The 72,089-nt window shown below is 40.2% G+C and overlaps 1 protein-coding gene across 1 annotated transcript; it reads right to left on the reverse strand.

Annotated features, from left to right (window-relative positions):
- Positions 1-24,537: 24,537 nt before the first annotated feature.
- On the reverse strand, positions 24,538-52,101 carry GYPC (glycophorin C (Gerbich blood group)). Its single transcript, XM_056496453.1, has 3 exons — positions 51,899-52,101; positions 27,435-27,485; positions 24,538-25,203 (listed from the first exon to the last, which is right to left on the reverse strand). Exons 1-3 carry the CDS (start codon positions 51,930-51,932, stop codon positions 25,007-25,009), a joined length of 282 nt encoding a protein of 93 aa, XP_056352428.1. The 5' UTR covers positions 51,933-52,101; the 3' UTR covers positions 24,538-25,006.
- Positions 52,102-72,089: the final 19,988 nt, after the last annotated feature.

The raw sequence follows: 72,089 nt of genomic DNA on the forward strand, positions 1-72,089 counted from the left end.
GCTTTTCGCTGCTGTGGTAGTAGTTCGTTGCCTGGTTTGTTAGTTTGCTGTTTTTTTCCTTGATTTTTTTTTTTTTTTTTGGCTATATATCGCTTGAATTATTTGTTTTAGCTCGCTGTTGTTTAAGGCTTGCTGGCTGTTTTTTTCTTTCCTTTCTCTCTCTCTCCCTCTCCCTTCCCCCCCCCCCCTCACCTCCCGAGGATCAGCACCAGCTCGTTCCAGAGGAACCCTGCGGCCTGCCTCTGGACACCGGCCTGCTTCTGGACACCGGCCAGAGAAGCATCTCGTCCTTCTGGTGAAGATCGAATCGTCCACGTCTCTTTGTTTCTCCCTCGGTGAAATTTTTTTTTCATCTGGATCTGTGCTGGGAAGTGTTTCCCTTGTATGTGTAAATAAATAGGTTTTTTCCACTTTTCCCCTGAGTGAAGTATTTTTTTCTTAAGTCCAGTGGGATAAAGAATTGGGGGTTTATTCCCTGGGGAGCTCTTCTGGGGGTTTTTTCCCCTAAGTTTGTCCAAACTAGGACACTCTCATGTATGAAGAAGAATAAGAAGGAATGTCTGGATGATCAATTCACCACCTCAGTGCCACACTTTGCACCTCCCACTGCCATTCTTCATCCCCTCATCTCTTTTTCCTTTCTGCAGCAGGAATGGCCTGACCCAGCTCACCACAGCACAGCCAAAACAGGGGCTTGCTTCTCCTATAGCTCCCTGCTCTTGGCAAGAGCCAGAGCAAGATACAAGGCTCAAAATTTTACAGCATTTAAACACCTGTCATTCTCAAATTGATAGATAAAAGAGCTCAGTTGCTTATTAACTGTACCAGTTCTGCAAAAGCATGTAGACTGGGCAGTTGTGAAATGTTCTTTGACTTAAAAAGCAGAAGCAATACAGAGATACAGAGCTTCACTGCTTAGCTGTATGTTGATATGCTTCAGTCTCTAGAAACTTTCATATTTTTTCTAGTTTGTCACAAAAAAAACCTGCATCTGCCTGTCATAAATGACTGGAAGAGATGAGACAGGGATGGGATCCTGTCAACAATGGTGCCAGTAGGAAATTCCAAGATGGGGTGCTACCACACACAGAAATATGATCCCAACCTCCAGGGCTGCTATCTTCATATTTAGCATCACTATTTACATGCCTGTTATTTTTCCATTATTTATTCAAATTCCATTTCAAACCTATGTCAGCTTTTAAAATCACTGGCTGGGGCAAAATCTGGGCCATAACTTTATAGCAGGACTGCCTAGCATAATTTTCTTAAGTTTTCCTTGTTTCTTTGCTTTAGATCAATAAAGTTGTAGGAGGAAATGCAGCTGAGCTCTTCAAAAGCTAGTGGGAATGTGCCAGGAGGTGCAGGTTGTTATCTCTCTCTCTCCAGTGCTGCTGCTGGCACAAACCCACAGCTTTCCCCAGAATGACTTTGGTAAAACAGGGTCAATAAATTCCATGTTCACCAGCCTGGAGGGGATCTCCTGCTCACTCTCCTGTAATGCACGTTAAAAGATTTAACAGGATTTATGTAAAGCTTAGTCCTGAGGTAAAATGTGTGAGTTGGGCTCTGGCTTATCCTTTCACGTGTGAGTTGCTGGCATGCAGAGCATAAATAGCCAAGGAGGAGATATATCTCTGAAAGGACTATACAGACCCATTCCTGATTCAGTCCACTGCTTAAATTGCAGTGATCTCAGCTCAGGCATCCTGCTGCTGTCTGGGAGTACCCAGGCATTCATCAGATCATCAGAAATTACCTTACATGTCTCCCAGCTGGCAAGAACCTGTGTTTATGGCAACACTCAGGATAGCAAACTTACAAGGACAGTATTTTTACAGTGAAGTTTAGAGCCTCAGTCAAAAATAATGGACCATAATATTCCAAACTGCCCATTGGTTCAAACAGAGGGTTGGCAGTAAAAATGCCTCACAGTGTCCTGTGTACATCAGACCTATACAGTAATAGCCCTGTAAAAAAGAAACATTTAATGAAGTAGCTGAATAAAGGACTTATATGGTACCCATGGAAGTCAATAGCAAAAGTCCCCTCGATATCATCAAGCTCTGAACCTTCAGCTGTGTCCCACATTATCACCAGGGCAGCACACAGTGCTTGATCCTGGAGACAGATGCAGTTTTCAGTAAGGGTAACAATAATTTTTCTATTGCCTCAATGGTGACAGGCCATAAAAATCAACAGCTTGCTCCAAAGCTGTAACAGTGTTTAAAGTGAAAGGACTTCTCTGTTTCCTTTAGTGTACCTGGGAGTTTTACCTGTTGCTGGAACAGGAGAATGTGAGGACTCCCAGCTTCCTTCCCTAACTGTGCCTCAGAGTCTTTCCTCAGCTCAGAGGGCACCAATTTTTATCTTTTTATCTGTGAGCCACACATAATGTTCTGAGTCAGGCCTGGGACAGATGAAGTTAACAAATACACAGTTTTAATGGTGTCTCCCATGGATTTCTTCTGAGAAATCCTCCATCTGCTCCTTATGGCAAATTCCATACCTAGATTTTATTCTGCCAAAGCCAATGATGAATAAAAAACTTTTCTTCAGTTTCCTGCTCTATCTACTTGCTTTTTGTTACAAACTAAACAATTGTGGCACATCTTCCACAGCTGGAGCATTTGTTCTCATTTTGCAGGGAGCTCAGACCACTCAGATGAGCTGTGTTCTCAGCTAGCACACCAGCATCAGAGGCTCTGACCAAGCACACACAGAGCACGGTGCCTGAGATCTGCAGGTCTGATACAGCACATTGCTGCTTTCAGTGGTGAGCAAGCTGCTTGGTGAAGCTCTTAGCAATGCATCAGAAAATCCTTCCAGTGTGTTGAAGGCAGCATTGTGCACCTGCAATGTCTCTCTTCAGCAAGGGCTGGACCTTTCATTTCATCCATCAGCAGAAATGAGTTGCTTCACATCACTGCAACTTACTGCCCTCTAATCTAAACCTTTGGAAGTTCAGGGAACAGGGATTGCCTTTACTGAATGTGACCAGAGCTAGCATTAACTGTAAAGACTTTCCAGCTGTGAGAAGTAAAGAAATCCACAGTGGAGCCAATTTTCACAATGGAGTTGTCAGAGGATGGCAGCCTGCTCAGCCCATAATGAGGGGTTATTGTGATACCCATTAGAGTGGCAGCAGGCTCCTGGATGGCTTCTGAGCATTATTATAATATAGATCACTCATGGAAAGAGAAGGATCCCACATGGGATTGTCCTGGGATCACGAACAGCCTTTGCCCACTTTCCTCATGTGGCACTGCCTACCCAGGGGAAGACAAAGTCTGCCTGTAGTATGACACACTTATCTGCCAGGTCAGGCTCTAGATTATCTGCTAAGGACACTGGAAAGCTCAGGATGTCACATATGCCAATTGGGCAGCTGCTGGCCCAACCAGACCCCACAATCAAAAGTTTTGTTACCTGAAGTGATGGTGAGCCTCATCATCACCATGGCCCTCAGTGACAGACTGGGTAAGTGACAGTAAAACACTGGCACTGGTCTCCAGTGCTGCACCAGAGATGGATTGGTCTAGTGACAATAAAGGGACAGCAATTATGGCCACCACTGTCCATCATTACTCACTGACTGGTGCCCATGAGCTTCATGCAGTGTTGGCTGCCCTTTTGTTGTATGAGCCAAATCTTCCTCTGCACCTTTTCAGTCAAGAGAGTATAAAACTCACACGTGGCACAAACTTGAGGTGTAATCTGAGGATGAATTGTAAAGGGTAGGCTAACTTCAACCCCATTTTTGCAGTTGCAGTGAGGACATTTGGATGACATAATGCAGGTAAAGATAGTTAAATCTGACTCCTTCAGTCCCTCAAAAGCTTTTTGCTGCTTTTAAATTATTGCCTTTGAAACACCCATATGAATTTTATTCAGTTTTTTCATAGAGAACAGGAGGTCTCTAGGGAGGAGAACCCCAGCAGGTTTAGTGTGTATGTCAGAGGCAGATGGCAGCTTTATAGCAGAGATTTTGTGCATAAAAGTATTGAAGAGACAATCAAAACATCCCATGAACTCAAACAAGCTAAAACAAAACCAGATGAAAAGCAAAGCAACAGGTTCTTGGGAATGTGCAGGATACTAATGAACATTATATATCAAAGAGCTAAGGGTGGAGTCTCCCTGTGTGTGACAGGGTGTGACTGCCAGACCTGCAGGCACCATTTTCAGAGTTTCAATATTGACTTGTGCCCAAATGTTTGAGTTATTTCAGCTTAAAAAGTGCCAAATTGCCGAAGTTTTAATTTTCAAAGAGATTAATCAAATTTTAACGCATAGCAAATGGTGACAGTTAAAAATAGATTGTAAAATTCAATGGCAGTGTCTCCTGTGCCAGCAGAAAGTATGACATGGAATGCTACTGTCATGCAGTACTAGAGATGAAACTATGCTATGACACCCTGAACCACACAAGAAGATGGAGCAAGGTACACAAGAATTATTGTCCTCCACAAACACCACAGTTTTTGCAATTTTTTATAGAAAAGGTCAAAATTGGCATGGGATAGTTAATTTTGTTTCAGTCAAAACTCAATTTTACATTTCTTATATTTTATATTTATGCAAACCCATTTTTTTTTCTTCTGAAAGAGTTTTTAATTGAGTATTTTTCCTGTATTGGTTATTAATTATCCCAGATGAAAGAACTAAAATTAATCTCCCCTTTCCTAATCCCACACTGCTTTGAATTTTAGTAAAACTCAAAGTCTGAAAGTCAGAGGGTGATGATCAGCTCAGTGCATGCTCACCTACAAACATCTTAGAGAGCTACATGCTTATAGAACACCAGGAGCTGGAAAATAGCAATTCACAGGGTAGGGTAATATAGGATAGTGCATCTCCCTTCTCTAACAGGTCTGGAGAACCTCTTCAGATCTGTGGTTTTGAATGGGATGGGGAGGGGCTCTGTCACATGTCTCTGCCAGGTTTCTCTTTGTCAGAGCTTCCTCCTCTTTCAGTTTTGTCTGGTTTTTTTTCAGCAAAGGACAATTAGTCTTCAAATTATAACAACCCCATTACAGAACCAGCAAGCCTTCCTGGAGGAGACAAGAGCAGCTCAAACCCTGCCATGCAGGGAAAAGCAAATCTCAAGGTTTCTCTCTAGACTTCCCCTCCCACCCTGTGGCATCCTGCTGCTACCTCCAGCTTTACCCTCTCTGCCTTTCCCTCAAGAGGTTCAATTACTTTTATCTTTGTGTTTACAGATGTTAAAATGACCTGTCACAACATGAGCTCCCAGCAGCAAAAGGAAAGTTGCTGATTTAGGCTGGGGGTGGCTGAAAGCTCATTCCTTTTATTCTTCTTTCAAAATCCCGTTGAAAAGAAGAAGTAAGAGTTTTCAGAGAGAGAGGTAAGACCTGCTGGGCTTCCCAAAATCCAACTGTCTGTGGCTGTCTACTTCAGAGCAGTTCATCTGTATTTTACCAAGCATCCTATGGTCATAAATGCTTTATGCAATAAATAAAAGCAAACCTGCTATCCTGGAATAAAACTTAATGATCAGGTATCAGACAATTGTGTTTAATTCCCTTGCAGGAGGGAGGTCTGCAGGTCTAAAATCTGATTATGTTGATAAAAATGGCCTATGCTATTTCTGTCACCTTTCAGTCATTTGAATCTTAATGGCTCAGTTTTCATAAAGCCATACTGAGATAAATAGAAATTTATTTATGCTGGGTAGGGAGGGATGGCTGCAAAAGTCACCCCAGAGTCGGTGTTCTCCTTCTTGCACTCATGTTGAACAAAAAGTTCTGAAAAATCACACAGAGGAGGTATAGAAATACATTCTTTTTCACTTATTTCCACTGTAGTGTTACCTTGCAGGAAATTGCCAGGACTTTTGGCAGGTACTGCCCATTGGACTGAGTTCATAGCCAGGCAAATGCTAAATTTAGGGTTGCAAAATGCTTAGAATGCTTTGTGTCCAAGGCATGGTGCAAGTTTAGATGAAAGCTCCTGGTGCTGCATTGAGCACTTCATCCAAGAAAAGGGCAGGGATCCATTGTAGCATTGCTCCAGGCAGCACTGATCTAGGATATAGAGAGATTCTTGGCTAAAGGATGTAAAAATGCAGCAGCCAGCGCGGACACAAACAGAACAAAAGAAGTATCACTGATGAGCTGCTATCACAAGTGGTCAAAACCTTGTTCTCCTAACTCCAGGAAGCTCAGCAGTACATGGGAAGGAAAAATAATCTTGTCATGTTTTCAGTGCACAAATCAGCACTGAGAGGTGCAAACCCTGTTTAAATAGAAACAATTATGATTGTGAATTGGCGTGAGAAAAAAATTCACTACTGTAATTTCAAAATAATATCAGTTAGTTCAGTTTTATTTATTTTGCTAAAAACCAGTCTGCAAATAGAATTTTGATGGAATGGACAATAAAACTTTACGTCAGCCACATCAAAATAGGTAATTTAAACTTTTTTTTTTTCAATGGAAAATGCTTTTCATGTAGGAGTTTCATCTAGATAGACTAATTTTTGCTGAAAGTTTTGCTTCCAAAGACAGCAGCAATTTTTTTGAAAGCTAAAAATGTTGGGTAATAGCATTTCCATCTCTAAAACACCAAAAAGCTTAAGAAGAACATCACAGCAGTGTTGCTAGAAGTCAAGGTAATGTGCATAAAAGGGTTATTCTGTCTGATCTGTCACAACTACTCAGGCTGAGTCCCCTGAGAAGTGCTGTAAATTAATCTTTAGAAAAAACCCCACACAGTACATGCTGCATTCTGAGTTCCTGGGCTTCATTGCCAGCTCTCTTGATTTTTCAAGACACGTATTCATTTCCATCAAAACACTTTTGAGCTCCTCACAAATGTACCTGGAGTAATTTGGTAGGAAGAAAAGCCTCTTTAGGACAATGTGTGCAATATGCCTATTTATTTCCTGCCCACTCTAAAGGCTGCTGGAATAAATGAGAGGTTTTCTATCGACATCCTTGGGCTCTGGAGTCAGCCTGTGCAGGGGTGGCAGACTTGCAAATGGTGGTGTCAGAGAGACTGGCAGATGAAAACCAAATTTGCTAGAGGTATCTAGGATGGGAGGTAATTTCACTGGGCAATGAGTTATGAGACAGCAACAGAGAGGTCCTACTGATTTATAAGTTGTAGATCTCTGTACTTTGCTGTGGGGACCCAGTCTTCTGCTGCCTATTAACTTACATAGTTCAATTTGCAAATAAGCAGACACATGTAAGTTATTTTGGGTGTGTTGCTATTCAATTTGCATAGCAAACAGAGCCTCAGACATTCATGAAAAATTCCCTGGACAACTTCACACAAGCTTTTTGAAACTTTGGTTCTGCCTTGAGACATGCAGATGCCTGAGTGTCATCTCAAGGTGTAGATGAGATTTACAACATTCCTTTTACAGGTGTTTGCTCAGAAAATAATATGCTAAGGTTGTTTTGGAGCTTCCTCAGCTTAAAGAAATTATGACACAAAGTGTATGTACCTTCAATGTAAATTTGGGGAAAATCTTCACATCCAAGACTATAGAAATTTTATTCCTGTATAGAATTGCTTCCTTCTATGGAAGTGTTGTCCTTTCCATGAGTACCTTTGAAGAGGTGTTCATCCAGATTCCCCTTAATCCACTTGATTAGTGACTCCACATCTGCTTAAGACCTCTTTATTACTTCCTGACTAATTCCTGTGGTTGCCACTGGACAGAAGGTCTCAGGTTTTCAGAGTGTGGATGACACCCTGCAGGAGTGGAACCACCCTTTGGTGCACTCTGAGCTGGGCTGTCCTCTCTCCTGCTGTCAGTCAACTCTCCCTGTGGCAATCCATATGGCTGCTCAATTGGAAAAGAAACACCAGGAAAATATTTATTCTTTCAATTTCTTAAAGCAAAATTAATGAAGTATCCTTGGAAGACCACAGATGTAATTTCAGTAATTTCCTATGTTCATGTATGACAACCTGCCTGGAAGAACTTCCAGCCTTTTCCCATAAATTAACCAAATGGTGTTCTTAGAACCAAACTGGCTGTGGTAATAATCCATGTGGCTCCCAGTAAATAACTCCTCCTTCCATACCAGGCACAGAGCACAAGCAAGATGTACTGCAGATAAATGACTGTGGTGACAACAATGGTTATGGAACTTGGAAAAAGATTAAACAAATTTCAGACCCCATGTCACCTCCTTTTCCCAATGTCTAACTGGGGTTATGCTCTTCATTCTTCAGCTGTGAAATGAGGCCCACACTCTTTTCAACTATGTAGCACAATATCTCTCTATCAGCAAATTTTCATTAAGAATAAATTTTCCTTTCCTCAGCTTGGTTTTAATAACTTTCTCTGTCAATTCGCTCTCCCAGAGATAGGTCTACACTTCCCAGTTTTTAAAATGTTTTCTTACAGTTGCTTAGATTATTAATGATACTCTTTTAAACATATTTTCCCATTTAGATATATTTGCTGTCTGGAAATCTTACCTAGGCAGAATTTGAGGATGTGGGACATTTGTCCAGAATTTCTAGCTGTTCCATACATATTCATGAGCACAAATGACCCAAACCCATCCCATGTTTCACAGTTTCTTCCTGATTTTATCTATTCATAGCCTGGAAATCTCAGATTGAAATCTGGGAGTCCCATTCATCAGGCATATTCTCTCCCACAGAGTCTGCCATTGCACCAAAGCTGAGTAAGCAGCTCAGATCAGGTGGAGCAGAATCTCAGCTGGCAGGACTCTAGAAGAAGCCATTCTGTTGCCAACATTGAAACATGACCTTTTGCAGGCAGGGGAAAGGGACTCAAATTATGGATTTAATTTGAAGGGGGAATCAGTGAAGAATTCTATCTGGGAGAGTCTGAGGCAAATAGTATTTGTATCAGCTTCTACATCTCTGCTTAAGGTGAATTCTCAACAATAAGACTATTCATTAATTCATCTCTTTCATCACCCTGTTTGTCACTCCCATTTTCCTTCTCTACTGAATAGATTCAAGCAAACCATACTGTCTGAAGCCTGTGCAGAGAAATTGCAGCATCCATCTTTAAAGTGACCTGCTTTTCCTTTCAGGCAATTCTATTCCCTACACAGGCTATGGAGGCTCTTTTCTAGATAATGTAAAATGACACTAACTGGGCTATTTATATCCCTGCAAAGTAGTACATGATGGGATAATTAGCAATGCTGCATCTGCTGGAGTGAGCGATAACACTGTGACACGTTTTTGTGTTAAGCAACACAAACAACAATACCTGCAGGTTAAACAGCACCTGAGAAGCTGATAGGCCTCCTGCACTTTTATTTCCAGGAGGCAATAGCTGCTGGCTGCTCTCATTCATGAGGCACAGCTGTGATGCTGGTTGTATTACTTTTTGAGGTACTTGCCCTCTGTGAAGATAAGTGATTTTTGCAATCAGGTTTGCTTTGGGCAAGTGTGGGTATTCAACACACTTTGTGAACAGGGAAGGCTGTCAAGATTTGTAGATCTGCTAACAAAACATCACCTTTGGATGGAAAAGACCAAGTGCTTGGCCAGTTGATCACACACTTTTATTCCTGGCTGGAGTCCAGCAGCCTGTACTGTGTTTGGCTTACATATTGCTTCAGAAATGTGTAAGACAGCCAGTCTTGACCTGACTCCATAAAAGTGTGACTGTGATCCATTTAAGCCCACATCTAGGCTGAAAGACTATAACTTTGCTGATGAGAGCCTGGGTTTTTTTAAATATTAACACAGACACAGAGATCAATAACTTGCTATGCTCTGATTCTGTGTCTTTCAATGGTTAATCATGCTCATTAAAAGTGTTTATTATGAATTTGCTCAATTTCAATTTCCATCAATTTTCTGTTATGAATTTCTCTGCAAGATTAAAAGCTGATTTTGTATATTCTATTTTCACTTGAGGAAGGTTACTTGTGCACCACTCATGATTGTCTCAGGTCCTCTTTGAGATAAGATTGAATTCACTTCCCATAAATATTTTTCTCCATCCCTTGAGATATGTTTGTGACTCCTCCCTACACTCCCTGTAGTTTTTCAACATCCTCTTCAAAATGTCAACACCAGAACTGGATATGTCATTCCACTATGCAGGAAATGTGTCAGCATCAGGTGAGCAGGGCCAAATAGGGAAAAAAAAATCATTGCAGCTCTTGTCTGCTGGTGCATCCAAGGAAGGTATTCAGCCATTATATCACCCTTGCAATGTATTTTTTTTTCATTGTTAAGAACTATAGATATGTCACACTGGTAATTAGCATTCTGTTCCTCACTTCTTTAGATCAGTAATATTAAATTTCACTTAATGAAAACAGACTTAGTGAGATGGACCAAACTTTCAATGCAATACTGATCTTCATTCATTAAAGCACTGATGAGGAACAATTCTGTATTTACCTCCAGCTCACTGGTGTGGTACCCCATGGGAAGGTGGACTAGGACTTCTACAGGCTTGTAATTCCCTGGTTCTAACACAGAGCTGATTCATGTTTCATGAAAAGACAAAAGAAGTCCTATTTAACATTAGACACAAATAGCTTAATGATTGTGAAAAGAAACTGGAGAGTCATGTGTGAAACTCTGATGGGTGAAACATTCTGATAATGTTCCCATGCTGTCAGCTAGTGAGAAATCTGCTACTGCCATGACTGGAATTTACCCCACCTGCAGCCTGCAGCTGTTTGGTGTTAGCAGAGATTCCTGCCACCAATTTATCTGGATACCACAAGCAGGTCCATCCAAAATAAGACAAACTTAGGGCACATGTCTCTTATGTACCCATCAGTGCTTTGCCTTGCAAATTAACTTAGTTCAGTCCAGTGAGTTCTGTTCATTATCTGGGGAAGAGAACAGCTTTACTACAAAGTGTGGAAGCCAATTTTTTTTTCTCTTTTACTATGAAGGCAGTCCTGAAAACCCTCTAGTGGTCTATAATAACATGAAGATTAAAATGCTGTCTGTTGCATATAAGCCATGGATTGCAGTGTGTTATCTTCTTGAATGAAGCTGCTGCCACAAAGGTAGTGTCTTGCTGACTATATTATGCAGAGAATGAATGTCAAGCTTTAAAAGACTCATTGAACAGAAGTTGAGAGCAATACAAAAAAATCTAAAGATTGTAACTTTCCAGCTAATTTAACATTTTTTGAAACTGCTGCTGTAGTTTTCCTCATACAAGACAGGTCATGTTAATGTTACTGCTGCTGTTTCACACAGCCTTGCAGAGGGTGGACAGGCTTCCAAGAGATGCAAGGACCACCAAGGAAGTTAATGGAAATAACTCTCCATCATCTGTTCTGATGCAAAGACTATCAAGAGTCTGCCAAGAAACTCAGGGACAGGTTCAGAAAAAAGCAAAGAAAGTACTGTTTATGGAATAAATTGTGTAGCTTATTGTTTCAGCATATCTGAGACAAGAATTACATTAACTCAAAATATAACCTATTAGTAATGAATTAAAAAATTAATGGAGGAAAAGAAACTGAAAATACCGCCTTCCTCTTATATGAAAAATCTCTAAATCATAAATATTCAGAATATATTTTAGAGAAATTGCACTGTAAGGCTCCTCTGTTGTAGCCTTCCTTTACAGACCTGCTATCAGTAAAGATTTGGTACCAGGTGACATGGGCCTTTTTTCTTTCCCCCTACAGCTCTCCTACAGAGCTACACACATTCCCTACATTACCAAAGTCAGCATCTAGCTGCTTCTGAAGTTTACTCTGATGCCACTATGAGGAAGGTAAGAGAGATTTGCTGACCTGAGTCACTAGAGAAAAAATAAGCTGAATAAAAAGCTCACCACACAGGGAAGCAGACTGAGTATTCACTGGTGGGAAGCAACCCCTCTAGTAGCAAAGAAACAAGGGCTGGACAAAATCAAGATATTGGTAGGAGGGTAACAACAGGAGAGCAGGGTAGAGGAGGCACTGCCCAGCAGACCAGAGTGTGTGCTTGGTGTAGCTCATTCCTCAAGGAGAATGGTGCAGTGCTGAGGTCTGACTGAAGAGTCCACTCCACACTGGATGAGGTGAGCAGGGAGAGAAAAGGAGGGCAGAAGAAATTGCTCCCCCTCTAAGTATCCTCTGAAGGCTACCAGAAAATCAGCCTTACATAGAAAAGCCATTGAGAGTTATACAGAAATATGGACCTGCTCTTTTAATTCAGAGCATCCTGTTCTCCAAGACCTATTTTTAGGTGCTGTTCACTAAACATCTCTGCTCGTTCACACTGCAGTTTTTATTCCTTCAAACTTTTCTCCATACTTCATCTTTGGCTACAAATACATTTTGAAACCCAAATGAGAACCATGCTGTTTTGCACCCCTCTAGTCAAATCAAAGGATGGCTGAAAAACTTCCTTATAAAATCTTTTTTCCCAGCTGTGACTATTTGCTAAATAAGTGAGGATTTGCTCCCTAGTGGAAGTAAGCACAGAAAGTTAACTACACCTAGTTGCTGTGCTAGATTGCAAACCCTAGGTGACTGCTAGGATTCGTGCCTCTTGGATAATAGCAGCATTTTGGGGAATGAAGTCCAGGTGAGCAGCAATTGAGTCAGTGTTAAGAAGCAAGGTGTGCTGGGAGTTCTGAGTCATTGATAAAATTCTTCTGATCATTGAAGCCTAAAATAGCTTTGGTGGAATATGAGTGTAGGCGAAATGAGTTTGAGGCACTTAATGGCAAAGTGCTATTGTCAGTCTTAGCAGCAATGCATAAATAAAGTCTTGGGTATTGACCCTACCTGTCAGTAAATCCAGGCTTTCTGAGCTACCTCAGGTGCAGAGGTTTACCTCTCAAATGCACCTCTGTTCAATTTTCTCTTAGGTCTAAAGGATCCAGCTGTGTATCTCTATTGCTTAGGAAGGCTGCCTCTGAAGATAGGGTTCAGCTCTGACTTAAAAACTCTAATCAAGTCAGGGGTCTTCAGGCAGCTTCTGTTCCCAGTTATCTCTGTGGAAATTGAGGAGCTTTATCAAAACCAGCTGATAGTTTAAGAGCAGAATGGTGGGCAGCAACTTCTCTATGTAACTTTGTCTTCTAAATAACCTTCCTTGTACTGTTACTAAATCACTATATTCCAGTTAAAAGAGTGCCTGAAATCACTACTCTGTAGAACCAAAGGAGAAGCAAAATTCAGAGTATTCTTCAGGATTGTGTTTTACTCAGTCCTGCACTTAATGAAAAAGAGGAAGAAAAAAGGAAAAAAAAACCTTATCATTCAAAAATAAACAAAATTAATTCTGTGAACATTGGACCTTCACTTGCGGTTCACAGATTGTTGTAGGAGAAGAATATTGATTTTCCTATCATTTTATGCTTAAAATTTAAGGGTGATATCTTTACTTTGCAAAGTGCTTGGGTTGTTTATGATGGTAGAACAAATTCTGTTTTCCATTTCTAATTTTATCTGTGACTAACTCCAAGTTTTACCGTCCTTTTCTATCTGTATTAATTCCTGGCTGCCATATGAACAGGATTAACCATTTGAAGCATGATAAATCCATCAGTCAACTCCCAGCTTGCTGGGAATTCTGAGTCAAAACTATATTGTATGTGGCCTTTTAATAGTAATAGGAAACATAAATATAGTTGGCTTTTTAAAATGTATTTTTTCTAAATCAATGACTTTCCAGGAATTTTGATCAAAAGTAATTGCACTTATAAAGTCCATGTTTTTTACTCATCTGTTTCAATTTCTTGCCACTAATTTATGCTGCTGCTCTTCACAGAAAATGTGAAAAATAACCTTCTTAAGAGAGACTCTCCAGCTTACACCCAATACAAGATTCTGTGCAAGAGGTAAAAAAATTGATTAATTTTTTTTTTTTTTTTTTGGTCCTCTAAGACATTATCCTCTTGTGAGGTAAAGCTTTCAAAAATTTCCCCTTGATCTGAATATTCCTGTGAGGTAACTAACTTTAGACAGGCCCATAATAGTAAAACATTGTCAGTAAGTCTTCCTTTTGAAATGAGCAGAAAAACTTGTTTAAAGCACCTTCCATCTTTGAAAGCATTTTCCCCCTCATAAACCTTGAAGTGTTACAGCAAAGCTGGCACTGTCTGCATACAGCAGCCTGCCTGTCAATTATGGAGAACTCAAATTTCATGTATCAAGAGCCTGTGTGAAAATTGCTTTGAGTGTTAATTGCCCAAATGATTCAGCTTTATAAGAGCCTCTCTTATGTACTGAAGTATGTCTCATGGCATGCTGAGTGCCAAGCTCCAAAAGAGAGCCAGCTGTGCTCTGCTCCCAGATGTTTGAAGAAGATAATTCGTGCCCATCATTTCAGTCCTCCATCACAAAATCATGAAAATTTTGTTTAATGAAGTCATTAATGCACAATAGCATATTTCTTCCTTTTTTTTTTTTTTTTTTTTTTTTTTTTTTCTGATGCTCTCCCTAGAATGCATTCAAGTTTGCCTTGGCTTATAATTACAGTAGCACATTGTCAGATTAACTGTGCTGAGGAGATAAAACAAAAGCCATCAGTTCTGCAAAATTAAGACTCTGCCAACATAATTTAGAAAGGATCAGAACCCTCTGCTTTCAAAGATGCTGTTTTTAGCTGTGTTTAAGGTCATTTTCATTCTCCAGTTTACCTATTGCAACATTAATTTTTCCTGGAAGCCTAACAAAAAGTACACTTTAGTCCTAAGTGTTGGATTCAAGCCTTTTCATAACTTCTCGCAGATCTCATTTTTCAATGTGTTCATTGGCCCTTGAAAAATTTACACCGCTGAGGATTTTTGGTTTTTTGGATTTGGTTCTGTTGTTTGTGGGGTTTTTTAGAGTCAAAGTAGCTGAAGTGACATTGAAGTGAAGGGATCTGTGTTAATTTATACAATATGTTTGTGGGCTGAGTCAACCCTCTGGATACAAATAAGGAAACAGCTTTTACAGGGAGATCTTGCTTGGACTTTTCTTGTCAGTGTGCAGAGAATTTCATGGAGAGGTTTTCTGTGCTATATGGTGATAAAATATTTGTGAGAACCACAGCTTGATCTTCACAGAGAGTGACTACCATCATTTCCTGCTGCTTTCTGGCTCAGCTGTCAGAAGAGATTTCTCTTAGATTTTGCTGCAGTTGAACTTTGAACAACCACAGACAGGTGTGGCTGGGTTAATTCAGCCTGTCTTTGTGGCCATGCTGCTCTCAAATACAAGTATATAGCTGTGTTTACACAGAGAGATGCTAGGCAGCATGAATTCACTGTTCACCATTCCCAAGGCACCAGGGGAGCATTCCTTGCTTTCCCAGGTCCATGTGTTTGTGTGTTCACCCACCAACACTGTATTTCAGGATCACAGGATGCTCTGGTTTAATCACAACTGATCCAATTGCTCCTACAAGCTATAGACTCTGCCCAGCATCTGGGCAGATGTGGCCTCCTTCAGCTGTTGCCACACTTAATGCAGAGTCCATTTTTTGCTGTTTCAGTTGCAGGTAATAAGACTCTCTGGAAAGCATTTTCCCAGTACCTGATGGTCCTCACAAGTTGGCAGCAGATGTTGGTGTGGAAGCTGTTGATATCTGAGACATGAAATATCAGAGCTCCTTGTGACAGAGATGGGATGAAGCAGCTGCTCTGTTAGAGAGCTTCTGTCTCTGAAATGATCCAAAATTAGGGTATGCACACCTGAGGATAAAAATAATTCCATGATCTTCTTCAGAATGGGTAGAGTGGAGCAAAGCTTCATTTTATCTAGATGGGCTTTGCATTGGACCTTAAGAATGAACATCCCAGCAGCTGGAGGAGAAGGCTCAGTATCTTTGGAGGGATTCTTGAATTTTACTCCTATCAGTAATTTTGCTGGCTGGGCTGTACCACTGTTAGGAAAAACCTCCAAAAAACAACAAAGAAACAAGCAAAAACCCCATAACCTCCCCCTCTGTATTGAAATCCCAGGGTAAATTAAGGCACATGCAGAGGCATCCTCATGAAACTAATGGAGTCTCTCCTTCCTGCCTTTCCAATTCATTGCAGACTCTGTTGTCTTTTTGGCTGGGAATTCCAATTTGAGAGAGATGAATGCTAAATATATAATTTTAGGAAACTGTATAACATTTTCTCAGCAGTTTAATTTGCCATAATAATATCAATAAAATGAAAAAGAGCACCTGGAAGATGGGAACTTCTGCCTGGACTTGGAGCTAGGCAAGGAATGATTATATACATTTTCCCATCTCCGCCTTAAATACAATTCACAAGGAGAGAGAGGACAAGACCCTGGAAGACATTGCACAAGAAAATGTTTATTAGCTAAAATGACACAAAACACATTTCATGAATGTTCCTGCAGAGGGAAGATGAAACAAAATATTACTTTCTTTGTACAGTCTTAACAAATTTTACTGTACAACACAGAACTGCTAGAAAAGAAATTGTTTTAGTGAATAATTACTTCTTATTCATCTGGCTGATTAAAAATGCTTTTTCTTCAGACTGATAATTTATTTACTCTTTATTTCAGAGAGGAGAAAATTATGAGGAGTTCAGAGGTTTTTTTTGTTTGTTTGTTTTTTGTTTTTTTCTCCAACAACAATTAAACTTTGGTCAAGAATTTGGTTTATAGAAAAGATATTGTTTGATCCATGTCAGAAAAATGTTCTGGTACTACTCTTTTTCAGATCTTCAATGCCCCTATGCATTGGGGAGGGAGGCTGATCTTCTTTGGGAATGACTTTCACTCACAACTATTCCATTATCTTCTTTACCAAAAAGCCTGACCAGATGGAGTTTAACAAAACAGTTTTGTCAAGTTTTAAGTTTTGTCAAGTTTTTTTCCATACAAAAAAACCTTACCACAACCAACACAACAACAGTCTCTTCTCTCCCCTGAAGATTGCATCCATGAAAAGCTGGGCCAGAGTTTAATAAGAAAATTCCTGATGCTACAACAGGAGAGGATGAAAACAGGACTTGAGGGCTGGAACAAAATGAAAAAAAGAGGACAGGCTTTCAAAGTCTATATGACTTATACCTGTGAGTGGAGCTAGAGTAAGCTGACTTGGTGGGTCTGATAAGGTTTGAAGTAATCTTATCCTGAACTATTTGCTCTTATTCTTGTGTCTGTAATCCATTTTTCATTGCAGTCAGTGAAGTTGCAGAGATGAGAGATCTGGTTAAAGTTAAACACAGCTGCCAGATTTTTATTTGCAGGGAAAAAGGTGAGAGAGATATTGAATAAGAAGACAAAGAAAAATAATTCTGTGGGGGATTTTGGCAAGTGTTGAGCATCTTGCTGTTCAGGGGATCCATTTGTTCCTGATTCTGTGCTGTGCCTTCCATTTTTCATTTTACTTTCTTGCATCCTGGTGTCAGAAGCATCACTCATGTCATGCACGAAGAAAGACTGAGTGAGTCCTGAGCTCCCTTCATGGAACAATGGACTTTGTCCCTGTACCAGGAAACTGAGAGATGTAATAATCTCTGATTCTTCAACTTTTGTTCTGCTAGGTAAGTTGTAATGCTGTTGAACAGAAAGGAATCAAGATATTTCTGCTCTATGGAAGAAATTCTGAGCACAAGGCTCTGTTTATGCAGAACTTTACAGGAATATGAGAAAAGGTGTGGAGAGCCCTGAGGGCCTCACATGCATTTGTGAAACAAAAACTTATGAATGGAGAAGAAAGCATAAATTGACAGTAAAAAACTGCAGGAAGTGTAATTCAATTGAAATACAATATAAAAATCTTATTTATGTTAAATATGAATAACAGGGGGCTTTATTAAAGTGCTATTGATCAGTCCATTAGGTGCTAGAATGAATAAAGATGATTGTTCCCAGTAACTAACAATGTGACACTGAGTTGCATTTTATCAACATACCCATATGTCACACTGAGAAGTCCTTCCAAGTGAATTTGGTGGCAATCTCTCAGCAAGATTAAGTGCTGTTTTTTTTTTCAAGGTACTGGAAACTGAGTGACCTGGTCATTAACCAACATCAGAAATTAAGAAACATCTCTATGTATAGTTCTAGCAAGATTAGTTGCTAAGGTGTGAAACCTTTCTTTTGAAGCTGAAATGGAAATGCTAATCAAAATATTTTCTGGGAAACAGACTTATTACTTCAAGGTCTTTTCTTTCTCACTGTTGTCAAAATATCTTGTGCTGAAGCATTAGGTTGATAGAATAGATATGAAGTGAATCATATGTATGTGTAGGGTCATGCTGTGTGGTGACACTTCATTCTGAAATCTCTTATTTTCATGTACTGCCCTTTATTAGCTAATCTTTTCTTTATTCACCTCTTTGTTTCTGCTGTAAGCATGCTGGCCACTGGCCATCCATAAAGGATTCATTTGGTGTGAACACACTGATTATTCCTTGGCAATCAGCTTGTGGCCACAGAATTGCCATGCAGTGCCACTGGTACCTGTAAAAGCCATCACAGATTTGGGCTGCTAAATTGGAAGCACCTCCAATAACACTGATTCTAGTTGTCTGATGTGCTATGAAGTCAAGGTCCAATTTCCACAATGTGCTGGCTGTTAATGAAGGATTTGGTTTATAGTCTTCAGTAGCCTCTCCTCTTTTCTCACCTTTGCTTCCTCATTAGAACATTGCTGACAAACCATTGGGCTGGTGCTGGCCTCCAAACAGTCCACACATCAAAGCCCCATGGCACATTGGAACAGCTTCTCCACAGATATCAGAACTTAGGTGATCCACTGTCCTTCTGGGCCCTCCAGGTTTCACCACTTGGACCCAATAACATATTACCTGAAGACCTTTTCTCACTGGCAGGAATGATCTTTGAAAAAGGCAGTGACAACATGATTGATGGTTGGACTTGGTGATCCTACAGGGTTTTTTTCAACCTTAATGAGTCTATGATTCTATTACAATACTTGTTATACCAGGCATATCATCTCAGCACTCTTTAGCTGGGGATATAGTAAGCTAAAAGATCAGCTGTATGGAAAGCATGAAGAACAAAGCAGAAGTATTCACATTTGGTACCAGCTGGGTGGAAGGCAGGTCAGCCAACAGCAAATAGCCATTAGATATTTATAATCTGCCCAGAATTTTTAAGAATACCATGCCTTAGATCATAGAGCAGTGCACAGTCCACACCAACATCCACAGGGTGATGTTTCTTCAGAGAGAATAGTTGTTTGATTTCTCATTTGAAGATTCACTCCTTCTTAGATCTATCAAAAGCTTCTCCTAGTTTTTAATGCAAACACCAGCAGTATATCTTTTAGGGTTTGTATGCTCTATTAAGAAAAATTCCAGCTGACTATTCCTGTTTGATCTACATTCTCATGAAAGCAACATAATTGGCAATTCTAAAAGTTCATGATGTTTTGAAAAAGAAGATAAATATGAGAAGAGCCTTTTAAATGCTGAAAATTACAACTTTAATTATAAAGTTATTAATTTCTTCATATTTTTTCCATTCAAAATATAGTAGATTTATAACATCCGTGTATTAATAGCTTTGGTAAATACAAACATTGTAGTCAGCTTTAACATAAAATCAGCAGTAAGCTTTGGATGCTCTTTTTTCTCTATTCTTTTCATAGCAATGCTGCAATCCAAATAGATTTGTCAGACACTTTCCATCATACATACAGTACAAAACAACAGAAAAAGTATGAAATCAAGAAGTCATGCTGAAAGATCAGCACTTATAAAGGCTGTATTTTAATCTAATGTGTTTCTTTCTGGCATGCATGGAAATACAATTTTTTTGCAGGAAAGATAAATATGATCAATAAAATGCTTGCCCTGCTGAATTCAGTGGGATTTTGTCCCAACCACACAGGGAATGGGCAAATAGAATAAGGATTCCTTATTTTTAGTCACTTGCAATACTATTGTCTTGAATTAGAGAAGGATCTCTACTACAGCAAATATTTAACTTCTTTTTAGTATGGTTGGAGTTTTTTCTCACCATCTATATTTTATTTTGGTATTGTGAGCTTCCTTTATTTACCCAAATCAGATGTGGGTCCATTGCTTGTTCAGGTATTTAGTATCCTTTCCTGAATGAACTGGTGCTCTGAGGCTTCTGCACTTTCTAAACATACAAAAGTTTCTCATGTGAAGAATGAGAGGTTTTAGAAAATGCAGTAAACAACTTTTAATACCTTTAATGAGAGTGTTCTGTTGGTGTGTATGTACCATCATTTTTTGATTGGACTTGCACACACAAGGGTTCCAAACACCTCATTTAATTCAAGGAAAACATTTCATATAATTTAACGAAATTTGTTGTCAGCAGTTACAGTGAGCAAATACACTGATTTCTCCAAACAGGAATATCTATTTTGTTTGAAGAAAACCTTCTCTCCAGTCCTTTTGGCATCAGATTACCTTCTCTTGCTCTGTACCTTTTTACTGATTTTCTCAGCATCTTGTCTCAGTGTTTCCTCTGTTTTGTGAGGGATTTGGAGGCTTTAATTTGTGCAGTCCTTTCCTGCTCATCCTGGAATTATAAATGTTTCAGCACTTTGTCTGCATTCTTTGTTGAAGGAAAATAGTCCTTTTAATTTCCATGTATTTATGTCCCCCCGTGATCCCTAGATGTATTTAAGACAAACCTTGATGTTCTGAGAAATCCCACAGTCCTATTTTTAATTGTATCACAAACTGATTTGGTCTTGGTATTCTAAAACAACCAAATAAAATTACACATATGTTTATCTTATATATGTCTCGTTTCCTTAACAAGTAGCTGACTAAATTCTCCTCAGATATGTATTAATGTGCAATGGCATATTGGACCTGGGGAAAACCTGAAACAATAGAGGCCAAGCTCCAGAAAAAATGCATACCAGGTCCATGGTCTGGGTGGCCAGATACACAATTGAGGCTGAATTTTTGGACAGAATTACTCTGCTGAGCTGTAATGATGCTTCAGAGGCTGAGATGGGCAAGCAGTCATTTTTGTGCAGGGGAGGACTGTCAGATATGCTCATAAAATTAGAAGAAATTGAGTTCCAGATGTTTAAGCAGAATGTCAGAATATTGAATCTGTGAAACTAAAAGAAATGGCTTAAAAGGAGATTAATTTCCCATTGCAAGGGATCATTTTTATCAGTGAAGGAATTAGAAAGCTTCATGAATCCACTCTTAAAGCTTACTAATGTCATCAGAAATACTGTGTTTAATTCTTGTCATTTCCATATATCTTGAGAAAATAACCTGTGTTCCTACAGAATCATATTTATTTTGTGTCTGCCAACTTCAGCAAATATTGGTCATTTTAATGCACTGCTTTCCCATGCATCATTGAAAAATGACATTCTTGTAAATATGGACCTATGACTTCCTATGCAAAGAGGGATTCAACAAGTTTTCATAGGGCATTAAGGCATGAGGACAAAATCAATTGGTTCAAGGGATCATCATAATGCTCCCTTGTTTAGGGAGATGATCACTGGAGATTTATAGAACTAAATTTAAATTTAACAACTACAGATCTTGCAGTGCTATTTTTAGACCTGTTGTGTGTAAAAATGTGGCACATGTGATCACTCTGTAAATCCATCTCAGGTCAGATTGGTCAGATCTGCTCAAATTTGACATAGGACTGGCAATCCAAACCTAAAACCTTTTTGAAAAATTTTATTGGCTAGCAGAGAGAGGCAGAGCACCTTCATTGATAAAAATAGATAAATAAATACATAAGCAAATGGCCAATCCTTTGCCACAGAGAAGGCATTAGAGATCCGGATGGGAGCTGGGGGACTGCAAGCAAGAACAGCAGCCACAGGTGAGGAGATGGGGCACCAAAGAGCTGCAGGACAACACAGGGACCCCACATAAAAGTATGTTTGGGAAGAAGAATCTGTTTTATTAATCATTCTATGCAGGAAGCAAATTGCAAAAATCATTTAACCATCAGTGATGAAAAGCTACAGCTGCCAACTGAGATGTGTCAGCGTTGTACACAATGTTTGCTTTAGCACAGCATGCTGCTTGCAGGAGGATGTTTTGCTAATTAGTTGTGAAAGTTATAGGAAGTTTGTAATGCACTTTTTTTATGACTAAATTGATTGACTCAAGACAGTAGAGTTATTGTATGAGTAAAAAAAAAAGCAGGATGAGGCCATTAGATTCTGCTAGTCACCAGATATCATGAGCTTTCTTCATGACAAAGCAAAGTTTTTCCTGAAGAACACAAAGAAACAGAAAATCTCCACAAACCATTTCTTCTCTCTGTTGAGCATGCTTGAGTAATTTCTAAATACACAGGGCCCTGATACCTAGAGGGCACAGTAAAGAAATAAATTCACTGAAGCTGCAGCTCATGGCAGAATTGCTGCTGCCCAACTGTTCAAAGTGGCTCCTTACCAATAGGAAAGCTGTTCCTGAATGCTTGGACTGTTTGTCAGCCTAGATAAATAAGGGAAATGGGATAAAGACTGTTAATTAAGATATTAAGAAGAGATATAGTCAGAGACCAGAAGCTGCATTCAGTTGAGATTTAAGGGAAGCAATGACACCAAGTTGACTGAATTGGCCAGAACTGGCTGAGCTCCTCTGAGCTCATCTATACCACCAGAAAACCTGGCCTCTACAATTCCAGTGTGGCACTTTTTCTAAGTCTACCTCATAATTTAAAAACTCACACCCACACCAAAAGAAACACTGAGTCTGGTTCCCGTGTGTAACAGGTACAACACAGGTGTCTAATTAGAATCTGCAGGCTCAACTTGCAAAAGCCAGAATTTCATGGCTGGGGAGGAGGCAGGAATTTGTTCCCTATGTCCATCACAATTTTCTCTAAAGTCAAATTTCTTTAACAGTTATAAAAATGTTACATATTCTGAATGTATAAAGAGGACAAAGGGCTGGTAGTCCTCTGTAGGTCCTGCTAAGGCTGGAGGAAAGTCTTTTGGTGTTCCCACAGTTTGTGTGGGAGATGCAGCAGAGCTCAAGTCACCCCAGTTATCCTTTTCTCAGAGGAAATATTTACATTTTTATTGAACTGAAGGGACAGGAGTCTTCAGTTTTATAAACTCAGTCTTAACAGTTATGATCAGTGATTTTTTCCCTAACACTTGTCCTAGAGAAATAAAATAGTTCCTATTTCAAAAGTAGTAAAATTATTAAAATATTAATGGGCCTAAGAAGGAGTCAGTCAAGTGCATAGTATCAAAATATTTGAGCTCGGTCAGTACTGTGTTTTGTGCATTTTATACTAGACTAGCCACAGAATACAATGTGGTTCTGCAATGGAACATATCTCAAAGACTTAATAAATTTGGCATGAGTTTCACATTCTTTGGTTAAAATGCTATACATGCAGATTTAAGATTCAAAATTAAAGATATTTGGATTCTAAAACTAATTCAGAGTCCACCTTCTTCAAGTACTGACAAAAGACTGAGATTTTGATTGAAAGACAAAAATATCTTGTTTCTTCAGTTGGGTCCTCAGAGTCTTGCCTTGCTCAGATCTCTTACAGCATCATTGAGATCAAGTCAGTAATGAGCACCAGAGTCCAGGAGCTTTCCAAGCTTTGGTGCCAAAAAGTGAGCACAAGTGATCAGCAACAGAGTCTTGAAAGCACAGCTGTAGATGACTTTATATATATGTACACACATATAAAGATCAAAGCACAGGAAAAGATAGAACAGCTTGAGCAGAGCTCATCAGTGTCTTATTTGTTATCTTGTATTTCTCCACCTCTATTTTCAGTAGTCCAGGGCACCATGACAGCTGTGGATGAGCAGGTGCAGAGAACAATTATCCTATTTCTGGAGGTAACTGTGGGCTTCAATTAGGAAGCCAACTTACTGGGGTAAAGAAACTCATCACTGTTGATTCCTAGGTGAGAAATAAGATCTTTGCATGTGACCCACCATGAATAATCTACTCATTTATTTATTTATTTACTTATTTATAATGAAGCATCGATGTCAGTGTAATTCTCTGTTCTAGCACACTGCAAAGGATATTCAGAAGTCATACAGGGTGAGAAATAAAGCCAGGGGGATGCAGATGAACAAGCTTCTTTATAGTAACAGTCATGGGGTTGCATCTGTGAAAGATGTACTAATATCTGCACCAGAACTGAATTCCTCTCCTTGCAAAAATCCACAGTCTTGCTGGCAGGCACTCAGAGAATTTTCTTATGCAAAATAAATAAATAAATATTCAGGCAAAAATATCTTACATGAAAAAACTGTATCTGAGCTCCATTGTTTCAAAGGGCCAGCTCAAATCAGGATGTTTTACCTTTTAATATCTATCTATTCATGCATGTGTGCTGAAAACCTACAGACTAATTGGAATAATATTTTTACATCTACTTACTATTGTATACTATATTGTAAATTCCAACATTCTGCAGTTCTCAAGCTGCCATGCAGAGAAAGTCAGTAATAAATCCTCCACCTTACCTTTGCCATGTTTTCCAAGAGTTTTATTTCTTTGAAGTCCCTTCAATTTTTGTGTATATATATATATATTTATAAAATTCAAGAATTAAAACAAAAATCCCAGTGTAAATCCCCAAACAAGCAAAATAAACTCCCCTGTGCCAATAAAATGCACATTTAAGGGGGTGGGGGGGATATATGGGCTATAGATTCTTTTTGTTTTTGAGCTAGACCACCTTTATCTAGTTTAATGTTTGTTCTGTTACCATTTGAAATTCAATTTCAGGTAGTTCTTCATCATATCAGACTAGGATGCATCATTAACTCTGAGAGGATGTTTTCATTTGGCATCTGCTATTTTCACCAAATGTCAAGGCTTGACATTTGCTATCTTTATCTGGTTTTGGTGTATCACTCACTGAGATTTTGTTCCTTCTTATATGATATTGATTTCAACTGTGACCAGCTGTGTTGCTAATAAAATCAACAGGCAAGTGTCTGGCATTTAGTTCTTCACTGCTAGAGGAAAAGAAACAACCCAGTGGCAAAAAAAGTAAAGAGATACTTTTCAATTAGGATGCTCGCCTGTATCCTCATATTATCCATCTCTTAGTACTTCTGTTGATGTTACATTTCTGGTTGATTCCCTTGGGGAAGTCTCCATGGAAATCCTTGCCTCTCAGATGAAATACTCCTTCTTGCTCTCATCCACAGCCTCCTGGAGAGCGGGGTCGTTTTTCAAGGCGGCGTCCGCGCTTTCGGCGAACTCGGTTCCTTTGGCCTCGTTGGTGTGGTAGGTGCCCTTGTGCCTGTACATGTACCTGACCATCACCACCAGCAGGCAAATGAGCACGAACACCACGGCAGCAATCACTCCTAGGGGACAGAGACCACTTAAATGCATCACCAGTAATAAAATGCAAGAAGTGTCTCACAGCCAGACTCATGACTTGAGTTGCTTGGTCGAGAAAAGCTCATGTGTCATAAGGGGTTTGAATGCTGCAGTGGACAGAGTCAGAGCACACTGCAAAATGCAAGATGGGATATAGATACTGCAGAAATACAGGAAAAATTCTCACTGGCTTTCTTTCAAATCAATGGCTTGATTTGGTTGAGCATATTGGAGCTAAAAGTTATTTACAAAATGAGGAGAAATAAAAGAACATAAAGGAAAACCAATAGGTTTCCTTCATCCTTCTGCTAACATACACCTGGGGTAGGGGGTGTTGCAGACAGCCCAACCCTGCCTTCTCAAGTGTTCTCAATTTCAGGAAGTGTTCAGGGCAGTATTTCATAGGAGACATTCAACAAATAGCAGGAGCTGTGTGACTCTGGAACTGGTCTGTATTTGTAAGCTGCCATTTCATTCTGTGCTCTAATTAAAAAAGTTTTATTGTAATGAATGTGGAAGTGACACCTGGCAGAAGGAAGGGGTTCTGGGTAGATCTTTCTTGTCTCCTGGACTAAGGCTAATTTCCAGCTATCTGTTGACTGGACAAAAATCTCTATGGATGACCCCAAACGGTGAATGGAAACACTCCTAGTGAAAGAAAGTAAATTCAAGATCCTTTTCCACTGTGAAATGGAAATTTCACAATGGAAATGTGAAAATGTAGAAGTCCATAAAAGAGACAAGTCCTGACAAGTCCAAAGAATGCCAAGTCCATTCTTAAAAACTCTACACACTCTATCTCTTTCCTCCCACATCAAATTATTGACTTAAAAATCCTGGAAAAAAATTTAAGTAGTTTGATGCTTATTCAACTTGTGTGACGTTTATAATTTTTTAAACATGATTTTTTGCATGAATACAGGATGTGCTTATAAATTTTTTTTTGCTGACTCTATTCATATGAATCCGGAATAAGCCAATCATAAAAGAAATACACAATAAAAAGACTAGAACAGAACATTCCTAGGTCTTCCACTGCTGTCAGTGAAGGGGGTGTGTGTAGCATTTCTTCCAGAAGTGAATTTTATGTTTTGTCAGAAGAATTGCTCCCTGGAAATGCCTACAACTCTGCAGAGACAATGAGGGGAAGGTGGAGAGTATCTATTTTCTACAATTTATATTCAGGATAAGTGGCAAGAGTGGGTATCTCCAAAGCTTTAGATTTATCAGCATCAGAATACTGAGTGGGGATGCCCTACTGGCATAAAAACATAGGAATAGACAGAATATTAGCAGGGTAAATAAAGATTATAACTCTAAAGATATGCCTTAACATTATTCCCCAGATTTCATGGTGCTTGGTTCTGGAATGTGAAGTTATTGCTAGCAGAAAAAAATTGCTTATACAAAGAACTTAAGTTTAAAATAATATCATGGTTGCAGTGTGGGCTTCATCAGTTTTTAGGACCTCACTGGTATCCCTTGATACAAGAGGCTCTAATAGGCTTTAGAGGTAGCACAATATTAATAAGCCTAAGGGACTAAGTACAAATCAATTTACCTGCTACTTGTTCATAGAAAGCTGAAATTAAAGTTACAGGAGATGGGACCTGAGGGAAATATAGCAGAACCTCACCAATTTGCACTAATGATTGGTATAGCCCCTTGTGAATGTCTGAAATTAGTGTGTTAGCATGGAAATGAACAAACACAATAAAAATAAAAAGACAGGTTCACTCTGTGAACAGAGCTTTGCTCATTTATTCTGACAACTGTATTTAGTTTAAATGCATGAGAGAGCCTTAATGGAATGCCAGAAATATAGTGTGGTGAATTCTGTAACAATAAAGGGTCAGCTGGTGTAAGGTAGCATCTCTCAAATCAAAGGTGCTGCACCAGTTCTGTACAAAAGGACAAACCTGACCCTTTGAATACTGAAGGAAATCAGAGACTGACTTTTCTGTTGGACTGTTTGTATTTTGTCCTAAATACAAAATTGGAGGTGGTACTGCTCAGTAAATGGTTTATGCTCATTATCTCACCTTGTTATCTTGCCAATAGCCCCTCTGGGAGCAGATTTCCCACTGCCCTAATTAACTCTAATTGTGCTGCTCCTGTTGCCTTGTCAGCAAAGTAGGGGTTTTGCAAAATGCAAGAAATCAACAAACCTGCTGTTTTATTTCTTATGGTGCTGCTTAGTACGGTCTGTACTCACCTCCAATGACAGCCACATCTGCTCCAGCTGTGGGGCTCTCCACTTCTCCATCTATAAATAGAATAGAATAGAAAAAAGTTAATTATAAAAAAGAAATTAGATCATATGGAGGAGAAGTGACTGTACTGGAGATGTTGTATTATTTCAACCTGTGAAACTCAGAATTTAATCAGTATCTCTGGTTAGCAAAAGACATTTATGAAACTTCACACTAGAGTTAGCCTTACTGTAACAGTTTTCTGCCATCATAACACTGGAAAAGAAATAGCTAGCACATTATGCAAACTATCATGGCCCTCAGGGAAACACCTACTGTTTATTATGAGCACTTACCTGTAACTTCCTCCAGTGAATGCTTAAATTAAGAGCATTTAGGTACTGTGATTACTCTCAGAAAGGTAGTTTTGTAAAAAGAAGGTTGATGTCTATTTATTTTCCCATTTATGGCTCTTCTGAGTGTGGTTTGGATCTTGATTTTGGTTTAAATTAATCTGTGTGTATTGATTTCAATTAATATTTATTTATTTGCTATGTCCTGTTTTTAATCTTTGCATTTGTTTTCTTTTCAGCTTACATTTGAAATCACAGCAAGCCTCTCATGTGTGTGGTATAAAACACAGTCCCCACTTAGAATAAGCCTGAATTCAGTGATGATAAATCAAATAACATGATTTGCATTATGATTTATAAGAAAATCAAAAAACAAAACAAAACAAAAAACCAAAAAACCTTCACAATATAAATGCAAAATAGAAGTACCTGACCATGTTTTTCAAGAAGTAAGAAACTTGTCTGAAATGTAAGCTGCTGTAAGAGCACCTAGAATTTGAATTACGCTTTTATCTTATTTATTGCACTTAATAAGAATACTCAAAACAAGTAATGAATAACTAAAGCTTTTTAAAGGGGAAATTTAAAAAAATCCCCCAAACCAGTGAGAATATTTCTCTGGAAAAGGTGAAAATGTAACTCCAAATCCTTCTATAAACTCAAGAGTGGTACTGTGGCTGATACCTTTTGTGGGATGCCTTTTGCTCTATCTGTATATATGACTCAAGGACAAAACACTATCAGCATTTTCTCCTGCTCATGTCCAGTCTTAACATCAGTTTGCAACAAACTGAGGAGAGCTGAGATTCAAAGGATCCACCTGTTCTCAAACATGGGAGAAGCTTTTTCTCGAAAGTAAGAGCACTTTTCCCCAGAGATCCTTCCCAAATTTTCTTCCATCTATATACTGATGGAAAGATTGAGCACATCTTCTATAATTTAAAAATTCTTTTTATGATATGTCTATTCAAAACCCACATACTCAGAAGAGATTAATTGCCTCAAGGTCAAAATGCTCTGTTTCTTTAGACACCAAATACATGCTGCATGCCAAAAATGCAGGCTCCTCTACAGCAATCAAATACTTGAAGGTGTGAATTCCAAAGTACTTCCCAAGCCACACAGCTTGCTGCCAAACATTAATTCCAGATCAAATTATTATCCCCTTGATTAAAAAAGGTTTATGAGTAACTCTCTGCTCGTACCTGGCATTCTCAGGTGCCTCTCAGATTCAGTAACAAGCAGGTGCCTTATCTCTAGTACTTGCCATCACAGTGCTTTCTGATAATAGATTACAGTATTGTCACTTTGCAGAAGAGTTTTCATTTTCCTCATTCTAAGTTCACAACAGAATGCAGGATCATCTTGAGCTGTGGCACTGATCTGCTAAGCTGGCAGTGCTGTGCCCTTCACCAACCAGCTGACACCCTGATGTGGTTTCTCTCACCACAGTTCCCATTTTACTGCAAGAACCAGGGCCTGACTACTCCTTTGTGTGTCCCCTTTTGACCACAGAACAGTTTGCTGTCCCCCCAGACAGCCTTTTGCTGCATCAGATGGAGTGCCAGAACATTGCAGCTGCCACCAATGACCACAGGGTCAAGGTTTGCTCCCCAGATGTTTTGGAGCAAGTTGATGGAGAGCACAGAGACACCCTTAACCCCTGTCTCACTGTCTCTGAAATTCCACTTTGTCCAAAAATAGCTATGTGACTCATGGCAGTGTTTCAGTATTGCTAGGCAGGTGTGAAAGTATTGGCATTGTTTGAGGTTCAAGCAGGGTCATCCTTCCTGAAATGTGACTGAGGAACAAGCAAGGATTGTGTGATGGAATGAGACCATTCTTCCCTGAGCAGGAGTGAAACAGCAGCTGCAGTCCAGGAGGAAATCTGTGCTTGGCCAGAACCTCAGCATGGCCTCTCTAAACTCAAGTCTGTGTGAGAAATACAGTGCATTACTGTAGGACTGAACCTTCACTTTCTGAGGCAAAAAAAACATCCAGCTTACTGAAGGAATTTTTAGCTCAGCAATGGCTTTGGCCTTCTGGCACCTCCTTTATTCAGCTCTTCTTCACATGCAGAGTGCTCAGAGGTCTGTGTTTCAATAGCTGCTGTTGCACCTGCTTGGATTGTTTCCCTTTCTTTCAAGGGCATCTTTTGTGTTATCTGCTGCTAAACTGTCCTTGCAAAACTTCCTCTCCCTGTTATACTGGCCCTTGTCCAGCTACAATCTGGTTCTGAAAGTGTTTAAATGTTGTTATTTACTGCCACTGGTTACCATGACACACAGAAATCAAAAGATTGAGGGAAAACATATTTTCATAAAATTTCTAGCCATCAGAATGAGCTGAAAAAATCAAGAATAGAACAAATCAAAATGTCTGTTATTGGAAGTATGTTTCTAAAAGCCAGAATGATGGGAAAGAAATGCTTTTGTGTCACGACCTGAAATTCATCAAATTCCAGTTTTGCTCATAAACTTACAGGTAAGGAATTTTTGCAATAGAATGACAATTACTACCTGTCTCGTTCTCATCAATCACATCTTGCTGAGAAGGCAGCAGCCTGTGGAAGTCCAAGAAATATTTCCTGATTTAAATACTGCAAGCAGATCTCTGGCCTTGTGCTTCACAGGTGGCACATCAGCACAACTGACTTGTACATTAACACAGCCAGTGGTCATTTATTTCTGCTAAATTTGTCAGTAAATGTGTTAACTACCTCCTCCAGGTACAATTTTCCAATAAACTTGATTTCACCCCCCTAGTTTTAACCTATTCTCTTCTATTTTGGCTGACACTGGCTTTTAAACAATTTTTTTTAATTTACATTTTCTTTTATATCTGAGCTTCATTCAAGTAGAACTTTCTAGTTCTTTACAATGCCAAGGACTAAATGTGCTTTGTAAAGTGAGGTTTTGGCATGATTTTGTGACACCAGAAAATAGGTCTTTAAGGAAAACACATAATAGTAGGACAGTCCTGATAAAGATGCAAGACTTATCAGTGAGCTACTTTAGAAGCCTAACCATGGTAAGACATTTCAACTGACAAGCTGTTCAACTTCTATGGTGGTGGGAAAGGGCATATTCATCCCCCAAATACTTTCTCCCATTCAGCATAGAAATCTCAGAGTTTAGATCTTGCTCCTTGCAGGAAACAACACTTTCAAGTGATTCTGTGGCTACTTTACTCCCAGACTAAAGCTGGTAGTGTTGAGTAGAGAAAGAACAGCCCAAGATTACAATTCACATTGTCGTGATTCCCATGCAGCTGTGGGTGATCCTGATCCTGCATTTTGGAGTTTGTCAGGCTGAGTGAATATATAGATATCTATGTGTGATAAGCACCTGTGACAACACTCGACAGCAGTCAGGCAGCACTGCTCCTGCTCTTGTCTTTCAGGATTTTCCTACTTTTCTACTCTTAATAACCCAGCATCTCTTATCATGATGCTCCATTGCTGGCTGCTAGGTTACAGTCTCAGACAAAGCTTTGGCTGCTAAATTACACTCAAATAGGTCTTTAAGTACTTTCTTGGGCAAAGCATTCTCTCTCCTGATGTGCCTGTTGTTGCATAAGAAGTGCTTGAAATTCATTCAATCCATGTGAATGATGGGTTGAACCCCTTAAGGCAGTCATTTCCTTCTCAGGGCTTTCCTAGGCATGCGGACTAGGAAACACACAAAAGATTTCATCTCAAATCAGGTCACCTAACCACTTTATGAAAAACTGCTGCTAATGGGACTTTCCAGGATAAGAACAGCCCAACCTTATCTCAGCATATCCAGGGATCTGCTTTGCAGAACCACTTCAAATACTGACAGAATTGTTGCAGGCAGTGGTGTGTAAGCAGACTGTCTGCAGGCTAAATGTGTATTTAGAATTTGGCTATTAAATGTTTAATGGCTTTGTTTTAAACATCTATACTATCTATCCATGCATGTCCAGTAAGCAAGGGAGATGTTCAAACTGAAGGATAGTTCATTAAACCAGTTCAGGATTCAGGGAAGATAGAGATGGAATTCAGAGGAGGGTTTTCCTCAGTATGGATTGTTCTTTCCTTCTCCCATACATTTGAAGAAAAACTTGGTTATAACAAAACAAATGAAATGCAGTTTACTCACTAGGACAGATTCTAGTAAATTTTTGTCTGTTTTTTTGGCTTGTACCAATTGACCGAGCACAACATACCATACTAATCTTGCCTTATCTTTAAAAAGTTGCAATTTAAAAAGAAGACTGCCCTTTTATGTAAAGAATTTAGGTGAGGTTCTCACCTCCACTCAAGATGATACTAAGGTATTTGATTTGGTTCAGTAAACACTATAAATTTCTGAAAGCATTGAGGAGTTTATGGAGTCTACCAGGCAGCTTTTGCAGTTGTTAAAAACCTTCTCTACAAATACTGAAATTTTAATTTTTAAAAAAATATTCTTTATATAAAAAATGTATTTTTCATAACTGTTCCTTTCCCAGTGCTCTTTTCTCCTCTGTATGCACTTCTGCAGTCATTGTTCCTCTTGACTGGAAACCAGGTCCTAGTGTGTCCCTGTTTTCTCCACTGATGCAAGACTTTCCTTATCATATATTTAGTATAGAAAAACTAATGAAATCTTAACACCTCCATTGTTTATGCAACTGTAGTATGTCCTCCTTGCCCTTTGGTTTGTATTTGTGCCTTGCCAACACACTGCATTCATGAGAAAATCATTAATCTATTAACCTTAGCACACTGATTAAATTTACAAGCTGTAGTTAGAACTGGTTCACTGCAGCTGTATCTGTAAAAAGGAGTCGACCAACTTCTGAAAACTTCATGTTAGAAATAATGTTAATTGCTCAAGCTGCTCTCTGGCCCATTACAATATCAGATGCATCACACTGAGGCCATTCTGAATGAAGAAAAAGTCATTACCTATTTTAATATTTGCCAGTAAGTGTGCAGTGCCCTGCCAGAGCTGGCATCTCTTGTCCTGAAGGGTCATCAGCCTGAACCCATCAATTTGACACATTGGGCTGAAAAAGACATCACCATCTCCCAGCAGACTATGAAACACATTAAGGCTGTTCTTTCAAAATTAAGGAACAGTTTCTCATCTGTCAATCTGGAAAAGAGACAGAATAATTTGGCTGCCACTTGTATACTAAATTATTATAAGGAAAATAATGGTGTCACATAACAACAACAATGACATGATCTTTTGGGCAAGTAAATAGACTGTGTTGAAAATGTAACTTACATCATGCAGATTAAAATACCTACAAAATTAAAATGCTCTGGGCCCAATCCTGTTGTTATCCCAGCTAACAAGTACTTTGTCACTAATTCTAAACAAAGCACAGTTTCATTCAAATAAAGGTATGTTCAAGATTTTTGACACTTTGTAATATAGAATATAGAATATAGAATAATATAGAAAGGATAAAAATAAATTATCAAATTAGTTTAATTAGGATTGTCACATAATTTTAATCTCGTTTGATTCGAGCATACAGTGTTAGGAAAATAATTTTTCCATCATTCTGGAATGCTATGAAGTAATAAAAGAAAATATGTTTTACAATGTTTGTGGAAGTAATGACTTCATTCACACAGTTTCTCCTTCTTTTGTGAAGCTGAATTGTCATTGGGTCTTGAGGAAAATCAGACATGGATAAATACACTAAAAATCATCTTGCCAAAAAGTAATCATATGATATCCCTTAATGATAAGAGGGAAAAGGAGAGAATATTAATGAAATTCAGGAAATTATTTTAGCTTAAAAATAATAAGGATCTTTTAAAAGGGAACATATATTCTATATTTTGAAATAAAAAAATATCAAATTTAAAAAGATAAAAAAATAGTTTTAAAGGCTTATATAAACTAAAAAATTTATTTTTTTTTTAAACTAACTTTTCTGTTTATCCCCCAAAACAACTGAAAAATAACTGACAGTGCCCTCAAATTCCCCTTTCAGTTTGAGCAATTTGAACCATATGCTGGTCATGGCTTTTGTTGTTGTTGTTGTTGTTTCGTTGGTTTTTTTTTTTAGTTTGAAGTTACTGGAGACTCTTACTTCATTGCTCAGGGCTGCTGAAAACCCACCACCAATTTTGATGGCAAATTAATCCTTCTGGTTAGAGCCTTAAAATGGCAACTCCCTCTTAGAAGCACTATAGATGTTGCAGTGACTAGTTTTTGCTGTGCTTTTATGGGAAAGCTGCTCAATATCTGAAGGCCAAATGTTGCCTTCTTATCATATGAAGGTGTGTGAAGTGTGAGAACCTGGAAGAAGATTAATCTATTATCCATTAAAAATATGCAGAATCTGTTAAAAAATGCTGCATGTGGCAATTTGGAAGTTGTGACCTGTTTTGTCTGTTTCACATGTATAGTTATAACTATAAAATTTCCTTACTTTTCCATGGAACTGGGTTAACATTCCTCTATAGCTGTCCAAGCCAGCTTGTATGCAACATCTTCCTGGGGAAGATAAATTGACCTGGAATTGATTCATTGAGGAAGGAGTGACAAATGGAGTATGGATCAATCTGGCACATACAGTCCACCATCAGGACATTTTGCTGCCTGCCTCTCCTCCTCCCATCTCCTCCTCTTCATCAGAGCAGAGCACTCCTTTTGATGGCTTTGTAATTGGGGAGGTGTTGAAAGAAACACTAAATATCCAGTGAATCCGATGATTCTTGCTCATTTCTGCCTGACTCTCCTCCAAAGTCAACAATTTTAAGGTCTATTCATTCTTTGTTAAATCAAAATGGGGACAAACCAGCCATTTGCTCCTTCACTGAGGTCAAAGCTGAATAGACAGAGTTGCTGGCTTAACTGATTAATCATTGCAAATGTTGCAGATGACCACAGGAAATCAAAGCACCTGACCATGGATGCAGGGAAAGCTCATCTCACGACCTGTAACTGATATTTCTCTCATAATTCTTAAGAAATAGTTAATGAAAACAGCATACCTCACTGATCTAAACTTTTTGTGTTAAAACATAGCAGAAAATTTTTTTAGGGAAAAGTCAGAGGCCAAGAGATCTTGGAGTAGATGATTATTCCTTCCCAATCCCTTGTGTAAGTGGTTACACGAAGCAGTAAAACAACTTAACTGCTAAACTGCTTCTAATTATTTACCAAGACAAGCTTTTAATTTGTACCTAACAGGTCTACCAGGCTCAGACCTGACTCTCAAGAGTCATAAGAGGATAAGGTGATCTCTGTTTCTTAAATGTTGTTGTGCTTGATTTTATGACTGAATAAGTTCTGAAGATTAGGTTTTGGTTTACATATGAAACATACCCCCTTTTATGGACAGGGCACTAAGCATTTATGTTTTTTTTCACCAAGAAAACATTAGTTAAAATTAGTCCCCTTAACTAAGACAGCGAGAACTAAGAATTTGAAACATTTTCATCAAATACATTCAACAGCATTTTTGCACTGATTTTTTCTGTTCCTGCTATCTGCCTGACTGTCCTTTTATCCTTTGCAAATTTTGACTCCGTTATTCAACTCCAGCTGTTTTTAAAGGAAAAGCAGGCAAAGATAAGGACTGCTTCAATTTTCATGAAAACTGCAGACAGGAGAGAAAAGGGAGATCAGAGTAGCCCAGCACTAAGGGAAAGGACTCAGCATTTTTTGGCTCTGTTTGGCAGCAGTCAGCTGCCCAGTGACCAGGAGCTTTCCAGCCATCAGGCACACAGACCCTGCAGCTCCCTCCCCATGGGGAGATGCTGAGGGAGACAACTTCTGTATACTGGGGGTGGGATTTAGGGCACAGAGACATAGACCCACAAGCAAGAATGTTTACTGACTCTGCTGCTGGCAGAAAACTCATTTTAATGAACACAGACATGCTGAGATAGAAGCACAGCCATTATTCTATTGAGGCTGATTAATGTCTATTTCTCATTGAGATGAGAAAGCTTGACCTTGTGCTTAAACTAGAGATATGATCAAACTACACATAATGTCACCTAGAAACCACCTGGAAACTGGTGAAAGCCTGGTAATATTGTAAGAGCTCAAAGAATGTAGCATCAGGCTCCTATCCTTAGAAAAGTATACCAATTTTCCCAACGTGGGCAGGTTTCTTCATTTATGCTTATTCCCACCGTCAATATTCTGTAGCAAAGCTGTCCAACAGGTGATAATTCTTGGAAATGGGAGTTCCCTGTGCCCTGTCTCCTGGCTTATTTGATATGAATTGTATTCAGCTCCATCCAGCTCATGCACCAGTGCTTGCCTAAGGCACTGTCTACTGTGCATTGCAAGTGGAAATGTCAGGATGTTTAGCATATGCTGTTCAGGGACACAGAGATCTTTCCTGGAGCATATATGAGATTAATATTATTAATGGAGATATCTGTAGTGGAAGCAATCTTCCAAATGCTTTGGATATTGAGCATATTAAACAAAGAAAATAAAACATATTGAAACACCTTAGAAACTTGCAAGGCAAATAGTAGCTCAGGGCAACAACATTTCTTATTTCCCAAGGTTTCTTCAATGAATATGCAGATTTCTTTTGTGTATTTGCTCTAAAGACAAAGGCCACATTATTATCTGAAAAGCATTTACATATCAGTTCAAGCTGTCTGAACAGAGTTGAGGAAATTTTAGAAAAAGTTCTTTACCATCTCTCATTCATCTCAGCAATTCTGGACAGATTGTGCAATAATTGTTAGAAAAAAAGGAAAAAGGATCATTTGTGTACTATTTTTGGACAACTGTCTGGCATTATTTGAAAAATAGCATATTGAACACATTAACAAGCTAAGCATGAAAAGACCTGCACTGAAGGCATGTACTGAATATTTTCAGCCCAGGATGATATTGTTGTGAATTCTTTATCAGTTTATTGCTAATGTTCCTCTCTCCTAATGCAACACGAATGTCAAGGACCATGTAGGTGGGGGGCTAATAACCAGCCTGAGGAGATGTTTGACTGCTGGAAAGGAGTCTGTGTGAGCTCAGCTGTCTCCACAGGTGCTGCAGGAGGACACTAATAGGCAGTTGGCTGAGATGATAGCTGTGTGTCTCTTCCAGCTAGCCCCATTCTGTTCTGTTCTGTTCTGACATGCCTTCTTGAAGATCTATTCAGCCTCCACACAGTGTGGTGAATCCTGGAGTATGGTGTGGGAATTTCATTCCCACCAACCAATAAGCAAACCTAGAATAGCTTAAAGAAGCTTAGATTCCCAGAGTCTATAATTAGGGAAAATAAATCCCAAACATCATTGTTAGCTCTGCTTACCCATCCCTTTCCAAAGCTTGTGCTGAGGCTTAACCTCACTATGAGGCAGTGAGACCCAGGTTTTTTGGAGAGCTTTCAATGTGCCCTGGTCAGAAGGGCTTGATGTCTCCTGTAGGTGCTTAAATGGGGCCTTACCCTCTGTGTTTTGCCTGTTAGGTTGGAGTCATGTTTATGGAAGGAAACTAATCATGCCAAAACTTGATGCTGCTACATTTTTAAGTAGAAAACAACTTCATTTGGTTTAATCTCCTAATAAGGAGTCCTTTTGTGTTAGTGTTCACTTGAATGGCTCTCTGTAGACAGTGTTGACTTTCATGCAACCTGGAAAATTATAATAATTTCCAAAGCTCTTTCTTCTCTTTCAAATCTGGTTGAGACTGGTCAGTGGACCCAAAAGTTCTTGATGAGAACTGGCAGATGGATGAACAGATGATAGGCAGAAAGATAGACAGCAGGAACACATAAGACTCATATCATTAGGAAACTGGACTGAAAACAAAACTAGCAGTGGGTACTTGGCTAATATTCATATTCTGGTCACCAATTTAAAAAATGCCATGTTTTTGAAACCATTTCAAAGCTTGAAGATGACACCCTTAGTGGTTTAAACAGCAAAGAAAAGAACAAAGAACATTGCTGAGATTTTTTTCCAGCTCCCTTTTTGGTCAGAATGCTACATTTTTATAGTTTGGATTGTATTTTAAACTTTTAAAGCCAGATTCAGCTTGGACAGCCCTGGAACTTTCAATGGAGGATTAATGTGTGTCATTAAGCAAAGAAATATGGTCTAGTAGTTTTCAATAGCAACAAATGCTTGCTATGGTACTTCTCTGATCAACATATTTTTCACTTACTGTAAAGCCTTTGAGCTGCTCCTAAGTGTATTAAATATCCATGCAGGAAAGCTGACAGTGAATTGTTGTGGTTGGAACTGGCTGCTACATTCCTGCAGCAAAGGGCATTCTTGTTCCTAAACATTTTCCTGCCAAGCAGAAAACCAGCTCACCACAAGGAAAGCCCCTTCCCCATTTAATATTTATTTATTTACTCATAATTACTGTTTTATTACTTAGAGGGCAAATCCATTAACAGGGAGATGTTTGCCCAATGCAGACAGAGAGGGCAAAAAGCAGAAATGCTCTTTTGAGTGGTTGACATACATCATAAATCTACATTCAGGAAAAACAAGTTCCCCAGAAGAAAAGCATAAAAAGAAAAGCAGCTGGTTAAAGCAGGAGACTTCTTTTCTAGTGCTCTGAGCAGAGCAGAGCACTCCAGACATTCACAGTCCAGTGACTCCTTTGAAGCAGAAGGCCATGGAAAAGGCTGGGTTTGGTATTTCCTATGTAAGATCATATTGGAATGCACTAAGAAGTTGAGCCCCTCTCTCAGCTGTCAAATTGAGACCTAGGGCAGAGCTGCTGTCCTGTGCCATCCTTCCTTCAGGGATGCTGCCCCTCCACAGCTGCATCAGCAGGGATGGGCTCTGAGGCCAAGCAGCAGCAGTCACTCCTTCCCTGCTGGCTCAGAGCAGGGCACTTCCCCAACACACAAAGTGAAACACAAGGGGTTCATATACCAGGTGGGATTTGCAAGAGCCCTCACTACTAAACTGCTTCTGCTGCCTTTGAAATTGGTTCTCTCACACATTCCACCTGCTCAGCTGGGCCGATGGTGAAAGTTTTGAAAACTCCATTTTATGAGTATGAGAAACATGATAGAATCAAGCCAGAAATATAACATATAGCCTCTGTCCACCTTCTCTGCTTCCCAACTTCCCAGTTTAATTCACCAGTTGATGCTGCCTAGCAGGTTGCAAAACTCTGCCTTCCCAAGCAGTCATGAGACAGCCTGCAAATTTCTCAAAGCACTTTCATAATATATCTAAACTATTTACCACTGCCTCCAGAGAAGTATGTTTTGGAACAGTCTCATAAGGTCAAGTTATCCCACTGAAACACCTATTAGTATAAAGAGAAGGAAAAAAAAAAAAAAAGAAAGAAAGAAAGAAAGAAAAATGAACAAGCCAACAGCAGTAGCACAGCCCTGGAAAATATGAAGTCATAAGTAGAGTTCAGCCAGAGCAGACTCCCATTAAATTTTGTTTAAGAGCCAAGTTCCACCCTGAGATATGTGTGAGCTGCAGTTTATTTCAGGGGCAGCTGTGCTGTGCTCCATGCCATGGCAAGCTTGGACACAAGTATGTATCTGTTACAAGAGAGGAGTAAAGCCCACTTCCTTCTTGCATTTTTTTGTTCTATCCATACAGATGAAATAGAAAACTTAAAGAAGTGGATAAAACAGGCCACAGCTTTACAAGGCCTCTCTGTCAAATGTAATTCCTTCTTCCACAAGACCTGAGTGTCTGTCTCTAAATCCACTAGGCTCCTTTCTGGTGGTAGCCTTTCCCTGTTCCCCTGCTACAGCACAAGTGTTAAACACACAGGCAGGAGCCCTAAGGATTGTTGTTCTATCTTCTTTGCTCTTGAGAGTCCCTTTAGGAGACAGCCAGCAAGGAGTGCTCCCTAGGAGATGCACATGCTCTATAAAGAAGGGTCATACACATAAGCAGTCATAAAGCAGTCTGGCTTTAACTCTTTAACACCTTACACTGGATATTTTTGCTTGAGAATAGGAGGTCCACTTAATAAGGAGGGAAGAAGGGGAGGCAGAGATGTTCCCTACCCTGGCTGCATTCCAAGACAGGGGCCAGGCTTACCAGCACCTTTGTGCTGTGCTGGGCTGCACCGCTGGCTACAGACAAAAACCTTTATCATTGCTGGGGTGGGCAGCTGCTGCACAGATACAGGGGACAAAATGATAAAGTCATGGTCACACACTCCTGAGAGAACTGGACAGAGGAGTTCCCTGCCCCCTGCCACCAGCTCTGCACTCAGAGATGCTGAGCATCAAAGGTTGAATTCTTTCAACCACAAGTTCAAAGACCCTGTTCAAGAAGAGCAGCAGACAAGGCTCTGTCCTGCCAAGCGCCAAGTCTGGAGGTGAGCAGGAGCTTAAAGTATTTCATATGAGAAACTCTGGTAAATGCAAAAGCTTTTATACCCCAAGGCAACCATTTAAACACTGAATTACTAATTCTGGCTCAAAACTTTCCCATTCCTTAGATCCCTTGGTGGTTGGCCTGTGCTTTAACTCTCCATTAAGCATCTGCTATTGGCTCTGTGGATAAGACAGCCCATCAGCTCCATGCTCAGTGCAGCTCTGCCATGGACAGAGATGAAAAAGCTTTTAAGTCCTGGATAGCCAAGAAAACCCAGCACCATCAGGATCAAACCCACACTGGCATCACTTGTCATGGATGCTGCAGCAGATGGGAAGAGGTGGCATTGTCCCGGGAAAGGAAGTCTCTTTTCCTTGATGCTGGTGTAACTTAACAGCTGGTGAGGGCCAAGGGAGACAAACAGGCAGCTCTGGTAAATCTACAACATCACTTCATTGTGCAGTGGCAGTGAAACAAAGGACGGGGAAAATCGGTACCAAATCCCATTAGCTAGAAGATGGATTGGAAATATCCCAGCAAGGCTGGGGAATGGAAAAGACAGATGTGTGTGGCCCTGGGAGTCTGAAGAGACATATGACCACAGCTGACATGCCATGGCTTTGTGTCTGTTAAGGCACAGAGTTTGCATTTCTTGCTACATCTCCTTTCACCAAGGACATTTTCCGTGGAGGGGGGAGTGGGAGGAAATTATCCTCTAAGGAATATGGATGCTCATGCCCACAGACAGCAAGCTGGTGCCCTGAAGTTCCAAATAGTGGGAAACAAAATCAATTGCAAAGCTGAATGCCCACATTTATCCGTATTTCCCTGGTGAACTTCCCTGAGCCACCCACAAGCCCTGGACCCTGCTCTGTACTGCAGGGAGCAGGGCAGGGCTGGGGAGGGCTGATCCCCAGCTTCTGCTCAGGTGTGAGCTGCCAGGGAAATCACTTGGGTGGAAAATGGCATGTGCTACCTGTTACAGGTTCCAAGTCTTTTTTTCACATTCAATGAGGAAAATATACTCCTCTCTTCTGGAATAAATGAATAAATCATGGACACACGTGTTTTCTCCCCTTCCCATATCTCCCCCCAGTGATTGCTGCAGTTTCATATCTGACAAAAATAGCCACCCAGATCTCCAAAGGGAGGAGCTTGTATTTCTCCCTCTGGCCATCTTCAGCAGCTCTCAGCTCTGCAAGACCCTGGGGCTGCAGCACGACTGAGAGGGGGAAAGATTCATCCAGAGATTTGGTACCCAGGTCTCTCAAACCCAGCACGGTGGGAGCAGCAGCATGGAAGTTACACTCCTGCCTGCTCTGCCCCTGGACTCTGGAGAAAACAGGACACAGGATATGCTTCCTGTCTGGGAAAGGCTTGTAGCAGCCTGGGAAAGAAAGCATGACCTTTTCCTTAAAGGAAATGCAATTCGTGGAGAGGAATAGGGAGGAAAAGTTCAGGCTGCATTTTTTTCTTAAAAACAGTGTCATGCAGCTGTACATCATCCTCTGTGTTTAAAGCCCCTTGCTCCCCTGTGTTTAAAGCTGATCTCTATTTATTTGGCAATGACACATTTTTTGAAGTTTCATGCCTCTCTGCCAACCCATTGTTGCCCTAGTCAGTCATGAACCTTCTGACACAAGTCAGAGGCTGTCGAAATGAAAGGTTCCATTCATTGCAAGCAAAGGAAGCCAGAGGAGGCACCTTGAGAGCAGAAGGGCTCAGCTCATGCTCTGCTCCAGCTCACAAATGGTTATGTCCCAGCATGCAGAGATTAAGCATCTCTCACAGAACGTGGGAGGAGGAGGAAGAGTCTTTGTCTGAGATTCACAGATTTTAATGGATTCCAGAAGGGGAAATTTTTTACCCAGGAGCAACAGCAAAGTTCAGAGAAATGTAAAAGCATTTATCTCCCCAGTTATATTCCTGCCTGCCAAAAGCAGGAGGGGTGATTTACTCCTCCTTGGTACAAAGAGTCCCTTATGGATCATTAATCCACAGGGGGAATGAGCTCAGGAGCCACAGACATCTTTTCTTAATGTGCAAGAACCTTGAATCAACAGGAAGTTTTCTTTGGGAGCATACAGGATCAGTTTGTCTTTATTTGCTCCACACTACCCCCAGTCTTCAACAGTGTCTCCTCCAAGAGTTCTAGTTACCACTGATAAATCACTTTGCCTTCATTAAAATCTGTGGTGATAGTAGGTGAGGCTGATGTGAGCTAAATCAAGGCATTCAAAGCAAAATAATATTAAAAACTTAAGATCTGAAATCAGCAAATTCTGATACAAAATCCAATAAAATCAATAAAACTATCTCAAGTTCCAGGGTACAAGTATCTTAACAGCACTGATTTCAGCACTGTAATGGCAGCTTGCAATAAGTAAGGTATTTCTTGAGAAACTCTGCTGAAATGGAAAGGACACAGAAATAGCCAACTGTTTACATGCCAGGACCTCAGGTGATCTCAGGTGATGAAGTTTTCTTCTTAGCTAGAGTTGTACAGAAAGCATGCACCAAAACATACGGTAGGAAAGGGGTTAGATCTGGTAGACATCAGTTGTTAATATTTTATCATTTCTTTAGAAGTAACAAAAAGAAAAACAGTCTCACTTTGACTCTGTGAAAGCACCTGAAAATATTTCTATAATGTCTCAGTTGCTAAGTGAAGAACATTATAGACTGTGTCTATGTATATTCACAATATGGAGACATTTACAATATGCCACTGTTCTGTGGTGGATGGCATTTTATATCTTTTACCTCTGCAAAAAAAGAAATGCAGCAGGGAATTACACTTCTGTATTTAAATCCCCCAAGAAGCACTCCATGCCTAGATTTGCCAGGTTCCACATAAGTCTGCTAAATATACATCCTAGTTACTGTAAATGACTTACAAGATCAGAAATGTGGCTGAAAGGGAAAACCTAAATCTGGCTGGTGTCCTTGGGTTTTATGCTCTCGTGTATGTCTGCATGTGACACAGCAGCCTTTATTTTGGCTCTTTGTTACACAGTTAGGCTTTGACAAATTGAAAAGTATTAAGATTAGAACAATCATGTTTACATGTATTACCACCTGCTACTTCATTTCTTCCATGGTGCTTAAATGTTCAGGCATGTGGCTTTGAAACAGAGTACCTTTAATGCACTTAAAAACCCTGCTGGATTCCCAGCTCTCTTTGATCTCCACAGTCTAGAGACTATCTCAGAGAATACAAATAAATGTGTTTAGGGGAAAAATATTTTCAAGGAGAAACCCCTAAAGTCCTTCCATCTTGATATGCATTACCAGTTGATGTCATACTTAAGGTTGTTTTTTGCATTTTATCTTCATGCTTCAGGAGGCTGAAATCTCTATCCAGAATCAGCAACTCGATGAGGAAATGGGAAGACAGATGTGGTCAGCACCATGGGCACCAAAGTGTCAAATAATGATTTGGTGATTCTTGTTTAGAAAGCAGATAGAGATCATTCTGTCCTGAGAAATTTACAGACTAAGCAAAGTAAAAAGGATACACTTTTGCAATGAAGAAGACTTTACTTTGTCAAGAGGAAAAGGGAAGGATGTGAGTGGAAAGCTTGCTATTAATCATGAGTAGGAAGGAGACATTAATTGGAGAGTTGGAAACAGAGGAAAGACTCAGATAACCAAAGGTATGAAAAAAACAGTTTCTTTTGAGAGCTGTACAACACCATCTTTTCCATCTTTCACCATGTCAAGTTTACCACGTGGCACTACCCTTGTGGTAATGACTTGGATTTGTACTAATTTCCAATTGTACAGAAAGTACAAATCACATCTGGGTTCTTGAGTCAGGTTAACTTGGGAAGAGGTGTTTTGAGGAACCAGATGCATTCAGAAATAGAAAAGGTAAGACAGAAGTATTTTTCACTTTTTAAAGGATGTTCTTGGGTCCAGTCACTGCCTGTTGCTTGAGCTGTAGGTATGATAGAGCTCTTAGTGGGAGATGGTAAAGTGCCAAAGGCAATCAGCAAGGTTTCAAAATAATTAATTTCTTCACGTTAGGTGGACACAGCCTTCACGAGAAGGACCTGTCAAGCACCCTTTGAATCATATAATCATGGAATGGGTTGGGTTGGAAGGGGCCTGTGGTCCATCTGTTTCCAACCACACCCCATGGTCAGCAGCATCTTCCACTGGACCACACTGCTCAAAGTCCCAGCCAGCCTGGCCTTCTGACCTGGTGGTGTTCCCCTTGGCTTTGGTGATGTTAGCAGCAGTTGTTCACTCTTCCCCATGAATGGAGCAGGGATAAGTGACAGAGTGACAGGAAAAGTGACAGAGTGTTCAGAGCACACTGAGTGGGTTTGCAAAAGAGTGAAAAAACCCTTTTTTTCCCACAGCAAAGGGGAAGCTGGTACTTGGTTCCAAACTGCAGATTGTTTCCTGGTGTACTCAACAATTAATGTAGGGTTTTCTGTAGAGATGATACAGCCTAATTCTGTGTATAGCCACTCTTTCCACCAAGGGCTTAATTGCCATTAGTAACTGGTAGCATAGTTTCTTTAAACTAAAAAAAATAGTCCCTATGAGTTCAGTGTGGGAAAAACTGGATTTTTATGCAAGAGAGTCCAAAATCAAGGCTATGGATGTAATTATGGAAATTCAAGAGAGACAGACAATAATCATCTCTCCCAATCAGATTCAGAATGTAAAAAGCATGTCCCAGTTGTAAATAAAAATTGGTATGTGATGACAGGAAAGGCTGGAGAGGGGAGGAGTTGTTCCATAGCAAGCTGTGAAGATGAGAGAGCAAAGAGAAATCAATAGGGAAGAGGGAGAGTGGAAGAGAGGGCAGCTCCCAAAGGAAACAAAGCCCCAGCCCAGATGGTGACAGGGAAAGATCTATGTCTTCCTGCCCTGTTCTTTTCTTCCTTCTCACTGGCAGCACTGTGGAAGGTCCTTGAGAGAGGGGGGAAATGGCATTTAACAGCTGGGACCTGTGTGTGCCCTGTAAATTCAGATATGACCATTTACTTGTGGGCTAAGAAAGGGACAGACAGGTAGGATTAGGAGGTGAACCAGACAACATGAGAGAGCAGGTGTGAGAGGAGCCACAGATGCATCAAGGATTTAATTTCCTGCTTTCTTTGTTGGATGGGACTGGGACTGTGCTCATTACACTTGCATGAACCATTGATAGAAGAAGAACCTCAGCTAGCTCATGAGTGCTGGTTATAAAGATTCAGGAAATAAAAGACAAGACTGTTTCATAATAAATTGGTAAACTTCTGGCCCTAATATATGCAAAGAAAATCTGAAAGCAGAATTCAAAAATATATTCTAGGAGATAGAAATAAAATATAAAATCCAGTATGTCATCTTAAACAACAGAATTTTTGAAAATGTACACAGGTTTCCTGAACTCTTGGATAACTACATTTTTATGGTAAAGCTTCACAATCCACTAGAAATATTTTTTCTCCTCTACTCATTCATACATATAACTCTTTAATCATTTGTATTTAATTGATTTGTGGTTTATTTGTCTCACCTAAGGATTATTTGGTTTATCTTAAGTCAGCCATGAAGACCTCTTTCATCCCTTCTTAAGTGACTGAAATTTTTGAAATATCCAATTAGCAGACAAGAAGCATCTTGCTTTTGTCTTAGTAGGAACACTTTTCAAAGAAAACAAGATGAGCAGCAGAGAAGTTTGCCTCCCAAAAAAAGCTACAGAACTGTAAAATCTCTTCCAGTATAAATTAATCTTCTCAACTGTTTGAGGGGGACACAGAATTAAGTAATATGATTTAATTGATTCTTGAATAAGTATTTTGTTTCCAAAGGAGGGTAGTTTTTTAAATAATAACTTTAATTAAAGTATGAATATACTAATATGATCAATGTTTCTAAAAAACTGTCTAAAGATGCAACTACCAAATTGTCCCAGCACAGATGAGCTAGGAGAGGAATATATAAAAAAAAAATTAAAAAATATAAAATATATAAATATTATAAATATTTACAGTAATATAATATATAAATATTATATAATATAAATATATAAAAATAATGTATTTAAAAAATAAAGCCATATAGGAAGTGGAAAGGGTGGGATATAAATACATATGTCTCTGTATACATATGCATACAGATACAGGTAAATTGTATAGACACTCTGGGTGTGTATATGTGCACATAGGCAGAATTCAAAGATGTTTTCTAGGTTTGGTGTTACTAAAAGAGTCTGCTTGCAACTCTAAACACGTACACACATGTAAGGATTTGAAGTCTGGTTCTGCATGGCTGTGACCTTGTCACACATGTCCTGTATGGTGTGGACTGCCTCATGAAACTAGATATTTTAAACATGTAGTCCCCAGTGAAATAGGCATTTATCACTCACAATAACAAAGAACTGTCTCAGGGTGTGTTCAAAGCCCCCCTGCAACTTACTGATAAAAAGCTTAACTCTATTTCAGGGCTTATCTGGAAAAAAAAGAGGTAGAGACCCTCATGAAGTAACTGAATTTTTTTCCCCTCTTAAGATGGAAAAAAGAGGCAGAGGAAAGGAAAGAAAAACCACTTTAAAACTCCAATGCAGCAGAACAAGTTTAACCCATTGAGATTTTAAGTGAAGTTTTCTGCTTCTTCAGGAAGAACCCTGTGGTGAACATATGTCAGAAGAGAAGAAGATATGAGAAACTGGCCTTCTTTGCATATGAGATGATTAATTAAGAGGAAAATCACTTAGCCAGCTGTCTCATTGGTGAAACCACACGTGCAAGGTGCATCTGCAATAAGGGAGCAGTAGAGCACAGGCAGTGCATTTGATTTCCATGCTAACATAGCAGAGATAGGAATCTGGTGTGAATTAGATTGTGCTGACTCTGAGAAACAGAGGAGTCCAGGTCTTATTTCAGCCTCAAATCATGAGCTGCATGCCTGTTATAGCATTGCAGTGTTGGTACTTGTTGCAGTTGAGTTATCAGTTGCAAATAAATGATCCAGAGAAGAGAGGCCTTTAATCCATTTGTGTTCATAAATTGGTGGCAAACAAAGCCTGATTTCTCCAAGTGACACTTTTCTCCATTCTCCAAGTAGTTTTTTAGAATGCTCAGCAGCTGGTGAATTTTTCATTTACTCATTACTGGAGTAATGCTGTCAAATTCATCTGACTTAGAAAATTAAGTAAGTAAAACACAATTGTCTGCTGCCTGAATACTTGCTCTCCTAAGGTATTCCTGTATTCTTGTCACTCTGGCATCTGAGTTTTTCATGCATTTTCTATCACAACTTGTATGTGAAGCAAAAAATTGTAAACAAAGTTCTTACTAATGCCAAAAGCTGTTTGCAAAAGTTTTCTGATCTTTCTGTGGGAAATAAGCAGGCCAGTTGCTAAATAATTTCTGAGCTATGTTTTTTTCCTAAGCACGCATTACAAAATTAGGGAGTGGGAAGCAAAGAGTTGTTGCCTCAGTGAATCTACTGGAATCAAACCACCTCCTACCTCCCCAGCTTTTCCCAGCTAAAAGCTGCCTCACCAGCAGGGTCTATGGAGAGCAGTCATTTCTCTCCCACCTGTAATCTCTCCTTTTTACCAGCCTTTTGAAGAAGAGGTGACTGTACAGCACCTAGCACAATCAGATCCCTCTGCTGGCTTGAATTTCTCTACACTATAGGAATACTAATCCCTCCTCAACAATAGAGACAGGCACTGCACAGAGCACACACACAAACAGACTTTCATTAGAGAATGCAGTCCTGAAAGCCTGTTCTACAAAAGACTTTGCTGATTGGACTCAGTCATTTGAACAGCTATGGATACAGGCTATATTACACAAGAGCCTAGAAAGAAAGGTGCAGCAGTATCAGCAATGAGATGCAAACACTGCATAATTCTGTAATATTAACAGGCTTAAGCACACAACTAGCCATAACCTGAATCTTTAACATCTACTGTGCATTTTTTTTTAATTTTAATGATACCCAGCAATGCTGAAAATCATGTATTTTAAAACAGCAGACTCCTATTTGGGTCAACATCCTCCCTATTCTCTCCAGCTCAGCGGTTTGCCAACATTTCTGCTGTTAATTACTGAAATTTCAGGTGCATTCTGAGCCTTTCAATTCCCAGACTTTCACATAAATATGTCAGACAATGAGGGTGTCAGGAGAGCCCTGGGGTATAAAGCCAAATTTTCCAATTCATATGCACAGTGGTGGGAAACAAACATACAAGCAGAGACATTCAATTTACATAAATGCTTGTAGGACACGTTTTGAGATTTCAGTGCTAAAATGAGAGGTTATTATAATCTGTTGGTTTCCTTGGGTATAAATGCTCCCAGGTTTACCAGTGAAGACTGGATTTTCATAATCAATACCCTGTTTTTGTTTATCACTTACTGTCACAGGCAAGCACTTCTGTGATTAAGGGAAATGAAATCACATATATTGCCAAGGTGTGAATAACAAGATTAAAAACCTAAAGGGTTCATTCAAGGCTTTTCACAAGCTCTCTGTGAAAGGCAAGTGGTATTGCTCCAGGAACATACAAAAGAACCAGTTTGCAGCCCCCAAATATATCTCATTATGAGTTAAAGGTGTGGCAAGGCTGTTCTCAGAACCACACTCCCCATTCACAGCCAGAAGTCACTCTGCCTTTGTCTGAGGCCACCTTGCAAGGATCAACTTCTTGGAGGGACAGCCCACACATAAGTGACTCATTTTGCCAGCTCTGACTGTCATTGGGGCAGGGGGAGAAGCTTGGGCTGATGGAGACATGACCTCCTGCTTGTAAAACAGGGTCAGCAGCAGATTCTGCTGCCCTGAGCAGGACAGTGCCTGGGTCACTGCTGGAGCACAGCTGCAAGTGCAAGGGAGTGCATACAGCCCCAGAAGGCTGGCTTTGCTTCACCCTCTTCCTCACCCTCTTCCTCCCTCAGCAGCTGGGACATGGTCTGAGGACCAGCCTTGGTTTCCTTTTGGGGCAATTCCTGTGCTGCACATGGAATAGAAGCCTCCACAAACTGCTCTCCTTAACCACTAAGTCCCTTGACAGCTGGCATTTGGAGTATAGGAGACCCCAGATAAACATTCCCAGCCTGCCTGGTACAGATGAAATCCTGTGAATTGCACACCACCTTCTCCAAAGGGGCGAACATCTCTGACCCATAAAGATGGCTTTGCACAGATCACTGCCTCCCAGGCTGAATCACTGACTTGGTGACGTTTTCTGTCCTAATCCTTCACCTCATTTGAGCTGTCCACTGCCTCAGAAGAGGGTCACTGCAGTCTAAAAGGAAGAGGGCAAAAGCTGCCAGCTGAACTGAGATTGCCAAGCCTGTGGAGCTCCTCAGGTTTCATAGTTAAGTCAGGCAGGTGCTGCTTGTACCTCTGAGCAGGCAGCAAGTGCATCACAGAGCTACCCTCACCTCTGCTGTGTGTGCAGAGCCCACTCACATACCTGGTGGGTATGTGAGCTGGCCATGGGAGGTGCCCAAGGTGAGATGGTGGGGCATCCCCTTAGAGAGGCAGAACACATTTACAGCATTTTCACAATGACAGTAGAATATGAAAAGGAAACAGGCACACCCTGCCCCAGATTGACAGGATCATACTGCATTATAGAATGAATAAAAATCCCTTATCAGCCGTGGTGAATACAAGGAGATAAGCAAAGTACATGAGCAATTAGGTAACTAACATGCTTCAGTTTACATCAGTTGGCAGCTGCTCTGTGGTCTCACTGCAGGTATTCAGAAAAGAATTAATATGCTCAGTATAGTCAAAAGCTTTTGAGATTTTTTTATGCATTTTAACACCATCTCAACGATTTTCACTGTGGCCATGAAGCAAATTTGTTTCCCAATTATTCTGCCTCTCTGGCAAACATCTGCTGTCCATGCTGCGCAGTGCCTGTCAATACACTGAACTTTCAATTGTTTCTTGTCTGTTTCTTGCAAAATAGCAGGAATTTTAGGGAATAACACCCTTTTCCCAAAGAACTTCCTTCCCTCAAAACCTCAACCATTATCAATGCACCAAACCTGCATTACACAGAAATGTGGTATTGTTAGACTTCCCTCTAACTTTGTTCCTAATCAATAAATTGATATCTAATTAAAAAAAAAAACCAAAACAAAACAGAACAAAAAACCCAACCAAAAAACAAAACACTGTGACTATTTCAGCCAAACACTTCTAACTGGATTGCAAGAAATTTATTTTCATGGCAGAGAAGCACGTGATCTTAAAATAGCTCAAGTTGAGAATTCTGTCTGCATTTGGAAAAAAAACCCAGGACAACCTGATTAATCGTCCTTTTTCATTATGAGCAGACAAAAGGCCCCATGGGGCACTAACTCCTCATCAGGTTTCCCCCTAGGGCCTTCTGTGGGTGTGTGACACCTGGGGTCTGCTAGAGAAGTTGTTTGCAATCTATTCAGGACTGCAGAGCTGGTCCGGATGTGTACCTGGCCAAGCCGTCCCTAAACACACGAGATTGGGTCTGGAACCTTTGTTGATATTTCACAATACATGAGAAAAACCTCAGTGAGTCATGACCACCTCCCAGGACATGCTTGGAGAGCACCAATAGCAGTAATTTACACAAGCTTTGCCAATCCCAAGATCTCAGAATGCTGAATTAGCCTGCCTGTATCTTTCCTGGCTATAACAGAAAACAAGCTGCTATAGAAAAGAAGCTTTAATATTCTAAACTGCAGAATGATGTAGAATAAAATATAAAGGTAACATGTAATCTTTCTCGCTGGTTAGAATCTGCAGAAAGGACTAAAGGATTACTAGAAACTGCTGGTTGGGATTCCAGAGATTCTGCTTGCTGTGTCTTTTCTGCTGGATCAGCCTGCCTCATTCAAAGCTTGGGAAACATTGTCAGTGTCTACAGCCATACAGAACAAATATCCTTACAGCAGGATCTGGATCAAACCCTGAATTGCAGGCTGCTTCCAGCAGTGCTCTCTGTACTTTCTGCCTTCATTACTGATACCATGATATGATAAACAATTCTGCTATTGGCAGTTTATTCATTAAAAACAGAACAAACTTACTTCCTTAAATTAAAGCAAGAAAGATTTCACTAAAGCCATAAGAAAAAATAAAAAAATATAGTGCACCACCATAAACTCAAGAGTTTTTCACAGCTTATCAAATCATAATCCACTCCCTATCCTTCACCTTTCTTTTTAATACTGTCCCAAAATGAACACTCCCATACTGCAGCTGAGCCTCTGTGCTCACTTGACTGTTCAGGCCAAATTGTCTTTTTTTAAATATTCTGAAATATGCAGAGTTACACAAATAGAGGACTTGCCCTCCTGTACCCTCTCTTGCTGAAAAACCAATTTGCTCGTCCTTAAACCCATGTTTCTAAATTTCCAGGAGCAGAAACACATTGTGGCTTTAAATATAGCCTGTCAGTTTGTGGCTTGGGTCTCATGTTACACACAGACAGCTTGAGACTAAACGCAAGCTGGGCAGCACCATTACTATCTCAGAAAAGCGCTTTCAAAACGCTCCATAACTCATTCCTGAAGGTGGGGGGAGGGAAAAACATTCGAATGGAACTTTTCTAAGCCGGGGTTTAGGCGGAAACGTTACTAACTTTGCTCGGTCCTAATTCGGGAGCCAGAGTTTGCAGAACCTCTTTCAGTTCTTCCCTCTCACACGCGCACACACGGACACAAAGAATTAAGAAAGAAAACAGCTTCTTCACAACTTTTTTTCGTTCAGGATTAGTCTCAGGCACTCCTTTTTTTTTTTTTTTTTTTTTTTTTTTTTTTTTTTTTTTACCCATACGAAATGCATTATAGAATTTTTTTTCCTTAAGCGACGGGCTGATAAATCCACATTTTCTGTACGGGGAGGGGGTAAGGGTACTCACGTGGTTGAGATGTCGCATTGTTTTGGGAACTCATAATTTACGCCTTTGAAAAATGCCTTATTTGTGTTGACAGCCTCTCTTCCCTGCTCAGAACTGGCGGCGGGAGTGAGCAGAACAGCTGGAAGAACCCAGGAAAATGCTCTTCTTGTTCGGGCTCTCCTTGCCTGGCTCCTGACCCCTTTACAACTGGAAAAGGAAACAGCACATGTGTCATTCTCTTTTGCCTGTGTAGCTCACATGAGCGGGGAGGGGCACCCATTTGCAGATAGCAGTAACTGTATTCAAGTTTTGCAAGTTGGATGTATTCCACCCCTTTGCTTTTATTAGCCAGCAACCAGTGGAAAGAAAATGCTCTTTTCATTCTTGGCCAAATCTAGACGCACCTATTAAATCCACTTCCCAGACCCCTATCCACTGCTGTTGATGTTATTTCTTTTAAGTGCAAAACTTGCTGCCGACTCCCTTTTCTAAAGTGTCTACCACTAGTGGGTAAGACTGAAAGTAGGAATCTCAATTTTTGTTGTTGCTCATCATTCCCCTTAACACTCACAGTCTGACTGATTCTTTCCTTTGAACAGGTAAAAATTGAGGATGGCATTAACTGAGTCAAAGTAGTTACATCAGCATATCATGAATCTACTGTGCTCAAAACAAGGAGGAACCTGTGGCTACAGCACAGGCTGAGGCACAAGTAACTCAGTCATGGCTCTGACACAGGTTTCTATAGCATATTTGGCAAAATATTTAATCTCTGCCCCAGTTTGCCATTGGTAGAATAAAGGTGAGACCCCCAGGTTCTCCCTAGTCTTGGCATTTTTATTTTAATGTACAGGCAGGTGTTATTTATAGATAAGATGCATTTTTTGGGCTGCAGAGGTTAATTTGCATACTCCACTGGAAGTTTTTCAGCCTGGACTGGGGTGCCAGCTGCCTTGTTGATATAGCTGCCATTTAAAGCTATCTGTTTGTCTGTCTGCAGGCTGTGCTGCAGTCAGTGGCATGTAGTCATTGTGAGTGTGAATACACAGCCTGTATGCAGCTGACATGGACTAGGACTTCCAGGTTATACCAGAATACAAGATGCATACGCCTTAAACACTAAGAAGAGTGGAGAAACTTTCCATTTTGCTGGTGTCTGTTATGGAATCAGGATGAATTAACAGCCTGCCTGTGACAGCAGAAACACAGTAACCACCGGGGTGGAAGTGGAAAATAACAGACTAATGAAATTCAGGCTGGGACCATCCTGTTTTGCAAAATTGTCACAGGATATTTCTGTGAAATCATCTCAGTGACCTCCTACAAGAAGTCAGTGGCGTGAACTTGGCTCACAGTATTTATTTAACAGCTATAGGATGGAAAGAACAGTGCCTTATTTACATGCCAACAGCAACTAACAGCTTGTTTGTGAACATGGATGCAGTAAACTACTTCAGTCAGCATTTCCACACTCTGGGCTGGTGGCAGAGAGCTCTGGAACATTTAGTTTAGAGCAGAACAAGGCACAGAACAAAGACAGGGAAATAATAGGAAAAACTCCTGACGTTGCTGCACTGGCTTCAGCTCTATAGTGTGACATTCATTTACTCCTGATAGCTTCTCTATGAAAATCCTGATTAGCATGTTTTTCATTGCTGCTTCTTCTGTGTAAAAAACACAATGTGCACAGGTAAAATTGGGGCTTTCTCTTCTGAGGCATGAGAATTGTTGTCATGCAGAGTTTTTTATCTTCAGTTAAATCTTTCATTGTCATGATCAAGGGCAAGTTGGGTGGCCTTTGGGCAGCCTTGTGTAGTGTAAGTTTCAGGAGGGCTGTAACTAGATGATCTAACCCACACCATTGTATGATTCTATGATTCTGTGATCCCTAAGAAATTTCTGAACTTCTATTGAGAAAAGATTTCCTGTCTGCTGATGATGTGAAGGATGGTGGTAGTGATTGCTTTATTACATTAGAGTCAGTGGTCTGGATCATCTTAGTAATTTTGTGGCAAACTACTCAAAATGGCATGCGCAGGTAGGTCCTGGTGCTTAAACCCTCTGCATCTGTGCAACACTTCCTGCATCTGCCTGTGTTTTCACTAAAGCTTCTCTCCCCACCACCAAAATCACTGGAACAGTTATACCCAAGTTTATGTAGGAGAATTCTGGCAGATCCAACTCACACGGAAAGTCCTCTTTAATGTGTTATCTTCACTTTTCTTGGGATTTATTTCTTTGCTTATTGAATAGACTTGGGTTCCCAGGAACCAGAGAGCTGTTTCCCAAGGCAGTTTCTCTCAAACAGGCCATTAAAGAGACCTGCCTGACCTTTTCCACTCGTCATTAATGGGAAATATGTGATGTTGACAAGAGAAGCACCACGTAGCCCAGAATGTTTCCGGAGGAGCCTGAGTCTGGGCACTGAACAAAAAGTATCTCAGTGCTCTCAGCCAACTGATCATGAGGAACAGGAGGCTCCAAAGGAGCCCAGAGCAAAAGATGGGAGTGGAGTGCTGGTGGGGAAAATGTGTGATTAATCATTAGTTTTTGATTTGACTGAACTCTCTCCTAATCTTTAAAAAGCAGTTGCTTCTGGCAAAAAACAAAAGCTCCCCAAAAGGGTTAAAGGGAGAAGATTACAGAGGGGTATATGAAAGTAATTTTTATCTAATGATTGTGGCATTCATACAGGATTCACCAGGTCTGTGGGATAACACAGGTATAACAGGGGTATGTCAGGAAATGTGTGTGTCAGCTCTGTAGTTTTCATCAGCCAATTACTTGATCTTGAGGCTGTGGTGCTCCCATTAACCTACAGAAGAAGTATTACTTTCCTGCCCTGGTGAATACTTTTGCTTCTCCAGCCTTTGAAAGTCTTTTTCTGAGTAAGGAAATGAAAATTCCTTTTTCTTTTCAGTAGTGACAGAGCTTTCAGGTCCAAGAGTGTTAGCTCAGAAGTGGGACCTCTTTTACCTCCAATACTGCAATTTGTCCTACTCCTCCTAAGCACAGCTATGTAATGAATGCGTGGTCAGGCCCACATAGTTCTCTTTGATGCTATCTTGCTCCAAGATAAATGATATTTCACAGTCATTCAGGCTTGGCAAGCTGATGCTGCATGCTGCAGCTGTTGTTCCCAACAGGAAGGGAGGGTTTAAGCTGTGCTCAGAGGAAAATAAATAAATAAAACAAAGGAAAGAGGCTCTCTTCAGGAAGTTATGTTTTACACAACAGAACATCACACTAACAATCTCTCTCTCTGATGGATATTCATGGTAAACATAATGCAAAAGCTGTAATCTGTAAAGGCAATGGCAAGATTGAAAGAGTGAGTGGAAAGCTGTCAATAATGTCCTTCATTGCCCACCCTGCACAGCCTGCAGGCTTCAGGGAAGGTGTTTGGATCCATCACCCAGACATTTGAGGAGAGGATGTAGCAGCAGCTGTGCCTGGCTGTGAGCTCAGATGGGCCTTGTGACAGCACTGGTGGCACGTTCAGCAGAGCCAGGGGCTCAGTGTCCAGCTGGGCTGTGTGCCATGGCCACCTGGCCAGCTGGAGGGAGAGGTGGGGCTGCATTTCTCCTCTCTTTGCTGGCTGCATCCTTCAGGCTGTCTTAAACATGCCAAGCTGCTGAGCTGTGTGAGGTTGGGTGGAAACCCAAATTTTGAAGATTTTGTGCAGGCCAAGCACAAACAGAGATTTAACTGCTAGGCTGAATCCTGAAGGAGGGATAGGAAAGCATTGCTCTCTGAACATTCCATGAAATACTTTTTTCTACCAATTATCTTCCTCTCCATCTCTGAAAGGAATAATAGTTTATGTATTTGTTACCTTGTGTAGTGGGTTCTCCCCTCTGACTTATTTCCTTTCTGATTCCCATTTTTTTGTGCTGAAAGGGCAAGAAATATTTGCCAGACTGTGTGGACCATCTCATGTCTGGTGTAAAGTCGTGGAGAATGAAACCTTTGTGATGCAAAAGGGATCAATATAGACTTATTACCCAGGATGGACTGTGATGCTGGTATAACTCATGTTTTATGTGGTGCCTATGCAGCCTGTGACTTTAAGTGCAACAAGATTGTGAAATCCTTGGAACACAGAGAAGGAATTTTCTGTCTGCATTCATAAAACTGAACAAGTTTGACCCTCATACAAAGCCAAAAGAGAAGGATTTACCCTGGAGATAAGAGATCCACTCTCCTTCCTACTTTGCATCCCAGGCATTTGTCTTTATTTTTTCCACTTCTCTGACTTCTGCTTGAACCTTTGAAATATATTCTTACCCCTGGAACATGTATAACCCCTGCTTTGCCTTATTGCACAATTATTTGCAGTTAAAGGATGTGTTTAAGGTCCCCACTTAATCTGTTAGTTTATTTGTGCCAAACTCTTTTGCATTTGTGTCTGTACTCAGGGGAATCTCCAGAGTCACTATGATGCAAATACTTCTCAAAATGTGCCATCTCTCTGTGAAATGGAAATATAAGGAAGCTCTACATGTTCCCTGTAGCTGGTGCTTGGCTTTCCATCATCTGTTGTTCATTTAGTGATCTTTAGGGAAGATGTGTAAGGCCAAGAGATCAGTGGACATCAGTGCAGAACCTCTGTAACTATAGTGTCATCATGTCCAAAGATCAGACAGAATGTCTGAGAGCCACTGCCTCCTCCCCAGCCTAATTTCCAGCACCACTGGAAAGCACATCTGCTCACTCTAGACCAGTCTAGAGGATGTTGACATGCTGTTTGGTAGTGCACATTTGGACAGTGGTAGTGTCATGTGGGTAGATGCAGAGAGTGAATCATATCAACTCTTGCTGGGTTCAAGAAATCAGAGCAGGTTTTGGCACATGGGTTTCTCATAACAATAGAACAGAATGATAAATAAAGGGGATCATTCTGCAATTTAAAACAAAAGAGAAGACTTGCTCACACAAAGCAGAATTAAACACTAGGAGTCATAATTCCTGAGGGATCTGGTGTAGTTGGACCTTCAGTTTGACTGAAAACCTTTACTTTTCCTTACACAGATGGGACTGTGTTACTGTAGCATAATTTCAGTAAGTTCAGTTTTTTGGTTGCTGAATATTAGAGCATCCAAAGGAGGAAAGCAAAGATGGTGTGAGGAGTGGCTGAGGTCACTGGGTCTGTTCAGTCTGGAGAGGAGGAGACTGAGAGGAGACCTCACTGCAGTCACAGCTTCCTGTGAGGGGAAGAGGAGGAGCAGGCACTGGTCACTCTGTAGTGACCAGGGACTGGACTGAGGGAATGGCCTGAAGTTGTGTCAGGGGAGGTTTAGGTTGGATATTAGGAAAAGGTTTTTCACCCAGAGAGTGGCTGGGCACTGGAACAGGCTCCCCAGGGAAGTGGCCACAGCACCAAGCCTGACAGAGCTCAGGAAGAATTTGGACAATGCTCTCAGACACATGGTGTACTCTTGGGGATGGTGCTGTGCAGAACCAGGAGTTGGTCTAGATGATCCTTCAAACTCAGCATACTTTGATTCTGTGTAAACATGGAGTGACCAGAAAACTGAACATCAAGAGTTCTGATGACTGTGGAGCCTGCTGTGTTTTGTTACCAGGTGTTAAATTTCGCTTTTATGGCTATTTGAGTGCAGGTGAAAACCCTCTCAGAAGCTGCTAGCACAGCATCTGGCCTGTCCTTGTGCAACATGATGGGCTTGTCTCAGCCTGAGCTCTCTGAGACATTGCATCTCCTGTACCTCAGCAAGGGCTTCAGCCTCTTCTCCACCCTTTTCTAGCCTGGATCAGGCACAGAGGGGATAGATCCAGAGCAGAGATCTTTCTAATCATAGTGTGAATGCTTTGGCCAAAGCAGTAACTGGGTTACATCCAACAAAGGTGTAAGATAAGTGTGTGTGCTTAAAATCCCTTCCTGAGCCTGCTCCCACCTTACAGCAGCACTTAGACAAGCAGACAGACAGATTGGCTGATGGTATTTCCTAAAATGTAATAACACTGAGGCATTTGCTCTTTTAGCTTGCATGTACTATTCTCTCCAGAGAAAAAGGCATCAGTTTAAGATTACTTTCTTCTATAAGTACAAGAGCAAAAATCTTGTGCTCCTCTTCTCTTCAGATATACTTTAGTAAAGTTTAGTGTTTCAATTCACTATCTGAGCACAAAGCTGGCATGATAAAGCCACAGCCACATGGAATCAAACTAGGGCTCCATAAGGATGTGTGTGACCCCAAGACCTGTTGCTTAGTGCTGCTCCTATCACTGCTTTAAAAATAACTCCTCAAAATTATTAGCCCAAGGGAGGCTTGCACTTCATTTTTCTCATAAGTGGTGTGACTTGAGTTGGATTTATTTCAAAAGACCCTTAAACTTCAATAAATTTTTCTTTCATTCTGCAACTTTTTTAACTATAGTGAGGATGTGTGTGTTTAGTGACTTAGGCTGCTTCCTTTGTTAAGTGATTAGTTAAATAACTAGAAGATGCAGTCAGTAATCCTAATGGAGTTCATTAGAATCCCACAAATAACTTGGCACTGTGGGGAGGAAGAAAGGGCTTACAAGAGATTAGAGCAGACCTTAGCTCTCCCAAGGTCCCTCAGGGTGTGTTCTCCTCTGATTCCTGACAGTAGCACTTGCAAATCCTTAGGGTCTTGGAGATAATTCCCAAAGTGGCAAGTGGTTACCATATCCTGCATGCACATCAATACTTTTATGTTGGTAGTGTCTGTTTGGCTTTTTTTTCTAAATTTATTTTTCTTTTGTGGTGGCTGTTTTTTTATTTATTTTATTTTATTTTATTTTAAGTTTCATTTTAGACAACTCCTGAAACACCATTTGTTGATCCAGGGAGCCCTGGGGTAAACTTACAGCTACAGTAGAAATAATTTTTTGTTTTCTGCTTACCCCTGCTAAATGGGTAGTGGTAGTTCTCTCAAATAATAAAATATTAATTTCACTGAAGTGAGGTTCCTAAGCCACTGATAAGAAGTTTTATTGGTTTTATAGAGGGTGTGGGAGAGAAAGAGCTCCCCAAGTGCAACTAAATGCCCTGGCATGGCAATCCTTCAGGTGCACTCTCCAGCTGAAAATAGGATATGGTTTTAAAGCCAGCTAATCCACTGTTCCTTTTATTTGTGCTGAGTGACTTTTTATACAAAAATGGATATAGCTGTCTGCTGAGATGGAAGTAAAAATTTGGAATGGTCTATTCTAATAATAAATTGCGTGCTGATAATTTTTCTTACTGCAGTAAGGGCAATTCAGCTGTATCTGATTGGCACCAGTTCAAGATTTTTGATGCTCAGCAGGAGAATATACAGCTGCAAGAAACAAAACAAGGCTAAAAAATCTCAAAGTGCACATGCTGGGATGGCAACAAGCCCAACAGCAAGAGCTCATGCTCACAGTGACTGGGCACTGGGACACAAAATGAAAGCCTTTGCTGGCAAAATTGCACAATGAGTTCTGTTTTTGTTTAATGCACAGTCCACATGTTTCCCTCTTGGTGCAATGTCATGGACTTCCTTGAACCTTATTTAAATGACATGTATAAGTGTGGCTGAAGATTTCAGCTGTCAATTCAGCCCCACTCATGCAGATCTACTTTTTATTGTCCTTGTGTTTCTGTTAGACATGGTAGGCATTAAACTGCAAGGGAAAGGTGAGATGCTGAAAGAGAGTGTATATAATAGAGATTATTCCTTTCTTGAAGTGAGCTGCAAGCAAACTCAACTGAGATAAATATATATACTTCACTATGAAATACACAATGCTTTATTTGGAAATAGTTTTCTTCCTTATTAAATCAAAGTGCTGCCCAGGAAGTTATAATTCAGAACAATAAACATAACTACAGGGAAAATATCTGAATAACCCAAACATATCTTTTCTCTATGCGGCAGATAAATAAGAATTCTCTCTTGTGAAGTCAGGCTGAAAAAACGTTACATGGTGAGTTCAGGAATGGAATTGGTTTATATCAGAAAGTTTTGAGAAAAAACTTAGTTCAGCAATCTTTAGGATCCCTGGATCTTGTCAGTTTTTTTCAAACATTGACATACAGCTGGAGTAGTGCTGTGTTGCTCAGTGCTACACTGCTGATTTGTTTCTGGGAGCTCAAATTTTTATTGGGGAAGCACTAAATAATGCCCTTATGGCTACCAAGGTTTAAGGAAACACAAAGATTCCTCTTAATTTAATCACATTATTAGGTCTTGTTACAAGCTGAAAGCATGCTGAAAATTTTTCTGATTACCGAAGGCTTCCTATAAATATTCATATATGGACTCTCCCTCTACAACATCACCCAAATTAAATTTACTAATTAGACTCTACAATGAGACAGTCTATTGAAGGAAACTTCTAAGGATAAGGGGTTTGTGACATTTAATGTAAATTTTTGTGTTTGAAATATTAGTCACATAATCTATCCTAGTCTTCTGCATACCCTCTGGAGTCAAAGGAGGAGATAGAGGTTTCCAGAAGATGATCCATTCTGTGGCTAAAATTAGGTGCAATGGACTATATGACATTCAAAAATTTCTCTCCACCCTAAGAAAAAACCAACATCCTTCTTTTCTGTGATCCAGGCATAAAGGATGTTGTAGCATTTCTACGAATATTTAAATTGGCCATTTCTATTCTGGTGCTGTTTTGTGCTCCTCCCAGAGGCCATTCTGCTTGTACTTAGCAAATACAAATGGACAGAGTCCCTGTCTTTATGGTGTGAAAGTGCTGGTATGCTTTGGAATAGTGGGCAATCAAATCCTCATTTACTAAGTGTAATTGATTACATGCACTATGTAGCATGAATAAACACTCTGTGTTAATTAACACTCTCTATCAATATTCCACCATTTGAATTTCCACCTGCCACAATCTTCTGCTTTTTTTAACTTCAAAAACTAATTCTCAGAAGTCCTCTGAAATGTCCTGCTGTGGTGGGTTAGCCCTGGATGGACTCCAGGTACCCAGCAAATGTGATCCAGCCCTCTCCTCCTCAGCTGGTCAAGGGAGAGAAAATATAATGAAAGGTTTGTGCATTGAGAGAAGGGCAGGGAGGGATCACTCATCAGTTACTGTCATGGGCAAAACACATCCCACTTAGGAAAAAAAAAAAAATTCTTGCCAATCAAATCAGAGTAGGATAATAAGAAGGAAACCCAAATCTTAAACTAACACCACCCTTTTTCCCAGGGCACAACTTCACTTCTGATTTTTCCTCCCACTTCCTACCTGTGGCACAGGGGGACAGGGAATGGTGTCAGTCCCTCCCTGCCATCACTGCTGCTCCTTCCTCTTCCTCACACCCAGTGTGGGGTCAGAGGAGAGGCTGCAGAGCTGGGTCTGTTTAGTCTGGAGAAGAGGAGAGGGGATCTCATCAAAGCATGTAAACAGCTCCAGGCTGGGTGTCAAGGGATGTGCCAGGCTCCTCAGTGGTGACCAGTGACAGGATGAGGAGCAATGACCATGAGCTTAAACACAAGCAAACAAGTTCCACCTCACATGAGGAAGAACTTCCTTACACTGAGGGTGGCAAAGCACTGGAACAGGCTACCCAGTTTGTCTTCTGGAGACATTCAAACCCCACCTGGGTGAGGTCCTGTGTAATCTGCTGTAGGTCACCCTGCCTTGGCAGGGAGCTTGGACTGGATGATCTCCAGAGGTCCCTTCCAACCCCAGCTATTCTATGATTCTCTGATTATGTGTTTCTAACAATTCTCTGTACTCTGCCAGTGAGCTGATATTGCAAAATTGCCATTTTCTGGCAGAGACCTATTATTTGGATTCCTTAGAGGAACAGAACATCATCTAAAATGTACTGCCAGAAAAGGTTGGAAATGCTGAGTTTTTTGATCACTGGGGAAAAAAAAGATTTAAAAACATCTTGCACTGCAAATATTATTTATAAAGAGAAATACACCTACAATATTGAGCTGTAAAGGGCTTTTCTCCATTTAGAAGTCACATCAGTTGACATTAATAATGTAAAAAACTGTTTCAGAGTAAAAATTATATCAGCATGGTCTGTCTCCTTGTAAATACACACAAGTAAAATGAGAATTAAGCTCATATCCACTTTACTTTTAACTGATGTCTTTGCCACAGATAGGTCTTGATAACTCTCTAGTGGGAAGTTAACCTTCCACTGGGGTCATGGCATAGTGCTGTGGTTGGAGCTCGTTCTTGGTTGATTTTTCCACTCTCAGGCATCTGTTTTGAATAGTGCATTAATCATTGTGAAAGCAGGATGTTTGCTATAGAGGATTTCCTTGGATTCCTATTTGGAGTTTCCCTGAGCCCCACTGTTTCCAGGTTGGGAGGTCCATGTGGGAACCCACTGAGTGTGAGAGGGTCTGATCACCCCATGGAGAAACAGAGGTCACTGTTGAAGGGGAGCACAGGAATATGTCTCTTAGGGTTATTACATGACTTTTGGTGCCATTTAATTTTCCTCTGGTGACTGCACAGGGACTTTAGCTCCCTTTCATATACTGGCTGAAATTCAGTGAAATTCAGTGAAAACACTGAATGTGTCTTTTCACTTCTACAAGAATGTCTCATCAGCTGTAGTTCTTTGTAAGAAGTCTGTGATGAACACCCATGGCTGACCTCACCTGCTCTGGAAACTGGTGGCTTGAGCTAACTTCTGTGATCTTGAATACATTTAAAGAGAAAGAAGGAACAGCATGGAAGACCTCTCTCTTTTCCATCTTCAAAGCATAGAGGATAAATATCTTAAAGTATCTTTGGCTCATGATTCATACAAGGCCTAGGCCTTGCTGCAGAAATGCTTCTGTTTAGCTTATCAGAAAGAAGCAATATGTTTATTGCTCACAAGGATCTCAATGAGAAGCAAACATCAGGTACTAAAAGAGGTTTTGACTCTAGTGAAGTAAATTTTAATGAGTGTTAACAATTTTACAATTACTCTGTAACAATGCAAGTGATAAAAAAGATCCAATCTTTTAGCAATCAAGACTTGGAAGAAAGCACTGAGAGAAATAGTGAATTTTTCTATTTCTTGAAGTTTTACAGACACCTTCCTGAAAGATTTATGAGTCAAACATAAGTTATTAGTTCAATATCATTCTGTGGCCTGAGTGGCCTTGAAGATATTAATCTGTGAACCAGCTAGTGAAAATCTGTGGGCTGTAAAGGGCAGAGAATATGACAACATGGTGGTGTCTCTTCTGTCCCTTGGGGCCCCAGGCAGGTGAAACCACCTGTACTGGCTCAGTCCAGAGCTCCCTGCTGTAGCACAGCCCAGGAATCTCTCTGTAAACCACCCTCTTTGTTCTGCTTTTCTTGTGCATGTAAGTAGATTTGGGACCTACACACTCAGTCATGAGCACAGAGGGTGCAGGGTGTCACCAAGCAAGCTATCATTGTGACATTTTCAAGCTGCTGGCTGACTGCAAAGTGATATGTAAGCATATACATGAAGCATATGGAGAGGCAGGAGACATATATCAGACTGCACTGGCATATCATGTCCAGGGCAGCTTCTACTGGGAAAAGAAGATAGATTGCAATTCCAGGCAGAGTGTCTTAACTCATCTCTCCTTGCCTCTGAAGATTTTAATTTCTTATATTTGTATAATCCAAATAATTTATGCCCAGAGTTAGGAATTTTGTTGTATTTTTCTTCTGTTCTTAATGCACCAAAGCACAGCTTATTTTCTGTTATCTCCCAGTAAAAGTGGGACAAACCTGTTGGATTTGCACTCAGTACTCTAAGCTCAAAAGAGTACAGTAACTTCAGATTATCACTGTGCAACCAAGAGTGATATTGGGTGTTAGATTTAATATCACCCATCCCTGTGTGAAAGAGAGGGCCAAATTCTCTGCTAATGTAAAGCAATAGGACTCACTTGCAAATAAAAGAGATTCTGACCTGGTATTCAGAATACTTGGAAACTACCCAGAGAGAACAATTGAGTAGGAAGATTATTGTTTTCTACTTTATTCCATTATTTCAGTACAACTGCTTTTCTCAGCTTGAGCCCAAGTCATCAAAGTTTGTCATTCTAGAGTTGTTCACCACAGGCTTGCTCTGCCACCCTGCTGTGGATGTGCCATGAGCTCTCCTTGCACCTGCAGCTACAGCTCCTAAACACATTGGTGTCCCCTGGAAATCCTGAAATATTTGTCCTTGCAGTGTAACCTCTTCTTCCCTGGTGTGACGAAATGTGCTCTACCAAAATAACCTGCTTGTTGCTCCTTTCCCTAAATGCTCTCAGAAGGATGTGGTGCTGCCAGAAAAGTTTATGCTGACAAAACATATGGCAAACAAGGGGGTCAGGGATGGCTTAATGCCTGAAAGTGAGAAGTAGGAGATTTAGTAGAAGGCAACAAGATAAAAATAGTAGTAGCTGAAGTACTTTAGCAAGTGATATTGTTGTAAACTGATTCACAAGATCAAAGAGGAAGAAAAAGGAGTGGAGAAGAAATTCTCCCTTTAGAAACAGGAAAGGACAAATAGAGATCATGACTATCTGTTCAGTGTAAGAGTGTAATAAAGTAAACCAAGCTACCTCTGAAGGAGAGGATCTGCCTGTCTCTGTTCCACAGTGCTCAGGAAGCAGGGCAGGTGTGTCAGTGTTGTGGGGAGTTCTGACTGGTCATCCTCCCCAGCAGAGTTCAAGGACATGAACCACAAAGGCATCCCTCCTCTTGTTTAATGTAATCAGAAAGCCAGTTTTGTGTTGGAGCCAAATTTATGGGCAGTCATGCACTGAGCCAACTCCCCACTGCCTCAGATGCTTCTCAGCAGTGAGAACTGGAGTCCTTCCTTTGACTCCAAGGAAGGCAAAATATACTTCTTTTTTCCCTCCTCCTTCTTGCTTATAACTTGTGTAGGTCTTGTTCTGTGTCTGATCTTCTTAAAAATTGTTGTCACCTCAATTTTCAACACCTTCAGAAAATTTCTATTAGAAGGGCTGGAAAAGCAGTCAATAAAGTAAAATTAATCACTATACTAGCTTGGATACTAGTAACAATGGAGGAAAATGAAGTGACAAGAATGACTGAGAGGTTTTACATCTTCCCAATGCTTAACACTGTAGCAGTTCTTCAAAATAATTCTTATTTCTTTTTCATGTTTGCTTTTACTACCTACTCTTTTTTTTGACACCAGATTTCTCTAAACAATGTATTAATATTTCTTCCTTTTATGCTTTATGAAGTCCTCTGGAGTCCCTGGGTTTTCTAATGTCTGAATGCTATTCATGAGGCATCTGTTTTCACAGCTGAGGGCACCTGTCCCTAAATTTCCTCAGTTTGAATTATATGATGTGCAGTTCCACTGAAGTTTCTGGAAGGAACTTGTATTAAGGTGGGTCCATATGCCATGGGATGGGGCTGCAGACTCTGGAAACAAGTGGTACCTCCTTGGAAAACTCATCAACTGCAGTTGATGATTTGCCAGTAGACTTCAAAGGTCTTTGTGGATTTCACCAGAAATGGAATAAATCCTTGGGAGACAATGGAGAACAAGATGGAGACCAATGCTGATGAACTGTCACTGAAAGCCTTTTGGCAGAAAGGAGGCTTCCAAACCAGCAATACCAATGATGGATCTTAGTATTCATTCTCCTGACTAGGCCTGGTGGATGTTTTCACTAGAAAAAGGCTGCTTTGTTGATGTCTGGGCAGGTATTTTATTATTCTTTATGCAGAGGAACTTGCTACAGTTTTTCATATATAGATATGCCATTGCTTCTCTAAGTGTAGCAGTAAAAACTGTCTTGACAAAAAGCTTGAATCTTAATTTGCCTTTTGAGATGTCTTTTATTACTCCTTTTGCTATGATAAATATTTTTTATAATTTTAAAACTCTCATGACTAGATAACTCTATACCAAACATGGAAATTCCTGTAATTTCTGTCTGTGCAGAAATATCTGAAGGCAAAAGAAATAAATGACAAGATCCCAAATGACTGAAAACTTTGAGGGAAAGGTTATGGCAGAAATTCATCATTTTATCTGTGAGATTTGCTGATACACTAGTCAATTAGGATATAATGTGGAAACAAAGTGAGTGTAATTGCACACTGACTGCATGCAAAAAATAGTGGCACTTGCACATCAGCCACCCAACTATTTCTCCTATTTTCAGCATGTGGAGGTCCAACATACAATCTCAGTGGGACCTAGCCCCAGTTCAGGGACACTTGTTCTCTCTTGGGGTGGAATAATCTAGAGGCCAGAAGAGAAGCCAGGCTCTCCAGCATGTTTCACACAGCTCAACCCCTCCAAGTGCTGAGCACTGATGTCTGCCCTCTCATACCTCATGTGACTGGCTTCAAAGTGGTCATGTCTTCAGGCACACACCTGCACTGTGATGGATTTAATAGCCACTGAAGTTTACAGAAGCTGGAGTCTGTGCCCCTTAACACTGCAGAATATGCAGCAATTTGATATAGAGCAATGTTAAATGTCCAGTCAGAAAGGAAATGGTTCTATGGAAAAATGTCCCAAAATGAAAGGAGTTTCTTTTTTGTCTCTTCTGGCTCTCTAATGTGTTGTCCACTTGGACAGCAAGCTGAGTGCTTTCTGCTTGCTTTTAGGTTGTCCTTGGATATGAGAGAGATCTCACTGTTTTTTCCTGTTTAAAAACAGCAGATCTTTCCTACCTGTTCTATTTTTGGAGTTGATCCATGAAAGGCAGGACCAATGTTTAAGGGGATTCTCAGAGGCAATCCAGTGGGGTCACTCTAAAGAGCTGCACTTTCTCTTAAGGCATCTGAAATGGTAGTGAAATCACCTAGCAGTTTTCTTCCCTATATTCAGCATATTTATTCCCCTGAGCTTTTGTGGCCTCTCCTCATTTCAGACCATAAGGCTGTTCACCCTCTATCCATTCTTCTACCAGGGGCTGTTAGTTATTGAGGCTTGGCTCTGTGTTGGATGCTGTTAATGGTTCTGTGTGTATGTAACACAGAAATACTGAGGAATTTACATGGATGTAGTTACTGTATTGCTCATTCACAGCCCCATCAGTGCCTTTAAAAGAAACTGAGGTTTTGCTTAATTGAGGGTTTGTTTTTCAGCTTTCTGAAATCTTGGAAATCTGTCATCTCATTGATTTGTTATTCCCCAGACAGCGAATACAATTTGTAATTTTCTGATATTTTAATTTTTCCAACTAGCAGAATTAAGGTTTGACTGCTCCAAACTGAGGGTCTGTCCCTGTGTATCCTGACCAAACCTCATTTTTTCCCTACTATTTATTGTACCAATCCAGAATCAAGCCAAAGAAAAGCATGGATAAATATCAAAGACCCTTCCTTTCTTTAGATTCTCATGCTATGTTTACCAGCAATGATTTCTGTGTATTTACAATGCTTAAATATTACATTTTTGGACTTCTTCATACCAAATCTCTGGCTCTTTTCTCTGCCTTCACTGATCTCATTCACCACCTGCCCATGCACAGTGATGTATTAAATCCTTCTGAACTCTGTGTAAGTCACATCCACTCCCCTGAATTTCCAAGGATGCTGTATTATGCCTTCAAAGACATGCTTTATGTTATTTTCAAGTGATTTACTCTGAAAGTTCCTTGCCTGATAAATGTCTTCACCTTCCTGGTAAAACATTGCTCTAACTTAAGTGAGCAGCTCAGAAGGCTGCCTCTTACAGTGAAGTTAGTCAAATGAATTTATAATTAATGTTTTGTCCTCTGTGACCCAGTTTGAAAGTCAGAGTTACCTGACATTATCCAGCTGGATCTTACCCCTCTGCTGACATTTAGCACAAAGGGAAGGGGCTTGGGCACTTAACACAGCCTCCAGGGAATGGTGACACTTCCAGGGGCTGTGTTTATTCCCATCAGGTCAGCAAGAAAAGCAGGACAAGATGTGACTCAGACAGAGTTAATTTTTGGGCCACTCCCTACAAGGAGGACACACAGGTGTTGGAGCAGGTCCAAAGAAGGGCAATGAGGCTGAGGAAGGGTCTGGATATTGATGGATATACCAATGTTGACTCATTTTGTGACTAAGGGAAAGCAAGAGGTGTTTGCAAGCCATGACTCATCCAGTCCTTCTGAAGCATGTAATTTAGGCTGGGACAAAACACCACAGAGAAATTCCTATTTCTGTCTTCTGTCTCTAAGGGGAGTCTAGAAAACCTCAGATATGAATGCTAACCCTGAAGACTTTGCAAGTTGGATGATGTACATCTCATCTGTGATGAGACTCTTTTCATCTGTGTTTATATTCCTTGGTTTTTTTTTGGCAATAGGTGTAATGATGTAGACTGAATCTGAATTAGGTGCTGCAGTAGGTGGTCTAAATGTGGTCTGGAAATGTTAGCTAGGATTCACAAGTATATATATATATATAAATATATTAGTCACAATATAACCACAGTGAATGGCACACAACAATAAAAAGGGATTTTACTGCATGAGGTGCCTTTGAATAGCCTAGACTTCAGTTCTTTATTCTGCTCAATTTTACTGATATATCTGGACTAGAATTTTGTTTTGTCCCCCCCCTCAAGTAACATGTCTCCATAATCTCTGAATAATGAGACAAGGGGAGTCTGGCATGGCTGGACAAATTATTTTGTATATCCAGGAAGAAGGAAATGACTGGGATCATCATTGGTGGGACAATACTAGGAAACTATTTATGTTCTTTAATAAGAAAATGCATTTTGCCAGGCCTCAGGAAAAAAAGAGATGCTGCTTTGTGTGCTTTGTATCAGCTTAGCAGCAAAGCAAAGAAGCAGGAGAAGTGGGGTCCAGCAGACTTGCAGGCAGGCAGTGAGAAACACTGAACACTCAAACCTCACAGGGCATTTTCCTGTTCCTGTCCTCTGCCCTTAGTTGTGAAAAAAGACACGAGAGAGAGAAGGGGATGCACAGGGACTTTGTGAGACAGCAAAAGAAAATGAAGGGAGAGAAGGAGGCTTATATGGTGAACCTGATATCCAGTGGATATCAACCAAGAGAAAAAGTAGTGATTCAGTGATTCCATCTTCAAAAGAATATTTTGCCTGTAATTCTGCAGGCATATCACCCAAACCTTTTAACATTTTCATGAATAACCTTCCTAGTGCATTAGAATCTGTGTTTATTAAAACTGTAGAGGAACTTGAAAAGATATCTGAGAAGAAGATAAGAATTCAAACTAATTCTGGTATGTTGGTGACATATCCCTAATGGCATAATATAAAAAGAGAAAGAGTGGTTTGCCAGAATGAGAAAGGAAAAATTAAGAGCACAAAGGCAAGGTGAGGAATAAGTAATGGTTCTTCTAACAGGTGAAGAGCTACAATTGAACAAATCATGTAGTATTCATGATGTCATGGGAAAAGCAAACATATAAGCAAAAGTATCACCCATAAAATACAGAAAGTTATCTGAGCATTGACAAGGCTTCTCATGAACTGCAATGCAGAGCTTTCTATACTACAGTATAGAAAAGATTTGAAGCAACTGAGAACTTCAGGGGAGATTGAGTGAATGATCATTACTCTAATAAACATGGCCTGTAATAAAATGTTGGTAGAAAATTTGGTGGTTTAGGCCCATGGCTTAAAGAAAAGACACCTGAGTGCAGAAATGATCACAAATATACAAATCTATAGAAAGATGGTATTTTTCATGCTTGCAGAGCCAAGACAAGAAGTAACAGAAGTAAAATTCTGTAAAGGTATCTTATATCAGTCAGTGTTAATGGAGAGGAAAAGGGCTCCTTCATTCACTGCTTCCATATCAAGGTTCTGTTCTAAACATTTTTTTGCCTTGGCTTACTTTGGGCCAAGGCAATAAAATAATGTTTGCATTCTACCCCAACATCTGGAATGGTAGAGAGGAGAAAAGATAATAATAGGAAAAATTACAACATGAGGAGGAAACTGAATTAGTCTTGGATCAATACAGAAATAACATTATTTTAAGCATGCATATTTTTTCAACTGCATGTTTCTTTAAAAAAATTATTTCTCTCAGCTGCCCATTTGGAGGTTTAAAAACAACTCCAAACATTTATTCTCAAGCTTGGTAGTACCAAAAGGAATTAATTAATTCCCCTTGGTTAATTAATTTGGTTTAATGGCATTGCAAGGCAGGGTGGCATATTAGATTAGATTCTCCAGCTATTTCAAGTCATAAAATGACAATAAAACAATCTTCTGGGTTTTTTTGAGTACTCATAGAGAGTATTTTAAAGCCTTAATTTAAAGTGGGCGTTTGTTTCCAGACTGTAGCTTGGATTAGTTTCTTCTGGAGTTTGAGGGAATGAAACTGGGAACACTCACAAACTGTGTTCAGAATTAAAGCCTGTCTCTGGGAGGTGAGGAACACCATATTAGCATCTGTTTTGAAAAATCTCTTGATGTCAGCAGGACCTCTGGGGTTTTTTATTTGCATTGAGAAGGAAACACAATGCAACTGAAGTAGAAAGTTTTTCACCCTGGGAAAAACTCTGATTATCTTAGGCCTTGGTATTTGAAAGCACACCAGAATATTTCCCCACCCTTTATTCCATCTCCAGCTGTTTTATCTCTGAATAATTCTGCAATGCAACTTATTCCAAATTATTATTATTAATTATTATTGTTTTTGTTGTTGTTGTAAGTATTGCTAGTATTCTTCCCCTTCTCTGTACTTGAAGACCTAACTTTTATCATGGTGAGGCCCAAACACAAAGACCCTGAAGCTAAAACACAAAAACAGCAGCTGGAACGATTTCCATGGGAAAGGAAAGGAAGGGGTCAGGATGATGTCCTGGGATCCCTAACACTTGCATGGCTTCTTCCTCTCCTCTTAGATTCCACTGAGAGGAGCTTTGCAGTCACTGGGGCAGGAAGGAGAACTTGGCAGCCACTGCTTTGCTCCTGGTTTCCAGGAAGAGCAAGAGGAAGGATAGAGCAATGCCTGGATAACCTGCAAGACAGGCAGCCAAAAATGTTCTTAGCATTTTGTCATCCCAGTTTCTTCCCTATGCAGCTCTGGGACCCCAGGAGGGCCAAAACCCCAGTGAGAAGATGGGCAGCCATCCTCCCTTCCTGGGGATGCCCTGGGCATGCTGCACAGACAGATCTGTCCATATGGGCAGCAGCCCCCTGCTGATGGAGCCCATACAGTCATCTGCTGGAGACAGCCTAAGGGAGGTCTCACAGTATCTTTGTTTTTTGTTTGCTGTTTAAATATTTCCCTTCAGAAAGAGATAATAGCTTGAAGAATGTAGAACTGTTTCCATTTTGTAAAACAATTACTTTTTCCTTTTTATTTTAATGTCCATCATTGGTCTCGCTTATTACTTTTCTCCATTGCCCATATACCTGTTCTCTCTTTTCACTCTGCTCCACTTCTTTCAGTTCTTGATTTCTTATTTCTAATAAAAATGTAAGAACTCCTTGCATTTACTCAAACCTTCTTACTTCTTGTTTAAAATCTCAACCCCCCAGAGCATTTTTTCCCCATATTAGAAAACAAACAAAAGGTTTAGCATCCTTCCCCTATCTTTGAGCTAGGGCATCCTGAAAGAGGAAGACTCAGATAAACATCTATTCATCTCCACAACTCCCAGATGCAGCTCAAACAGTCTCCTTTATGGATTAAAGATAAGACACTATCTGTAAGCAGCATTAAGAACAAGAGCTCTGGTCACCACCAAGGGAAAAGAGATTTCTCCAGCCCTCAGCTTCTGTCACAAAGACTGACTCCTGAGTCAGAAGCACATCCCTCTGACAGTGTCCAGCATAGCATGGACACCCTTCACAGCCCAGGGGCCAGAAACAGGCAATGAACTTGTCTCTGTATTACAGGACAGACTTTGGGATGCACATCTGAGCAGGTGGGTGACTCACCACAAAGTCTTGTGAGGGGACATTTCAGTTCTTGTGTCCATAGAGCTGAGTCAGCCCTGCAGAAACACAACAGAGGAGGAGGATGTGAAACACTGAACACCACAAGCCCTGGTCTCAGGAGTTGTGTTACAGGAAGGAAAATACACTCCAACAAAAACCTGCTTCTGACACCTTCCTTTTTCTCTTTGCTTTGCTTGGAAGAATTTTCTGTCACAGCTACTCAGTGGCACAGCACTCTGCTGTTATAGCCCTGACTGGGAGGGAAGGATACCCTGAGTGCCAGGTGTTAGTGCTGCTTCACCAAATCCCTGCTTTGGGACACAAAGTGTTTACTGGGGCTAAACCAGCCTTCAAAGATGCAGAAAAAGGAAGCCCAAGGAGGAATGTTTTATATTAATG

This window comes from Oenanthe melanoleuca, chromosome 7 (genome assembly GCF_029582105.1).
Source record: "Oenanthe melanoleuca isolate GR-GAL-2019-014 chromosome 7, OMel1.0, whole genome shotgun sequence".
Lineage (NCBI taxonomy): Eukaryota > Metazoa > Chordata > Aves > Passeriformes > Muscicapidae > Oenanthe > Oenanthe melanoleuca.

What these genes read in the sequence shown, in the direction of transcription:
- GYPC (XM_056496453.1), bottom strand. Translation starts at nt 51,932, where the DNA reads ATGAGTTCCCAAAACAATGCGACATCTCAACCAC. An exon ending in CAATGCGACATCTCAACCAC is followed by an intron (nt 27,486 to 51,898) that starts GTGAGTACCCTT and finishes TTCTATTTATAG; the next exon opens with ATGGAGAAGTGGAGAGCCCC. An exon ending in AGATGTGGCTGTCATTGGAG is followed by an intron (nt 25,204 to 27,434) that starts GTGAGTACAGAC and finishes TCTGTCCCCTAG; the next exon opens with GAGTGATTGCTGCCGTGGTG.